Source organism: Chiloscyllium punctatum, chromosome 20, assembly GCF_047496795.1.
Source record: "Chiloscyllium punctatum isolate Juve2018m chromosome 20, sChiPun1.3, whole genome shotgun sequence".
Lineage (NCBI taxonomy): Eukaryota > Metazoa > Chordata > Chondrichthyes > Orectolobiformes > Hemiscylliidae > Chiloscyllium > Chiloscyllium punctatum.
Genome location: NC_092758.1, coordinates 92,026,632 through 92,097,126, shown reverse-complemented (window position 1 = coordinate 92,097,126; position 70,495 = coordinate 92,026,632). Strand labels below are relative to the sequence as shown.

Sequence of the window (70,495 nt, the reverse complement as noted above, 5' to 3'; positions counted from 1 at the left end):
GTGGTGGAGTGGAGAGAGGGGATTGTGGTGGAGAGAGGGGAATGTGGTGGAGATACGGGGAATGTGCTGGAGTGGCGAGAGGGGAATGTGGTGGAGAGAGGGGAATGTGGTGGAGTGGAGAGGGGGTATGTGGTGGAGAGAGGGGAATGTGGGGGAGTGGAGAGAGGGGAACGTGGTGTAGAGCGGGGAATGTGGTGGATTGGAGAGAGCGGAATGTGGTGGAATGAGGGGAATGTGGTGGAGAGACTGGAATGTGGTTGGGTGGAGAGAGGGGAATGTGGTGGACAGAGGGGAATGTGCTGGAGAGAGGGGAATGTGATGGAGATAGGGGAATGTGGTGGAGAGAGGGGAATGTGGTGGAGAGACGGGAATGTGGTGGAGTGAGGGGAATGTGGTGGAGAGAGGGGAATGTGGTGGGGTGGAGAGAGGGAGATGTGGTGGAGAGTGGGGAATGTGGTGGAGAGAAGGAAATGTGGTGGAGAGAGGGGAATGTGCTGGAGAGAGGGGAATTTGGTGGAGTGGAGAGAGGGGAATGTGATGGAGAGAGGGGAATTTGGTGGAGTGGAGAGAGGGGAATGTGATGGAGAGAGGAGAATGTGGTGGAGAGAGGAGAATATGGTGGAGAGAGGGGAATTTGGTGGAGTGGAGAGCGGGGAAGTGGTGGAGTGGAGAGAGGGGAATGTTGTGGAGAGAGGGGAATGTGGTGGAGTGGAGAGAGGGGAATGAGATGGAGAGAGGGGAATGTGATGGAGTGGAGAGAGGGGAATGTGGTGGAGTGGAGAGAGGGGAATGTGGTGAAGAGAGGGGAATGTGGTGGAGTGGAGAGAGGGGAATGTGTTGGAGAGAGGGGAATGTGGTGGAGTGGAGAGAGGGGAATGTGGTGGAGTGAAGAGAGGGGCATGTGGTGGAGAGATGGGAATATGTTGGTGTGGAGAGAATGGAATGTGATGGAGAGAGGGGAATGTGATGGAGTGAAGAGAGGGGAATGTGATGGAGAGAAGGGAATGTGATGGAGTGGAGAGAGGGGAATGTGGTGGAGGGAGCGGAATGTGGTGGAGAGAGGGGAATGTGGTGGAGTGGAGAGAGGGGAATGTGATGGAGCGGAGAAAGGGGAATGTGATGGAGAGATGGGAATGTGGTGGAGTGGAGAGAGGGGAATGTGGTGGAGAGTGGGGAATGTGGTGGAGAGAGGGGAATGTGGTGGAGTGAAGAGAGGGGAATGTGATGGAGAGGTGGGGATGTGGTGGAGAGAGGGGAATGTGATGAAGTGGAGAGTGGGGAATGTGGTGGAGAGAGGGGAATGAGGTGGAGAGAGGGGAATGTAATGGAGAGAGGGGAATTTGGTGGAGTGGAGAGAGGGGAATGTGGTGGAGAGAGGGGAATGTGGTGGAGTGGAGACGGGGAATGTGGTGGGGAGAGTGGAATGTGGTGGAGTGGAGAGAGGGGAATGTGGTGGAGAGAGAGGAATGTGGTGGAGAGAGGGGAATGTGGTGGATTGGAGAGAAGGGAATGTGGTGGAGAGAGGGGAATGTGGTGGAGTGGAGAGAGGGGAATGTGTTGGAGAGAGGGGAATGTAATGGAGAGAGGGGAATGTGATGGAGTGGAGAGAGGGGAATGTGGTGGAGAGAGGGGTATGTGGTGGAGAGAGGGGAATGTGGTGGAGATAGGGGAATGTGGTGGAGAGAGGGGAATGCGGTGGGGTGAAGGGAGGGGATTGTGGTGGAGAGAGGGGAATGTGGTGGGGTGAAGAGAGGGGAATGTGGTGGAGATAGGGGAATGTGGTGGAGAGAGGGGAATGTGGTGGAGTGGAGAGAGGGGAATGTGGTGGAGAGAGGGGAATGTGGTGGAGATACGGGGAATGTGCTGGAGTGGCGAGAGGGGAATGTGGTGGAGAGAGGGGAATGTGGTGGAATGGAGAGAGGGGAATGTGGTGGAGTGGAGAGAGAGGAATGTGATGGAGAGAGGAAAACGTCGTGGAGTGGAGAGACGGGAATGTGGACAGAGGGGAATGTGGTGGAGTGGAGAGGGGATTGTGTTGGAGTGGAGGGAGGGGAATGTGGTGGAGTGAAGAGAGGGGAATGTGGCGGAGAGAGGGGAATGTGCTGGAGTGGAGAGGGGATTGTGGTGGAGTGAGGGGAATGTGATGGAGATAGGGGAATGTGGTGGAGAGAGGGGATTGTGGTGGGGTGAGGGGAATGTGATGGAGATAGGGGAATGTGGTGGAGAGAGGGGAATGTGGTGGGGTGAAGAGAAGGGAATGTGGTGGAGAGAGGGGAATGTCATGGAGAGAGGGGAATGTGGTGGAGTAGAGAACGGGGAATGTGGTGGAATGGAGAGAAGGGAATGTGGTGGAGAGAGGGGAATGTGGTGGAGAGAGGTGAATGTAATGGAGAGAGGGGAATGTGGTGGAGTGAAAAGAGGGGAATGTGATGGAGAGAGGGGAATGTGGTGGAGAGAGGGGAATGTGGTGGAGTGGAGAGAGAGGAATGTGGAGGAGTGGAGAGGGGAAAGTGGTGGAGTGGAGAGAGGGGAATGTGGTGGAGAGAAGGGAATGTGGTGGAGAGAGGGGAATGTGGTGGAGAGAGGGGAATGTGGTGGAGAGAGGGGAATGTGGATACAGCGGAATGTGGTGGAGAGAGGGGAATGTGGTGGAGAGAGGGGAATGTGGAGAGAGCGGAATGTGGTGAAGAGTGGGGAATGTGGTCGAGAGAGGGGAATGTGGTGGAGTGGATAGAGGGGAATGTGGTGGAGAGAGGGGAATGTGGTGGACAGAAGGGAATTTGGTGGAGTGGAGAGAGGGGAATGTGGTGGAGAGAGGGGAATGTGGTGGAGTGGAGAGGGGGGAATGTGGTGGGGAGAGTGGAATGTGGTGGAGTGGAGAGAGGGGAATGTGGTGGAGAGAGAGGAATGTGGTGGAGAGAGGGGAATGTGGTGGATTGGAGAGAAGGGAATGTGGTGGAGAGAGGGGAATGTGGTGGAGTGGAGAGAGGGGAATGTGTTGGAGAGAGGGGAATGTAATGGAGAGAGGGGAATGTGATGGAGTGGAGAGAGGGGAATATGGTGGAGAGAGGGGTATGTGGTGGAGAGAGGGGAATGTGGTGGAGAGAGGGGAATGTGGTGGAGATAGGGGAATGTGGTGGAGAGAGGGGAATGCGGTGGGGTGAAGGGAGGGGATTGTGGTGGAGAGAGGGGAATGTGGAGGGGTGAAGAGAGGGGAATGTGGTGGAGATAGGGGAATGTGGTGGAGAGAGGGGAATGTGGTGGAGTGGAGAGAGGGGAATGTGGTGGAGTGAAAAGAGGGGAATGTGATGGAGAGAGGGGAATGTGGTGGAGAGAGGGGAATGTGGTGGAGTGGAGAGAGAGGAATGTGGAGGAGTGGAGAGGGGAAAGTGGTGGAGTGGAGAGAGGGGAATGTGGTGGAGAGAAGGGAATGTGGTGGAGAGAGGGGAATGTGGTGGAGAGAGGGGAATGTGGTGGAGAGAGGGGAATGTGGATACAGCGGAATGTGGTGGAGAGAGGGGAATGTGGTGGAGAGAGGGGAATGTGGTGGAGTGGAGAGGGGGGAATGTGGTGGAGAGAGAGGAATGTGGTGGAGAGAGGGGAATGTGGTGGATTGGAGAGAAGGGAATGTGGTGGAGAGAGGGGAATGTGGTGGAGTGGAGAGAAGGGAATGTGTTGGAGAGAGGGGAATGTAATGGAGAGAGGGGAATGTGGTGGAGTAGAGAACGGGGAATGTGGTGCATTGGAGAGAAGGGAACGTGGTGGAGAGAGGGGAATGTGGTGGGGTGAAGAGAGGAGAATGTGGTGGAGAGAGGTGAATGTAATGGAGAGAGGGGAATGTGGTGGAGTGAAAAGAGGGGAATGTGATGGAGAGAGGGGAATGTGGTGGAGAGAGGGGAATGTGGTGGAGTGGAGAGAGAGGAATGTGGAGGAGTGGAGAGGGGAAAGTGGTGGAGTGGAGAGAGGGGAATGTGGTGGAGAGAAGGGAATGTGGTGGAGAGAGGGGAATGTGGTGAAGTGGAGAGGGAGGAATGTGGTGGAGTGCGGGGAATGTGGTAGCGAGAGGGGAATGTAATGGAGATAGGGGAATGTGGTGGAGAGAGGGGAATGTGGTGGAGAGAGGGGAATGTGGTTGGGTGGAGAGAGGGGAATGTGGTGGAGTGCAGAGAGGGGAATGTGGTGGAGTGAGGGGAATGTGGTGGAGAGAGGGGAATGTGGTGGAGTGGAGAGAGGGGAATATGGTGGAGTGCAGAGAGGGGAATGTGGTGGAGAGTGGGGAATGTGGTGGAGAGAGGGGAATGTAATGGAGAAAGGGGAATGTGGTGGAGAGAGGGGAATGTGGTGGAGTGGAGAGAGGGGAATGTCGTGGAGAGAGGGGAATGTGGTGGATTGGAGAGAAGGGAATGTGGTGGAGAGAGGGGAATGTGGGGGAGTGAAGAGAGGAGAATGTGGTGGAGAGAGGGGAATGTGATGGAGAGAGGGGAATGTGGTGACGTGGAGAGAGAGGAATGTGGTGGAGAGAGGGGAATGTGATGCAGAGTGGGGAATGTGGTGGAGAGAGGGGAATGTGGTGGAGTGGAGAGAGGGGATTGTGGTGGAGAGGGGAATGTGATGGAGAGTGGGGAATGTGGTGGAGTGGAGAGAGGGGAATGTGCTGGAGTGGAGAGAGGGGAATGTGGTGGAGAGAGGGGAATGTGGTGGAGAGAGGGGAATGTGGTGGAGAGAGACGAATGAGGTGGAGAGGGGGGAATGTGGTGGAGTGGAGAGAGGGGAATGCGGCAGAGAGAGGGGAATGTGGTGGAATGGAGTGTGTGGAATGTGGTGGAGTGGAGAGAGGGGAATGTGGTGGAGTGAAGAGAGGCGAATGAGTTGGAGAGAGGGAAATGAAGTGGAGAGAGGGAAATGTGGTTGAGTGGAGAGAGGGGAATTTGATGGAGAGTGGGTAATGTGGTGGAGTGAAGAGAGGCGAATGTGGTGGAGTGGAGAGAGGGGAATTTGGTGGAGAGAGGGGAATGTGGTGGAGAGAGGGGAATGTGGTGGAGAGAGGGGAATGTGGTGGAGTGGAGAGAGGGGAATTTGATGGAGAGTGGGTAATGTGGTGGAGTGAAGAGAGGCGAATGTGGTGGAGTGGAGAGAGGGGAATTTGGTGGAGAGAGGGGAATGTGGTGGAGAGAAGGGAATGTGGTGGAGAGAGGGGAATGTGGTGGAGAGTGGGGAAAGTGGTGGAGAGAGGGGAATGTGGTGGAGAGAGGGGAATGTGATGAAGTGGAGAGTGGGGAATGTGGTGGAGAGAGGGGAATGAGGTGGAGAGAGGGGAATGTAATGGAGAGAGGGGAATTTGGTGGAGTGGAGAGAGGGGAATGTGGTGGAGTGGAGAGGGGGGAATGTGGTGGGGAGAGTGGAATGTGGTGGAGTGGAGAGAGGGGAATGTGGTGGAGAGAGAGGAATGTGGTGGAGAGACGGGAATGTGGTGGAGTGAGGGGAATGTGGTGGAGAGAGGGGAATGTGGTGGAGTGGAGAGAGGGGAATGTGGTGGAGAGAGGGGAATGTGGTGGAGTGGAGAGAGGGGAATGTGGTGGAGTGAAGAGAGGGGCATGTGGTGGAGAGAGGGGTATGTGGTGGAGAGAGGGGAATGTGGTGGAGATAGGGGAATGTGGTGGAGAGAGGGGAATGTGGTGGAGTGGAGAGGGGGTATGTGGTGGAGAGAGGGGAATGTGGGGGAGTGGAGAGAGGGGAACGTGGTGTAGAGCGGGGAATATGGTGGATTGGAGAGAGCGGAATGTGGTGGAATGAGGGGAATGTGGTGGAGAGACTGGAATGTGGTTGGGTGGAGAGAGGGGAAAAATGGTGGACAGAGGGGAATGTGCTGGAGAGAGGGGAATGTGATGGAGATAGGGGAATGTGGTGGAGAGAGGGGAATGTGGTGGAGAGACGGGAATGTGGTGGAGTGAGGGGAATGTGGTGGAGAGAGGGGAATGTGGTGGGGTGGAGAGAGGGAAATGTGGTGGAGAGAGGGGAATGTGGTGGAGAGAAGGAAATGTGGTGGAGAGAGGGGAATGTGCTGGAGAGAGGGGAATTTGGTGGAGTGGAGAGAGGGGAATGTGATGGAGAGAGGGGAATTTGGTGGAGTGGAGAGAGGGGAAAGTGGTGGAGAGAGGAGAATATGGTGGAGAGAGGGGAATTTGGTGGAGTGGAGAGTGGGGAAAGTGGTGGAGTGGAGAGAGGGGAATGTTGTGGAGAGAGGGGATTGTGGTGGAGTGGAGAGAGGGGAATGAGATGGAGAGAGGGGAATGTGATGGAGTGGAGAGAGGGGAATGTGGTGGAGTGGAGAGAGGGGAATGTGGTGAAGAGAGGGGAATGTGGTGGAGTGGAGAGAGGGGAATGTGGTGGAGAGAGGGGAATGTGGTGGAGTGGAGAGAGGGGAATGTGGTGGAGAGAGGGGAATGTGGTGGATTGGAGAGAAGGGAATGTGGTGAAGAGAGGGGAATGTGGTGGAGTGGAGAGAGGGGAATGTGGTGAAGAGAGGGGAATGTGGTGGAGTGGAGAGAGGGGAATGTGGTGGAGAGAGGGGAATGTGGTGGATTGGAGAGAAGGGAATGTGGTGAAGAGAGGGGAATGTGGTGGAGTGGAGAGAGGGGAATGTGGTGGAGTGGAGAGAGGGGAATGTGGTGGAGTGAAGAGAGGGGCATGTGGTGGAGAGATGGGAATATGTTGGTGTGGAGAGAATGGAATGTGATGGAGAGAGGGGAATGTGATGGAGTGAAGAGAGGGGAATGTGATGGAGAGAAGGGAATGTGATGGAGTGGAGAGAGGGGAATGTGGTGGAGGGAGCGGAATGTGGTGGAGAGAGGGGAATGTGGTGGAGTGGAGAGAGGGGAATGTGATGGAGCGGAGAAAGGGGAATGTGATGGAGAGATGGGAATGTGGTGGAGTGGAGAGAGGGGAATGTGGTGGAGAGAGCGGAATGTGGTGGAGAGAGGGGAATGTGGTGGAGTGAAGAGAGTTGAATGTGATGGAGAGGTGGGGATGTGGTGGAGAGAGGGGAATGTGATGAAGTGGAGAGTGAGGAATGTGGTGGAGAGAGGGGAATGAGGTGGAGAGAGGGGAATGTAATGGAGAGAGGGGAATTTGGTGGAGTGGAGAGAGGGGAATGTGGTGGAGAGAGGGGAATGTGGTGGAGTGGAGAGGGGGGAATGTGGTGGGGAGAGTGGAATGTGGTGGAGTGGAGAGAGGGGAATGTGGTGGATTGGAGAGAAGGGAATGTGGTGGAGAGAGGGGAATGTGGTGGAGTGGAGAGAGGGGAATGTGTTGGAGAGAGGGGAATGTAATGGAGAGAGGGGAATGTGATGGAGTGGAGAGAGGGGAATGTGGTGGAGAGAGGGGTATGTGGTGGAGAGAGGGGAATGTGGTGGAGATAGGGGAATGTGGTGGAGAGAGGGGAATGCGGTGGGGTGAAGGGAGGGGATTGTGGTGGAGAGAGGGGAATGTGGTGGGGTGAAGAGAGGGGAATGTGGTGGAGATAGGGGAATGTGGTGGAGAGAGGGGAATGTGGTGGAGTGGAGAGAGGGGATTGTGGTGGAGAGAGGGGAATGTGGTGGAGATACGGGGAATGTGCTGGAGTGGCGAGAGGGGAATGTGGTGGAGAGAGGGGAATGTGGTGGAATGGAGAGAGGGGAATGTGGTGGAGTGGAGAGAGAGGAATGTGATGGAGAGAGGAAAACGTCGTGGAGTGGAGAGACGGGAATGTGGACAGAGGGGAATGTGGTGGAGTGGAGAGGGGATTGTGTTGGAGTGGAGGGAGGGGAATGTGGTGGAGTGAAGAGAGGGGAATGTGGCGGAGAGAGGGGAATGTGCTGGAGTGGAGAGGGGATTGTGGTGGAGTGAGGGGAATGTGATGGAGATAGGGGAATGTGGTGGAGAGAGGGGAATGTGGTGGGGTGAGGGGAATGTGATGGAGATAGGGGAATGTGGTGGAGAGAGGGGAATGTGGTGGGGTGAAGAGAAGGGAATGTGGTGGAGAGAGGGGAATGTCATGGAGAGAGGGGAATGTGGTGGAGTAGAGAACGGGGAATGTGGTGGAATGGAGAGAAGGGAATGTGGTGGAGAGAGGGGAATGTGGTGGGGTGAAGAGAGGAGAATGTGGTGGAGAGAGGTGAATGTAATGGAGAGAAGGGAATGTGGTGGAGTGAAAAGAGGGGAATGTGATGGAGAGAGGGGAATGTGGTGGAGAGAGGGGAATGTGGTGGAGTGGAGAGAGAGGAATGTGGAGGAGTGGAGAGGGGAAAGTGGTGGAGTGGAGAGAGGGGAATGTGGTGGAGAGAAGGGAATGTGGTGGAGAGAGGGGAATGAGGGGGAGAGAGGGGAATGTGATGAAGTGAAGAGAGGGGAATTTGGTAGAGAGAGGGGAATGTGGTGGAATGGAGAGTGTGGAATGTGGTGGAGTGGAGAGAGGCGAATGAGTTGGAGAGAGGGAAATGAAGTGGAGAGAGGGAAATGTGGCTGAGTGGAGAGAGGGGAATTTGATGGAGAGTGGGTAATGTGGTGGAGTGAAGAGAGGCGAATGTGGTGGAGTGGAGAGAGGGGAATTTGGTGGAGAGAGGGGAATGTGGTGGAGAGAAGGGAATGTGGTGGAGAGAGGGGAATGTGGTGGAGAGTGGGGAAAGTGGTGGAGAGAGGGGAATGTTGGGGAGAGAGGGGAATGTGATGAAGTGGAGAGTGGGGAATGTGGTGGAGAGAGGGGAATGAGGTGGAGAGAGGGGAATGTAATGGAGAGAGGGGAATTTGGTGGAGTGGAGAGGGGGGAATGTGGTGGGGAGAGTGGAATGTGGTGGAGTGGAGAAAGGGGAATGTGGTGGAGAGAGAGGAATGTGGTGGAGAGAGTGGAATGTGGTGGATTGGAGAGAAGGGACTGTGGTGGAGAGAGGGGAATGTGGTGGAGTGGAGAGAGGGGAATGTGTTGGAGAGAGGGGAATATAATGGAGAGAGGGGAATGTGATGGAGTGGAGAGAGGGGAATGTGGTGGAGAGAGGGGTATGTGGTGGAGAGAGGGGAATGTGGTGGAGATCGGGGAATGTGGTGGAGAGAGGGGAATGCGGTGGGGTGAAGAGAGGGGAATGTGGTGGAGAGAGGGGAATGCGGTGGAGAGAGGGGAATGTGGTGGAGAGAGGGGAATGCGGTGGGGTGAAGAGAGGGGAATGTGGTGGAGAGAGGGGAATGTGGTGGAGAGAGGGGAATGTGGTGGAGTGGAGAGAGGGGAATGTGGTGGAGAGAGGGGAATGTGGTGGAGTGGAGAGAGGGGAATGTGGTGGAGAGAGGGGAATGCGGTGGGGTGAAGAGAGGGGAATGTGGTGGAGAGAGGGGAATGTGGTGGAGAGAGGGGAATGTGGTGGAGTGGAGAGAGGGGAATGTGGTGGAGTGGAGAGAGGGGAATGTGGTGGAGAGAGGGGAATGTGGTGGAGTGGAGAGAGGGGATTGTGGTGGAGAGAGGGGAATGTGGTGGAGAGACGGGGAATGTGCTGGAGTGGCGAGAGGGGAATGTGGTGGAGAGAGGGGAATGTGGTGGAGAGAGAGTATTGTGATGGAGAGAGGAAAACATCGTGGAGTGGAGAGACGGGAATGTAATGGAGATAGGGGAATGTGGTGGAGAGTGGGGAATGTGGTGGAGAGAGGGGAATGCGGTGGAGAGAGGGGAATGTGGTGGAGAGAGGGGAATGTGGTGGAGTGAAGAGAGGGGAATGTGGTGGAGAGAGGGGAATGTGCTGGAGTGGAGAGGGGATTGTGGTGGAGTGGAGAGAGGGGAATGTGGTGGAGTGAGGGGAATGTGATGGAGATAGGGGAATGTGGTGAAGAGATGGGAATGTGGTGGAGAGAGGGGAATGTGGTGGAGTGGAGAACGGGGAATGTGGTGGAGTGAGGGGAATGTGATGGAGATAGGGGAATGTGGTAGAGAGAGGGGAATGTGGTGGGGTGAAGAGAAGGGAATGTGGTGGAGAGAGGGGAATGTAATGGAGAGAGGGGAATGTGGTGGAGTGAAAATAGGAGAATGTGATGGAGAGAGGGGAATGTGGTGGAGTGGAGAGAGGGGAATGTGGTGGAGTGGAGAGAGGGGAATGTGCTGGAGTGGAGAGAGGGGAATGTGGTGGGGAGAGGGGAATGTGGTGGAGAGAGGGGAATGTGGTGCAGTGGAGAGAGGGGAATGTGGTGGATAGAGGGGAATGTGATGGAGAGAGGGGAATGTGGTGGAGTGGAGAGAGGGGAGCATGGTGGAGAGAGGGGTATGTGGTGGAGAGAGGGGAATGTGGTGGAGATAGGGGAATGTGGTGGAGAGAGGGGAATGCGGTGGGGTGAAGAGAGGGGAATGTGGTGGAGAGAGGGGAATGTGGTGGAGTGGAGAGAGGGGATTGTGGTGGAGAGAGGGGTATGTGGTGGATAGAGGGGTATGTGGTGGAGAGAGGGGAATGTGGTGGAGAGAGGGGAATGTGGTGGAGATAGGGGAATGTGGTGGAGAGAGGGGAATGTGGTGGAGTGGAGAGAGGGGATTGTGGTGGAGAGAGGGGAATGTGGTGGAGATACGGGGAATGTGCTGGAGTGGCGAGAGGGGAATGTGGTGGAGAGAGGGGAATGTGGTGGAATGGAGAGAGGGGAATGTGGTGGAGTGGAGAGAGAGGAATGTGATGGAGAGAGGAAAACGTCGTGGAGTGGAGAGACGGGAATGTGGACAGAGGGGAATGTGGTGGAGTGGAGAGGGGATTGTGTTGGAGTGGAGGGAGGGGAATGTGGTGGAGTGGAGAGGGGATTGTGGTGGAGTGAGGGGAATGTGATGGAGATAGGGGAATGTGGTGGAGAGAGGGGAATGTGGTGGGGTGAGGGGAATGTGATGGAGATAGGGGAATGTGGTGGAGAGAGGGGAATGTGGTGGGGTGAAGAGAAGGGAATGTGGTGGAGATAGGGGAATGTCATGGAGAGAGGGGAATGTGGTGGAGTAGAGAACGGGGAATGTGGTGGAATGGAGAGAAGGGAATGTGGTGGAGAGAGGGGAATGTGGTGGGGTGAAGAGAGGAGAATGTGGTGGAGAGAGGTGAATGTAATGGAGAGAGGGGAATGTGGTGGAGTGAAAAGAGGGGAATGTGATGGAGAGAGGGGAATGTGGTGGAGAGAGGGGAATGTGGTGGAGTGGAGAGAGAGGAATGTGGAGGAGTGGAGAGGGGAAAGTGGTGGAGTGGAGAGAGGGGAATGTGGTGGAGAGAAGGGAATGTGGTGGAGAGAGGGGAATGTGGTGGAGAGAGGGGAATGTGGTGGAGAGAGGGGAATGTGGATACAGCGGAATGTGGTGGAGAGAGGGGAATGTGGTGGAGAGAGGGGAATGTGGAGAGAGCGGAATGTGGTGAAGAGTGGGGAATGTGGTCGAGAGAGAGGAATGTGGTGGAGTGGATAGAGGGGAATGTGGTGGAGAGTGGGGAATGTGGTGGACAGAAGGGAATGTGGTGGAGTGGATAGAGTGGAATGTGGTGGAGAGAGGGGAATGTGGTGGAGAGAGGGGAATGTGGTGAAGTGGAGAGAGAGGAATGTGGTGGAGTGCGGGGAATGTGGAGGAGAGAGGGGAATGTGGTGGAGAGAGGGGAATGTGGTGGAGAGAGGGGAATGTGGTGGAGAGAGGGGAATGTGGTTGGGTGGAGAGAGGGGAATGTGGTGGAGTGCAGAGAGGGGAATGTGGTGGAGTGAGGGGAATGTGGTGGAGAGTGGGGAATGTGTTGGAGAGAGGGGAATGTAATGGAGAAAGGGGAATGTGGTGGAGAGAGGGGAATGTGGTGGAGTGGAGAGAGGGGAATGTCGTGGAGAGAGGGGAATGTGGTGGATTGGAGAGAAGGGAATGTGGTGGAGAGAGGGGAATGTGATGGAGAGAGGGGAATGTGCTGACGTGGAGAGAGAGGAATGTGCTGGAGAGAGGGGAATGTGATGCAGAGTGGGGAATGTGGTGGAGAGAGGGGAATGTGGTGGAGTGGAGAGAGGGGATTGTGGTGGAGAGGGGAATGTGATGGAGAGTGGGGAATGTGGTGGAGTGGAGAGAGGGGAATGTGCGGGAGTGGAGAGAGGGGAATGTGGTGGAGAGAGGGGAATGTGGTGGAGAGAGGGGAATCTGGAGTGGAGAGAGGGGAATGTGATGGAGAGAGACGAATGTGGTGGAGAGGGGGGAATGTGGTGGAGTGGAGAGAGGGGAATGCGGCGGAGAGAGGGGAATGAGGGGGAGAGAGGGGAATGTGATGAAGTGAAGAGAGGGGAATTTGGTAGAGAGAGGGGAATGTGGTGGAATGGAGAGTGTGGAATGTGGTGGAGTGGAGAGAGGCGAATGAGTTGGAGAGAGGGAAATGAAGTGGAGAGAGGGAAATGTGGTTGAGTGGAGAGAGGGGAATTTGATGGAGAGTGGGTAATGTGGTGGAGTGAAGAGAGGCGAATGTGGTAGAGTGGAGACAGGGGAATTTGGTGGAGAGAGGGGAATGTGGTGGAGAGAAGGGAATGTGGTGGAGAGAGGGGAATGTGGTGGAGAGTGGGGAAAGTGGTGGAGAGAGGGGAATGTTGGGGAGAGAGGGGAATGTGATGAAGTGGAGAGTGGGGAATGTGGTGGAGAGAGGGGAATGAGGTGGAGAGAGGGGAATGTAATGGAGAGAGGGGAATTTGGTGGAGTGGAGAGAGGGGAATGTGGTGGAGTGGAGAGGGGGGAATGTGGTGGGGAGAGTGGAATGTGGTGGAGTGGAGAGAGGGGAATGTGGTGGAGAGAGAGGAATGTGGTGGAGAGAGGGGAATGTGGTGGATTGGAAAGAAGGGAATGTGGTGGAGAGAGGGGAATGTGGTGGAGTGGAGAGAGGGGAATGTGTTGGAGAGAGGGGAATATAATGGAGAGAGGGGAATGTGATGGAGTGGAGAGAGGGGAATGTGGTGGAGAGAGGGGTATGTGGTGGAGAGAGGGGAATGTGGTGGAGATCGGGGAATGTGGTGGAGAGAGGGGAATGTGATGGAGTGGAGAGAGGGGATTGTGGTGGAGAGAGGGGAATGTGCTGGAGAGACGGGGAATGTGCTGGAGTGGCGAGAGGGGAATGTGGTGGAGAGAGGGGAATGTGGTGGAGTGGAGAGAGAGTATTGTGATGGAGAGAGGAAAACATCGTGGAGTGGAGAGACGGGAATGTGGACAGAGGGGAATGTGGTGGAGTGGAGAGAAGGGAATGTAGTGGAGTGGAGGGAGGGGAATGTGGTGGAGTGAAGAGAGGGGAATGTGGTGGAGAGAGTGGAATGTGCTGGAGTGGAGAGGGGATTGTGGTGGAGTGGAGGGAGGGGAATGTGGTGGAGTGAAGAGAGGGGAATGTGGTGGAGAGAGGGGAATGTGGTAGAGAGAGGGGAATGTGGTGGGGTGAAGAGAAGGGAATGTGGTGGAGAGAGGGGAATGTGCTGGAGTGGAGAGGGGATTGTGGTGGAGTGGAGGGAGGGGAATGTGGTGGAGTGAAGAGAGGGGAATGTGGTGGAGAGAGGGGAATGTGCTGGAGTGGAGAGGGGATTGTGGTGGAGTGGAGAGAGGGGAATGTGGTGGAGTGAGGGGAATGTGATGGAGATAGGGGAATGTGGTAGAGAGAGGGGAATGTGGTGGGGTGAAGAGAAGGGAATGTGGTGGAGAGAGGGGAATGTAATGGAGAGAGGGGAATGTGGTGGAGTGAAAAGAGGAGAATGTGATGGAGAGAGGGGAATGTGGTGGAGTGGAGAGAGGGGAATGTGGTGGAGTGGAGAGAGGGGAATGTGGTGGGGAGAGGGGAATGTGGTGGAGAGAGGGGAATGTGGTGGAGTGGAGAGAGGGGAATGTGGTGGATAGAGGGGAATGTGATGGAGAGAGGGGAATGTGGTGGAGTGGAGAGAGGGGAACATGGTGGAGAGAGAGGTATGTGGTGGAGAGAGGGGAATGTGGTGGAGATAGGGGAATGTGGTGGAGAGAGGGGAATGCGGTGGGGTGAAGAGAGGGGAATGTGGTGGAGAGAGGGGAATGTGGTGGAGTGGAGAGGGGGATTGTGGTGGGGAGAGGGGAATGTGGTGGAGTGGAGAGAGGGGAATGTGGTGGAGAGAGAGGAATGTGGTGGATTGGAGAGAAGGGAATGTGGTGGAGAGAGGGGAATGTGGTGTAGTGGAGAGAGGGGAATGTGTTGGAGAGAGGGGAATGTAATGGAGAGAGGGGAATGTGATGGAGTGGAGAGAGGGGAATGTGGTGGAGAGAGGGGTATGTGGTGGAGAGAGGGGAATGTGGTGGAGATAGGGGAATGTGGTGGAGAGAGGGGAATGCGGTGGGGTGAAGAGAGGGGAATGTGGTGGAGAGAGGGGAATGTGGTGGAGTGGAGAGAGGGGATTGTGGTGGAGAGAGGGGAATGTGGTGGAGAGACGGGGAATGTGCTGGAGTGGCGAGAGGGGAATGTGGTGGAGAGAGGGGAATGTGGTGGAATGGAGAGAGGGGAATGTGGTGGAGTGGAGAGAGAGGAATGTGATGGAGAGAGGAAAATGTTGTGGAGTGGAGAGACGGGAATGTGGACAGAGGGGAATGTGGTGGAGTGGAGAGGGGATTGTGTTGGAGTGGAGGGAGGGGAATGTGGTGGAGTGAAGAGAGGGGAATGTGGCGGAGAGAGGGGAATGTGCTGGAGTGGAGAGGGGATTGTGGTGGAGTGAGGGGAATGTGATGGAGATAGGGGAATGTGGTGGAGAGAGGGGATTGTGGTGGAGAGAGGGGAATGTGCTGGAGTGGAGAGGGGATTGTGGTGGAGTGGAGGGAGGGGAATGTGGTGGAGTGAAGAGAGGGGAATGTGGTTGGGAGAGGGGAATGTGCTGGAGTGGAGAGGGGATTGTGGTGGAGTGAGGGGAATGTGATGGAGATAGGGGAATGTGGTAGAGAGAGGGGAATGTGGTGGGGTGAGGGGAATGTGATGGAGATAGGGGAATGTGGTGGAGAGAGGGGAATGTGGTGGGGTGAAGAGAAGGGAATGTGGTGGAGAGAGGGGAATGTCATGGAGAGAGGGGAATGTGGTGGAGTAGAGAACGGGGAATGTGGTGGAATGGAGAGAAGGGAATGTGGTGGGGTGAAGAGAGGAGAATGTGGTGGAGAGAGGTGAATGTAATGGAGAGAGGGGAATGTGGTGGAGTGAAAAGAGGGGAATGTGATGGAGAGAGGGGAATGTGGTGGAGAGAGGGGAATGTGGTGGAGTGGAGAGAGAGGAATGTGGAGGAGTGGAGAGGGGGAAAGTGGTGGAGTGGAGAGAGGGGAATGTGGTGGAGAGAAGGGAATGTGGTGGAGAGAGGGGAATGTGGTGGAGAGAGGGGAATGTTAGAGTGGAGAGGGGGAATGTGGTGAAGTGGAGAGAGAGGAATGTGGTGGAGTGAGGGGAATGTGGTGAAGAGTGGGGAATGTGGTCGAGAGAGGGGAATGTGGTGGAGTGGATAGAGGGGAATGTGGTGGAGAGAGGGGAATGTGGTGGACAGAAGGGAATGTGGTGGAGTGGATAGAGAGGAATGTTGTGGAGTGCGGGGAATGTGGTGGAGAGAGGGGAATGTGGTGGAGTGGAGAGGGGGATTGTGGTGGGGAGAGGGGAATGTGGTGGGGAGAGTGGAATGTGGTGGAGTGGAGAGAGGGGAATGTGGTGGAGAGAGAGGAATGTGGTGGAGAGAGGGGAATGTGGTGGATTGGAGAGAAGGGAATGTGGTGGAGAGAGGGGAATGTGGTGTAGTGGAGAGAGGGGAATGTGTTGGAGAGAGGGGTATGTGGTGGAGAGAGGGGAATGTGGTGGAGAGAGGGGAATGCGGTGGGGTGAAGAGAGGGGAATGTGGTGGAGAGAGGGGAATGTGGTGGAGTGGAGAGAGGGGATTGTGGTGGAGAGAGGGGAATGTGGTGGAGAGACGGGGAATGTGCTGGCGTGGCGAGAGGGGAATGTGGTGGAGAGAGGGGAATGTGGTGGAATGGAGAGAGGGGAATGTGGTGGAGTGGAGAGAGAGGAATGTGATGGAGAGAGGAAAACGTCGTGGAGTGGAGAGACGGGAATGTGGACAGAGGGGAATGTGGTGGAGTGGAGAGGGGATTGTGGTGGAGTGGAGGGAGGGGAATGTGGTGGAGAGAGGGGAATGTCCTGGAGTGGAGAGGGGATTGTGGTGGAGTGGAGGGAGGGGAATGTGGTGGAGTGAAGAGAGGGGAATGTGGTGGAGAGAGGGGAATGTGCTGGAGTGGAGAGGGGATTGTGGTGGAGTGAGGGGAATGTGATGGAGATAGGGGAATGTGGTAGAGAGAGGGGAATGTGGTGGGGTGAGGGGAATGTGATGGAGATAGGGGAATGTGGTGGAGAGAGGGGAATGTGGTGGGGTGAAGAGAAGGGAATGTGGTGGAGAGAGGGGAATGTCATGGAGAGAGGGGAATGTGGTGGAGTAGAGAACGGGGAATGTGGTGGAATGGAGAGAAGGGAATGTGGTGGAGAGAGGGGAATGTGGTGGGGTGAAGAGAGGAGAATGTGGTGGAGAGAGGTGAATGTAATGGAGAGAGGGGAATGTGGTGGAGTGAAAAGAGGGGAATGTGATGGAGAGAGGGGAATGTGGTGGAGAGAGGGGAATGTGGTGGAGTGGAGAGAGAGGAATGTGGAGGAGTGGAGAGGGGGAAAGTGGTGGAGTGGAGAGAGGGGAATGTGGTGGAGAGAAGGGAATGTGGTGGAGAGAGGGGAATGTGGTGGAGAGAGGGGAATGTGGTGGAGAGAGGGGAATGTTATAGAGTGGAGAGGGGGAATGTGGTGAAGTGGAGAGAGAGGAATGTGGTGGAGTGAGGGGAATGTGGTGAAGAGTGGGGAATGTGGTCGAGAGAGGGGAATGTGGTGGAGTGGATAGAGGGGAATGTGGTGGAGAGAGGGGAATGTGGTGGACAGAAGGGAATGTGGTCGAGTGGATAGAGAGGAATGTTGTGGAGTGCAGGGAATGTGGTAGAGAGAGGGGAATGTAATGGAGATAGGGAAATGTGGTGGAGAGAGGGGAATGTGGTGGAGAGAGGGGAATGTTATAGAGTGGAGAGGGGGAATGTGGTGAAGTGGAGAGAGAGGAATGTGGTGGAGTGAGGGGAATGTGGTGAAGAGTGGGGAATGTGGTCGAGAGAGGGGAATGTGGTGGAGTGGATAGAGAGGAATGTGGTGGAGAGAGGGGAATGTGGTGGAGAGAGGGGAATGTGGTGAAGTGGAGAGAGAGGAATGTTGTGGAGTGCGGGGAATGTGGTAGAGAGAGGGGAATGTAATGGAGATAGGGGAATGTGGTGGAGAGAGGGGAATGTGGTGGAGAGAGGGGAATGTGGTTGGGTGGAGAGAGGGTTATGTGGTGGAGTGAGGGGAATGTGGTGGAGAGAGGGGAATGTGGGTGGGTGGGGAGAGGGGAATGTGGTGGAGTGCAGAGAGGGGATTGTGGTGGAGTGAGGGGAATGTGGTGGAGAGAGGGGAATGTAATGGAGATAGGGGAATGTGGTGGAGAGAGGGGAATGTGGTGGAGTGGAGAGAGGGGAATGTCGTAGAGAGAGGGGAATGTGGTGGATTGGAGAGAAGGGAATGTGGTGGAGAGAGGGTAATGTGGTGGAGTGAAGAGAGGAGAATGTGGTGGAGAGAGGGAAATGTGATGGAGAGAGGGGAATGTGGTGACGTGGAGAGAGAGGAATGTGGTGGAGAGAGGGGAATGTGATGCAGAGTGGGAAATGTGGTGGAGAGAGGGGAATGTGGTGGAGTGGAGAGAGGGGATTGTGGTGGAGAGGGGAATGTGATGGAGAGTGGGGAATGTGGTGGAGTGGAGAGAGGGGAATGTGCTGGAGTGGAGAGAGGGGAATGTGGTGGAGAGAGGGGAATGTGGCGGAGAGAGGGGAATGTGGAGTGGAGAGAGGGGAATGTGGTGGAGAGAGACGAATGTGGTGGAGGAGGGGAATGTGGTGGAGTGGAGAGAGGGAAATGCGGCGGAGAGAGGGGAATGAGGTGGAGAGAGGGGAATGTGGTGGAGTGAAGAGAGGGGAATTTGGTAGAGAGAGGGGAATGTGATGGAATGGAGAGTGTGGAATGTGGTGGAGTGAAGAGAGGCGAATGAGTTGGAGAGAGGGAAATGAAGTGGAGAGAGGGAAATGTGGTTGAGTGGAGAGAGGGGAATGTGGTGGACAGAAGGGAATGTGGTGGAGTGGAGAGTGGGGAATGTGGTGGAGTGGATAGAGGGGAATGTGGTGGAGAGAGGGGAATGTGGTGGAGTGGAGAGAGGGGAATGTGGTGAAGTGGAGAGAGAGGAACATGGTGGCGAGAGGGGTTTGTGGTGGAGAGAGGGGAATGCGGTGGGGTGAAGAGAGGGGAATGTGGTGGAGAGAGGAGAATGTGGTGGAGTGGAGAGGGAGATTGTGGTGGGGAGAGGGGAATGTGGTGGGGAGAGTGGAATGTGGTGGAGTGGAGAGAGGGGAATGTGGTGGAGAGAGAGGAATGTGGTGGAGAGAGGGGAATGTGGTGGATTGGAGAGAAGGGAATGTGGTGGAGAGAGGGGAATGTGGTGGAGTGGAGAGAGGGGAATGTGTTGGAGAGAGGGGAATGTAATGGAGAGAGGGGAATGTGATGGAGTGGAGAGAGGGGAATGTGGTGGAGAGAGGGGTATGTGGTTGAGAGAGAGGTGAATGTGGTGGAGATAGGGGAATGTGGTGGAGAGAGGGGAATGCGGTGGGGTGAAGAGAGGGGAATGTGGTAGAGAGAGGGGAATGTGGTGGAGTGGAGAGAGGGAATTGTGGTGGAGAGAGGGAATGTGGTGGAGAGACGGGGAATGTGCTGGAGTGGTGAGAGGGGAATGTGGTGGAGAGAGGGGAATGTGGTGGAATGGAGAGAGGGGAATGTGGTGGAGCGGAGAGAGAGGAATGTAATGGAGAGAGGAAAACGTCGTGGAGTGGAGAGACGGGAATGTGGACAGAGGGGAATGTGGTGGAGTGGAGAGAGGGGAATGTAGTGGAGTGGAGGGAGGGGAATGTGGTGGAGTGGAGAGAGGGGAATGTGGTGGAGAGAGAGGAATGTGCTGGAGTGGAGAGGGGATTGTGGTGGAGTGGAGGGAGGGGAATGTGGTGGAGTGAAGAGAGGGGAATGTGGTGGAGAGAGGGGAATTTGCTGGAGTGGAGAGGGGATTGTGGAGGAGTGGAGGGAGGGGACTGTGGTGGGGTGAAGAGAAGGGAATGTGGTGGAGAGAGGGGAATGTCATGGAGAGAGGGGAATGTGGTGGAGTGGAGAACGGGGAATGTGGTGGATTGGAGAGAAGGGAATGTGGTGGAGAGAGGTGAATGTAATGGAGAGAGGGGAATGTGGTGGAGTGGAGAGGGGGAAAGTGGTGGAGTGGAGAGAGGGGAATGTGGTGGAGTGGAGAGAGGGGAATGTGGTGGAGTGGAGAACGGGGAATGTGGTGGATTGGAGAGAAGGGAATGTGGTGGAGAGAGGTGAATGTGATGGAGAGAGCGGAATGTAGTGGAGAGAGGGGAATGTGGAGAGAGCGGAATGTGGTGGAGAGAAGGGAATGTGGTGGAGAGAGGGGAATGTGGAGAGAGGGGAACGTGGTGGAGTGAGGGGAATGTGCTGAAGAGTGGGGAATGTGGTCGAGAGAGGGGAATGTGGTGGAGAGAGGGGAATGTGGTGGAGTGGATAGAGGGGAATGTGGTGGAGAGAGGGGAATGTGGTGGACAGAAGGGAATGTGGTGGAGTGGATAGAGGGGAATGTGGTGGAGAGAGGGGAATGTGGTGGAGAGAGGGGAATGTGGTGAAGTGGAGAGAGAGGAATGTGGTGGAGTGCAGAGAGGGGAATGTGGTGGAGTGAGGGGAATGTGGTGGAGAGAGGGGAATGTAATGGAGATAGGGGAATGTGGTGGAGAGAGGGGAATGTGGTGGAGTGGAGAGAGAGGAATGTGGTGGAGTGAGGGGAATGTGCTGAAGAGTGGGGAATGTGGTCGAGAGAGGGGAATGTGGTGGAGTGGATAGAGGGGAATGTGGTGGAGAGAGGGGAATGTGGTGGACAGAAGGGAATGTGGTGGAGTGGATAAAGGGGAATGTGGTGGAGAGAGGGGAATGTGGTGGAGAGAGGGGAATGTGGTGAAGAGTGGGGAATGTGGTGGAGAGAGGGGAATGTGGTGGAGTGGATAGAGGGGAATGTGGTGGAGAGAGGGGAATGTGGTGGACAGAAGGGAATGTGGTGGAGTGGATAGAGGGGAATGTGGTGGAGAGAGGGGAATGTGGTGGAGAGAGGGGAATGTGGTGAAGTGGAGAGAGAGGAATGTGGTGGAGTGAGGGGAATGTGCTGAAGAGTGGGGAATGTGGTCGAGAGAGGGGAATGTGTTGGAGTGGATAGAGGGGAATGTGGTGGAGAGAGGGGAATGTGGTGGACAGAAGGGAATGTGGTGGAGTGGATAGAGGGGAATGTGGTGGAGAGAGGGGAATGTGGTGGAGAGAGGGGAATGTGGTGAAGTGGAGAGAGAGGAATGTGGTGGAGTGCAGAGAGGGGAATGTGGTGGAGTGAGGGGAATGTGGTGGAGAGTGGGGAATGTGGTGGAGAGAGGGGAATGTAATGGAGATAGGGGAATGTGGTGGAGAGAGGGGAATGTGGTGGAGTGGAGAGAGGGGAATGTCGTGGAGAGATGGGAATGTGGTGGATTGGAGAGAAGGGAATGTGGTGGAGAGAGGAATGTGGTGGGGTGAAGAGAGGAGAATGTGGTGGAGAGAGGGGAATGTTGTGGAGAGAGGGGAATGTGGTGGAGTGGAGAGAGGGGAATGTGGTGGAGTGAAGAGAGGGGATGTGGTGGAGAGAGGTGAATGTGGTGGAGAGAGGGGAATGTGATGCAGAGTGGGGAATGTGGTGGAGAGAGGGGTATGTGGTGGAGTGGAGAGAGGGGAATGTGGTGGAGAGGGGAATGTGATGGAGAGTGGGGAGTGTGGTCGAGTGGAGAGAGGGGAATGTGGTGGAGTGGAGAGAGGGGAATGTGCTGGAGCGGAGAGAGGGGAATGTGGTGGAGAGAGGGGAATGTGGTGGAGTGGAGAGAGGGGAATGTGGTGGAGAGAGGGGAATGTGGTGGAGAGAGGGGAATGTGGAGTGGAGAAAGGGGAATGTGGTGGAGAGAGACGAATGTGGCGGAGAGAGAGGAATGTGGTGGACTGGAGAGAGGGGAATGCGGCGGAGAGAGGGGAATGAGGTGTAGAGAGGGGAATGTGGTGGAGTGAAGAGAGGGGAATTTGGTAGAGAGAGGGGAATGTGGTGGTATGGAGAGTGTGGAATGTGGTGGAGTGGAGAGAGGGGAATGTGGTGGAGTGGAGAGAGGGGAATGTGGTGGAGTGAAGAGAGGCGAATGAGTTGGAGAGAGGGAAATGAAGTGGAGAGAGGGAAATGTGGTTGAGCGGAGAGAGGGGAATTTGGTGGAGTGAAGAGAGGGGAATTTGGTGGAGAGAGGGGTATGTGGTGGAGTGAAGAGAGGCGAATGAGTTGGAGAGAGGGAAATGTGGTGTTGAGAGGGGAATGTCGTGGAGTGGAGAGTGGGGAATGTGATGGAGTGGAGAGAGGGGAATGTGGTGGAGTGAGGGGAATGTGGTGGAGAGAGGGGAATGTGGTTGGGTGGAGAGAGGGGAATGTGGTTGGGTGGAGAGAGGGGAATGTGGTGGACAGAGGGGAATGTGGTGGAGAGAGGGGAATGTGATGGAGATAGGCGAATGTGGTGGAGAGAGGGGAATGTGGTGGAGTGGAGAGAGGGGAATGTGGTGGAGTAGAGAGAGGGGAATGTGGTGGAGAGAGGGGAATTTGCTGGAGTGGAGAGGGGATTGTGGTGGAGTGGAGGGAGGGTAATGTGGTGGGGTGAAGAGAAGGGAATGTGGTGGAGAGAGGGGAATGTCATGGAGAGAGGGGAATGTGGTGGAGTGGAGAACGGGGAATGTGGTGGATTGGAGAGAAGGGAATGTGGTGGAGAGAGGTGAATGTAATGGAGAGAGGGGAATGTGGTGGAGAGAGGGGAATGTGGTGGAGTGAAAAGAGGGGAATGTGATGGAGAGAGGGGAATGTGGTGGAGAGAGTGGAATGTGGTGGAGTGGAGAGAGAGGAAAGTGGTGGAGTGGAGAGGGGGAAAGTGGTGGAGTGGAGAGAGGGGAATGTGGTGGAGTGGAGAGAGGGGAATGTGGTGGAGTGGAGAACGGGGAATGTGGTGGATTGGAGAGAAGGGAATGTGGTGGAGAGAGGTGAATGTGATGGAGAGAGCGGAATGTAGTGGAGAGAGGGGAATGTGGAGAGAGCGGAATGTGGTGGAGAGAAGGGAATGTGGTGGAGAGAGGGGAATGTGGAGAGAGGGGAACGTGGTGGAGTGAGGGGAATGTGCTGAAGAGTGGGGAATGTGGTCGAGAGAGGGGAATGTGGTGGAGTGGATAGAGGGGAATGTGGTGGAGAGAGGGGAATGTGGTGGAGAGAGGGGAATGTGGTGAAGTGGAGAGAGAAGAATGTGGTGGAGTGCAGAGAGGGGAATGTGGTGGAGTGAGGGGAATGTGGTGGAGAGTGGGGAATGTGGTGGAGAGAGGGGAATGTAATGGAGATAGGGGAATGTGGTGGAGAGAGGGGAATGTGGTGGAGTGGAGAGAGAGGAATGTGGTGGAGTGAGGGGAATGTGCTGAAGAGTGGGGAATGTGGTCGAGAGAGGGGAATGTGGTGGAGTGGATAGAGGGGAATGTGGTGGAGAGAGGGGAATGTGGTGGACAGAAGGGAATGTGGTGGAGTGGATAGAGGGGAATGTGGTGGAGAGAGGGGAATGTGGTGGTGAGAGGGGAATGTGGTGAAGAGTGGGGAATGTGGTCGAGAGAGGGGAATGTGGTGGAGTGGATAGAGGGGAATGTGGTGGAGAGAGGGGAATGTGGTGGACAGAAGGGAATGTGGTGGAGTGGATAGAGGGGAATGTGGTGGAGAGAGGGGAATGTGGTGGAGAGAGGGGAATGTGGTGAAGTGGAGAGAGAGGAATGTGGTGGAGTGAGGGGAATGTGCTGAAGAGTGGTGAATGTGGTCGAGAGAGGGGAATGTGTTGGAGTGGATAGAGGGGAATGTGGTGGAGAGAGGGGAATGTGGTGGACAGAAGGGAATGTGGTGGAGTGGATAGAGGGGAATGTGGTGGAGAGAGGGGAATGTGGTGGAGAGAGGGGAATGTGGTGAAGTGGAGAGAGAGGAATGTGGTGGAGTGCAGAGAGGGGAATGTGGTGGAGTGAGGGGAATGTGGTGGAGAGTGGGGAATGTGGTGGAGAGAGGGGAATGTAATGGAGATAGGGGAATGTGGTGGAGAGAGGGGAATGTGGTGGATTGGAGAGAGGGGAATGTGGTGGAGAGAGGGGAATGTGGTGGGGTGAAGAGAGGAGAATGTGGTGGAGAGAGGGGAATGTTGTGGAGAGAGGGGAATGTGGTGGAGTGGAGAGAGGGGAATGTGGTGGAGTGGAGAGAGGGGAATGTGGTGGAGAGAGGGGAATGTGGTGGAGAGAGGGGAATGTGATGCAGAGTGGGGAATGTGGTGGAGAGAGGGGAATGTGGTGGAGTGGAGAGAGGGGAATGTGGTGGAGAGGGGAATGTGATGGAGAGTGGGGAGTGTGGTGGAGTGGAGAGAGGGGAATGTGGTGGAGTGGAGAGAGGGGAATGTCCTGGAGTGGAGAGAGGGGAATGTGGTGGAGTGAGGGGAATGTGGTGGAGTGGAGAGAGGGGAATGTGGTGGAGAGAGGGGAATGTGGTTGGGTGGAGAGAGGGGAATGTGGTGGACAGAGGGGAATGTGGTGGAGAGAGGGAAATGTGATGGAGATAGGCGAATGTGGTGGAGAGAGGGGAATGTGGTGGAGTGAAGAGAGGGGATGTGGTGGAGAGAGGTGAATGTGGTGGAGAGAGGGGAATGTGATGCAGAGTGGGGAATGTGGTGGAGAGAGGGGTATGTGGTGGAGTGGAGAGAGGGGAATGTGGTGGAGAGGGGAATGTGATGGAGAGTGGGGAGTGTGGTCGAGTGGAGAGAGGGGAATGTGGTGGAGTGGAGAGAGGGGAATGTGCTGGAGCGGAGAGAGGGGAATGTGGTGGAGAGAGGGGAATGTGGTGGAGTGGAGAGAGGGGAATGTGGTGGAGAGAGGGGAATGTGGTGGAGAGAGGGGAATGTGGAGTGGAGAAAGGGGAATGTGGTGGAGAGAGACGAATGTGGCGGAGAGAGAGGAATGTGGTGGACTGGAGAGAGGGGAATGCGGCGGAGAGAGGGGAATGAGGTGTAGAGAGGGGAATGTGGTGGAGTGAAGAGAGGGGAATTTGGTAGAGAGAGGGGAATGTGGTGGTATGGAGAGTGTGGAATGTGGTGGAGTGGAGAGAGGGGAATGTGGTGGAGTGGAGAGAGGGGAATGTGGTGGAGTGAAGAGAGGCGAATGAGTTGGAGAGAGGGAAATGAAGTGGAGAGAGGGAAATGTGGTTGAGCGGAGAGAGGGGAATTTGGTGGAGTGAAGAGAGGGGAATTTGGTGGAGAGAGGGGTATGTGGTGGAGTGAAGAGAGGCGAATGAGTTGGAGAGAGGGAAATGTGGTGTTGAGAGGGGAATGTCGTGGAGTGGAGAGTGGGGAATGTGATGGAGTGGAGAGAGGGGAATGTGGTGGAGTGAGGGGAATGTGGTGGAGAGAGGGGAATGTGGTTGGGTGGAGAGAGGGGAATGTGGTTGGGTGGAGAGAGGGGAATGTGGTGGACAGAGGGGAATGTGGTGGAGAGAGGGGAATGTGATGGAGATAGGCGAATGTGGTGGAGAGAGGGGAATGTGGTGGAGTGGAGAGAGGGGAATGTGGTGGAGTAGAGAGAGGGGAATGTGGTGGAGAGAGGGGAATTTGCTGGAGTGGAGAGGGGATTGTGGTGGAGTGGAGGGAGGGTAATGTGGTGGGGTGAAGAGAAGGGAATGTGGTGGAGAGAGGGGAATGTCATGGAGAGAGGGGAATGTGGTGGAGTGGAGAACGGGGAATGTGGTGGATTGGAGAGAAGGGAATGTGGTGGAGAGAGGTGAATGTAATGGAGAGAGGGGAATGTGGTGGAGAGAGGGGAATGTGGTGGAGTGAAAAGAGGGGAATGTGATGGAGAGAGGGGAATGTGGTGGAGAGAGTGGAATGTGGTGGAGTGGAGAGAGAGGAAAGTGGTGGAGTGGAGAGGGGGAAAGTGGTGGAGTGGAGAGAGGGGAATGTGGTGGAGTGGAGAGAGGGGAATGTGGTGGAGTGGAGAACGGGGAATGTGGTGGATTGGAGAGAAGGGAATGTGGTGGAGAGAGGTGAATGTGATGGAGAGAGCGGAATGTAGTGGAGAGAGGGGAATGTGGAGAGAGCGGAATGTGGTGGAGAGAAGGGAATGTGGTGGAGAGAGGGGAATGTGGAGAGAGGGGAACGTGGTGGAGTGAGGGGAATGTGCTGAAGAGTGGGGAATGTGGTCGAGAGAGGGGAATGTGGTGGAGTGGATAGAGGGGAATGTGGTGGAGAGAGGGGAATGTGGTGGAGAGAGGGGAATGTGGTGAAGTGGAGAGAGAAGAATGTGGTGGAGTGCAGAGAGGGGAATGTGGTGGAGTGAGGGGAATGTGGTGGAGAGTGGGGAATGTGGTGGAGAGAGGGGAATGTAATGGAGATAGGGGAATGTGGTGGAGAGAGGGGAATGTGGTGGAGTGGAGAGAGAGGAATGTGGTGGAGTGAGGGGAATGTGCTGAAGAGTGGGGAATGTGGTCGAGAGAGGGGAATGTGGTGGAGTGGATAGAGGGGAATGTGGTGGAGAGAGGGGAATGTGGTGGACAGAAGGGAATGTGGTGGAGTGGATAGAGGGGAATGTGGTGGAGAGAGGGGAATGTGGTGGTGAGAGGGGAATGTGGTGAAGAGTGGGGAATGTGGTCGAGAGAGGGGAATGTGGTGGAGTGGATAGAGGGGAATGTGGTGGAGAGAGGGGAATGTGGTGGACAGAAGGGAATGTGGTGGAGTGGATAGAGGGGAATGTGGTGGAGAGAGGGGAATGTGGTGGAGAGAGGGGAATGTGGTGAAGTGGAGAGAGAGGAATGTGGTGGAGTGAGGGGAATGTGCTGAAGAGTGGTGAATGTGGTCGAGAGAGGGGAATGTGTTGGAGTGGATAGAGGGGAATGTGGTGGAGAGAGGGGAATGTGGTGGACAGAAGGGAATGTGGTGGAGAGAGGGGAATGTGGTGGAGAGAGGGGAATGTGGTGAAGTGGAGAGAGAGGAATGTGGTGGAGTGCAGAGAGGGGAATGTGGTGGAGTGAGGGGAATGTGGTGGAGAGTGGGGAATGTGGTGGAGAGAGGGGAATGTAATGGAGATAGGGGAATGTGGTGGAGAGAGGGGAATGTGGTGGATTGGAGAGAGGGGAATGTGGTGGAGAGAGGGGAATGTGGTGGGGTGAAGAGAGGAGAATGTGGTGGAGAGAGGGGAATGTTGTGGAGAGAGGGGAATGTGGTGGAGTGGAGAGAGGGGAATGTGGTGGAGTGGAGAGAGGGGAATGTGGTGGAGAGAGGGGAATGTGGTGGAGAGAGGGGAATGTGATGCAGAGTGGGGAATGTGGTGGAGAGAGGGGAATGTGGTGGAGTGGAGAGAGGGGAATGTGGTGGAGAGGGGAATGTGATGGAGAGTGGGGAGTGTGGTGGAGTGGAGAGAGGGGAATGTGGTGGAGTGGAGAGAGGGGAATGTCCTGGAGTGGAGAGAGGGGAATGTGGTGGAGTGAGGGGAATGTGGTGGAGTGGAGAGAGGGGAATGTGGTGGAGAGAGGGGAATGTGGTTGGGTGGAGAGAGGGGAATGTGGTGGACAGAGGGGAATGTGGTGGAGAGAGGGAAATGTGATGGAGATAGGCGAATGTGGTGGAGAGAGGGGAATGTGGTGGAGTGGAGAGAGGGGAATGTGGTGGAGTAGAGAGAGGGGTATGCGATGGAGAGAGGGGAATGTGATGGAGCAAAGAGAGGGGAATGTGATAGAGTGGAAAGAGGGGAATGTGATGGAGAGATGGGAATGTGGTGGAGTGAAGAGAGGGGAATGTGGTGGAGTGGAGAGGGGAATGTGGTGGAGAGATGGGAATGTGGTGGAGTGGAGAGAGGGGAATGTGGTGGAGTGGAGAGGGGAATGTGGTGGAGTGAAGAGAGGGGAATGTGGTGGAGAGAGGGGAATGTGGTGGAGTGGACAGAGGGGAATGTGGTGGAGTGGACAGAGCGGAATGTGGTGGGGAGAGTGGAATGAGGTGGATAGAGGGGAATGTGGTGGAGTGGAGAGAGGGGAATGTGGTGGAGAGAGGGGAATGTGGTGGAGTGGAGAGAGGGGAATGTGGTGGAGTGGAGAGAGGGGAATGTGGTGGAGTGAAGAGAGGGGCATGTGGTGGAGAGAGGGGAATGTGATGTAGTGGAGAGAGGGGAATGTGGTGGAGAGAGGGGAATGTGGTTGGGTGGAGAGAGGGGAATGTGGTGGAGTGAGGGGAATGTGGTGGAGAGAGGGGAATGTGGTTGGGTGGAGAGAGGGGAATGTGTTTGGGTGGAGAGAGGGGAATGTGGTGGACAGAGGGAAATGTGGTGGAGAGAGGGGAATGTGATGGAGATAGGCGAATGTGGTGGAGAGAGGGGAATGTGGTGGAGTGGAGAGTGGGGAATGTGGTGGAGAGAGGGGAATGTGGTGGAGTAGAGAGAGGAGAATGCGATGGAGTAAAGAGAGGGGAATGTGGTGGAGAGAGGGGAATGTGATGTAGTGGAGAGAGGGGAATGTGGTGGAGAGAGAGGAATGTGGTGGAGAGTCAGGAATGTGATGGAGAGAGGGGAATGTGGTGGAGAGAGAGGAATGTGGTGGAGAGTCAGGAATGTGATGGAGTGGAGAGAGGGGAATGTGATGGCGTGAAGTGAGGGGAATGTGGTGGGGAGAGGGGAATGTGATGGAGTGAAGCTGCTGTTGTAACTCAGGGATTCGCCAGCTTAGAGAATGTATACCATGATCTTATTGAAGGGATGGTCCTCCCAGCTCCTGGACAAGTCAGATCCCAAGGGAAAACCTAGCTGGAATTGGAGCAAGTCACTCAAACACGTGCACACGTGGCGAAAGATTTTTATTTCAACAAAAGATCAAGCTTGTTGCACAAAAAAACAATCTATCCATTTGGAAGTGATTTAAATGACACAGCATTTCAAACTTTACGAGATACTCAAATTTTACACCAACCCAATACTATCCATTACAGAGGCTCAACTTCAGAGGTACTACCTGCCTGTATCAACTCCTTAAGCTTTTGCAGTATCTTTTCCCGAAACTTGATGAATCCTTTCTAAGTCTGTCAATATGGGCTTTTCACATATCTGAGAACCTAAATTTTCTCAGTTCCAGCTGCAAATTTTTTACCAAACTGTTATGGTTTGTTGGATTCACAAATCTACCTCATCTGCTGAGCTGACGTGCATTACGAATTGTTCTCGGAAATAAACTAAATTTGCTTCTGAACAGAGCCTTGATGTTTCTGAGCTGAATTTATTTCTTTAAAAACCTGCTCGACCTTAAATTGGAGACACTGAAAGTGATTATCCAACATTTCCTATTAGAAGAGAAACCTGAAATTGAGATGTCAAAGCTAGAATTGGTGAAGATATAGGTAGAAATGGAAAAAAAAAGCTTTAAAAGAGAAAGAGAATTGAAACAAAAAACTTGATTTAGAAGAAGAAGAGATTTTATCTTGGCTAGTCCTAAGTATTGGCCTTACCTCCCTACATGTCATTACGGAAATTACTTATCTGTTGTATCCTAAGATGCTATTTTCTGAAAGCAATCTATTTCGTCTACATTTAATTAGCAACTTAATTTAATTATCTGCTGTACATTTAATTAGCTGCTGTGGGCAACTTGTCAGTGAGTTAGATTACTGGATGCTGCAGGAGGAACATCCTGGATTACCTGTATTGCATTTGTGATGTGAGCAGATTGCAGGCCCATAAAGTTAGGCCAGAAGATGAGGATTTTAATAAAAAGTGAGTGAGCTGTAAATTTAATAATTACATGCAATTTTAAAAAAATACATAAGCATAAAGTTAAGGAGAATGAAGCTAGCTTGTTAGCTTAACAGAAATGCAACAAATGGATTCTGAATGAGAGTTATCCTCAGAAATTGTATCAGAACCAATACACAAGTGTTATTAATAACATATAATATTATTAGATAAAAAAAAACATAATGAGAATAGACGTACTGAAGGGACAGACTTCCTTGAAGAGGGATAAATCACCAGGCAGGATGAATTATATGAAGGCAGTTCATGGAAGCCAGGGATGAAATTTAAAGTGTTTTGAGGATAACTTTCCAATCTTATTAATTACAGGCAAGGTACCAGACAATCGGATGTCTGCAAATGTGAGTCATTATTGACAATCACTCACTTAGTGAAGTCACTGGCATTCCTTTCTCTGACTCCTTTTCCTTCTTTCCTCTCATTGACAGGAGTTCTCAAATTGTGTCCCTTCATGCAGGAGCTTCCTCCAACTCGGTTCCTTCTGAGCGAGGGTCGCTTAAGTGTTGACATCTATTTTACATTTCTTGAGAGAAGTCTTTAAAACACTTCCTTTGTCCTCCTCTCTTTTGAGTACTTTCCTTGAGCTGGGTGAAAATGATTTTCTTCAGCAGTTGGAACTCAGGCATCCTGGCCGCATTAGCGGAGTTGGTTTCAGATAATCATTGCTTCAATGCTAATACAGTTGGGAGCCCCACCAACACCAGTGTTATCCACTTGTTCTCCCAGGTGATAGATTTTTCAAGAACCTTGAGACAGTGTCAACATGTAGTCCAAGTTTCACGAGTCATATGGAAGATTTGGAAGGATGACTGCCTTTTACACAAAGATCTTGGTATCAGCACAGAGGTCACAGTCATCAAGAATACTGATCCTGAGGTGTCTGAAAGCAGTGCTCACAAGTTGGTACTATGTTGATTCTCTTATCAATGTCAGCATTATATGAAAGGTAGCTTCCCAGATTAGGGAAATGGTCTAAGTTTGGGAGGATTTCTCCATTGGTCTTAATGGAGTGAGGAACTTGACCTGCGAGGGGTTGATAAGGAGACCAGTTGCCATTTTAGGCATATCCCTTCATCAGGACTCCTTTTGACCCGATAAAGGGTTGTGCCTGAAACGTCAACTCTCTTGCACCTCAGATGCTGCCTGAATTGCTGTGTTTCTTTCAACTGCCACACTTTATCGATTTTGGTTGGAAGTCACACTGGCTTTCAGGAAGGATTTCCTCAGAGGCTGGAAGAAGGCGTCTATCAAGGATTCAGGTGATTATTTTCTCAGCGAGGGAGAATAGGAGATTCCTGGGTAGTTCCCACAGTCCACTTTGTATCCTTTCTTGAAGATGATGGCAATGGCAGCATTCCTGAGATCAGCATGGATTTCACAGATTTTCAGGAACAGTTGATGGAGATGATGGAAGAGCGCTGCTCCACCAAGTTTAAAATCTCCGCTGGATCTGTCTATTTCTGCAGCATTTCCATTCTTCCAGATTGGAGATTTGTAAACATAAAATCATCATTTTAAAAAAGGTATGAACGATAGGCCAAACAATTATCGGCTGGTCAGTCTGAGGACTGTGGTGGGCAAATGACTGGAAACAATATTGAGAAAGAGGGTGAAGTGTGACCTAGCGACACAGATTAATCAGAGCTAGACAATATGGTATTGTTAAAGGTATGTCAAGTCTTAATAACAACTGATTTTTTTTGAGGATGTAACAAGCAGGGTTGAGGATTGTTGATCAGCAGATATCATTTACATGGATTTTGGTAAAGAATTTGATAAGAGCCCACATGCTAGACTGTAAGAAAATCTAAAATCCATGTGCTACAGGGGAAAGTGGAGAGCTGGATCCAAATTGGCTCAGTGACTGGAAACACAAAGTGATGGTCAGCAATGTTTTTGAAAATGGAAAACAGTTTGTATTTGTGTGCCATCATTTAATTTTGGGTTCATTGCTGTTTGTGTTACATGTCAATTATTACACTTAAAGATACGAGGAATTAGGAAATCTGCAAATGAGACAAAAATTGACCATATAGTTGATAGTGAGGAGCATGTTTGTTGATTGCAGGAAGATATCTATGGTTTGATTGACTGGATAGTACAAGTGGCAAGTGGAGATCAAGCTGGAGAAATGTCAGATTTTGCATTGGCAGGCCAAACAAAGCAAGCCAATACACAATAAATGGAGGGTATTGACAGAGGCAGAGGAAGTGAGAGAATTTGGAGTGCTTGTCCACATATCCCCTAAAGATACCAGGTCAAGTAGACAAGGTATAAAGAAGGTACAAAAACAGACATTGCTTGAGAAACTCAGCATCTGTGGGAAGAAAGCAGAGTTGATGTCTTGAGTCTGGTGACTCTTCATCAGAATAATCGTGTGTTCAAGATGTGTTCCGAGGGAGAGTCACCGGACCCAAAATATTGAGACAACTTTCTTCATACAGATGCTGCCAGACCTGAGTTTCTCAAACCATTTCTGTTTTTGTTTCAGAGCTCCAGGATCTCCAATTTTTTTTAATTATGTTAAAGAGGGAATGTGAGATACTTGCTTTCATTGGATGAGGTATTGAACAGAAGAGTGGGGATGTAATGCTGGTACGATATAAATAGACACTGGTTGGGCCATTACAGGAGATTTGTGTATATGGTAATTTTAGTCAAATATTACAGGAAGGATGAAATTGCTTTACAGTACGGAGGAGACTCAAGAATATTGTGAGTATTTCCATTGTAAATGATCAGATTTCTAAATACTTGGAAGTGTATGGTAAAATAGGGCAAAGTCAGCATGGTTTCATCAAGGGGAGGTCATGCCTGATAAATCTGTTAGAATTCTTTGAGGAAGTAATGAGCACTTTAGACCAAGGAGAGCCAATGAATGTTATTGACCTGAAGGAGGCCTTGGACAAGGTGCCACACTGGAGGCTAATGCTTAAGATAAGGGCCATGGTGTCAGAGGCAAAGTGCTAGCATGGCTGGAAGCTTGGCTGTCTGGCAGAAAGCAGAGAGTGGGGATGAAAGGGTTCTCCTCTGGATGGCAGCTGGTGACAAGTGGTGTTCCACAAGGCTCAGTGTGGGGACCACAACTTTTCACTTTATACATAACAATCTAAATGAGGGAACTGAAGGCATTCTGTCCAAGTTTGTAAACAACTCAAAGATAGGTAGAGGGACAGGTAGCATTGAGGAGGCGGGCAGCTTAAATGTGAATCTTAGTTCAGATTTACCAATCTTAAATTCTGCACATTAATAGAGCTGTGATCGTCCCTGTCACCAGGCCTGACCACGCCCCTACCCACCGCCCCGCCCCCTTACCGGCCCCGCCCCCAAAGGCTCCAGTCCCTCTTGAGCCCGCCCCTCCGGTTCCTGACGGGAATCCAGGGGCCGGGCTATTATGTAATTTCCGTTTTTGGCCCCGCCTGGTTTGCGGAGCCGCGGTTTCGGTTGTGTTTGTGAGTAACTGGCGGTCGCGGTCGCGGCCCCCCCCCGGTCCCCGGTCCTCTCTGTGCTGCTGGTAAGGTCAGTGTTTTAGCAGGTGCTTTACTGGAAAGGAGGCCTCCACCTGGTCGAGTACGGCCCGGGCCCTGGGGGGGGGGGGTTAATGCTCACAGCCCCTGAGGGAGGGGGGGGCACAGTAACCGGCCTGGGGGGGGGGAGAGTTTACCCTGGAAACAGGCCTGGGGGGGGGGGGGGGGAGAGTTTACCCTGGAAACAGGCCTGGGGGGGGGGGGGGGGGGGAGAGAGTTTACCCTGGAAACAGGCCTGGGGGGGGGGGGGGAGGAGGGCACAGTAACCGGCCTGGGGGGGGGGGGGGGGTTAATGCTCACAGCCCCTGAGGGAGGGGGGAGGGCACAGTAACCGGCCTGGGGGGGGGGGGGGGGGTTAATGCTCACAGCCCCTGAGGGAGGGCACAGTAACCGGCCTGGGGGGGGGGGGGGGGTTAATGCTCACAGCCCCTGAGGGAGGGGGGAGGGCACAGTAACCGGCCTGGGGTGGGTGGGGTAGAGAGGATCCCCCTCGAAAGTCTCTCACGAGATTATTAATGTTCCTGCCCTGTCCCTGTCCCTGTCCCTGTCCCTGTCCCTAAGTCAGCCCTGGGAAAGACGTAGACATACTTTCCTAACCAACCCGGGTGAGTGTATAAAGGCGCCCTCAACCTCCAATCCATAACCAGCATCCAACTGTTCAGGACTGATGTGAAACTGACTGACTGTGGGAAACCACATCAATTTAAGAGAAGAAGAGACTGAGCAGTTTTCACTGGGAACAAAGTTGTCTGCCTGTGTTGAAGGGTTGAGGGCCCGCATGTTGGGTGTTTATCTGGCCCCAGAGTGTCATTCCATAAATTAAATGAATGGGCAGAAGAGTAGCCCGGTATTTTCAATTCAGGCTTGTGGGGTTTCATCTACTTTGAACCTAATAAGGATAAAGCATTATCTACTACATGGTGAAAGACTTGAAGCAGCAGAAATCAAAAACAGAATTTGTAAGCATGAAAAATGTTGTAAGTACTTAAAGTAATTAAAAAGATGAATGGAATGCTGGCATTTCTATTTAGATGTCCAGAACAAGTGGAGGCAGAAGTTATGGTTCAGCTGTGCTAAAGCCTAGTTTTACTATGCCTTGAGTACTGAGAGCATTTGTGGACTCTCCTTTGGGAAGAATGTTTGGTTTGTAAGGATTAGATTGCAGTGAGGGGTCAAACAAACTTGAACTTGCCTTGAATTTACGAGGAGGAAGTGAGGACTGCAGGTGCTGGAGATCAGTTGAAAAGTGTGGTGCTGAAAAAAACCCCACCAGGTCTGGCAGCCTGAAATGTCTATTCTCCTACTCCTTAGATGCTGCCTGACTTGCTGTGCTTTTCCTGCACCATGTTTTTTGACTTGAATATACAAGGTTAAGAGATGAGCTGATTGAAATTTCAGGTTATTATGGGGAACAGGTTGGGAAAGAGAGACTATTTTTGCTGTTGCAGGAGTCTAGGAATAGGGGACATAATCCAGGAATTAGAGGTACACATTTTAGGAGTGAAATGAGGAAACCATTCTACATGATAGAAGTTTAGACTTCTCTTCTGTAAACTGCAATTGAAGTTAGATTATTTTTAAAACTGAGATTGATAATTTTGTCAACCAAAGGTCTTTAGTGGTATTAATTAGCAATTAATAATTGAATTTGAGTAGAATTGGGTCTGGATCAATTGGGTTTGAGGGGCTAAATGATGTACTTCTGTTCTCCAATAATATTGGTTTTGTGGTTTGTATTCTGTGGTGGGCACATCATGGAAGTGAAAGGGAAACCTATCTATAATTTTGTTCCATACTCCACAGCAGTGTCTATGATTAGTTTTAATATTTTTGCCTGTATTAATGGTGCATATGCAATGAAAACTTATTCTTTTTGGAAGTGTTTTTTCTTTGTGAATAAGAACTGAACTGTTGAGAGATTTGGAGTGCAGTATAGAATGAAAATATTGTGGTTCAGAGTTAATGACCATCATATTAATATCTCCTGCCCTGAGCGACAGGATGTATAAATGATAGAAAGTGTCAATTACTGTTGACAGAGTTGTTACTTGACTCATTTTGCATCACAACAACAAACTTGGCAAATATAAGCAGACCTTGGCCAATTCTGGAACTACATATCAGTTCATCACATGAATGGCAATGGTTCAAGGAAGCATTTCATCACCAACACTACCTTCAAGGACAGGTAGGGATCAGCATTGAATGCTGCTGTTGCCAATAATGTCCACACCCTGTGATTAAATCAAAGTTAGGAACCACATTCACCTGCTGGAAGTGAGGTTTAGAAAGTGCAAAGGGAAGGAAGAGGGGTTAAGGAGCCTCATTAGTTATGAGGGAAACAAAGGGACTAGATTTCAAAGGAAAGTTATTTAATTTAAATGTATAATAGTATAACCAACATTTGCTTTTAATTTCTGATTTTGAAGACCAGCAAAACTTTGTCATTGTATTACATTTCTTATATTGGTTTCAAGGAATCAACTGCTGATCCTTGGATAAATCAGTAAAAGTTATAAACTCAGGACAGTTTTGACACTTGCAGGTATTTAATTCAAGTGCATTTCCATCTTTACTTCTATCTGCATAGATTTCACATTTTATATTTTATTTCAGGCTTAACATGTAAGAAATGGCTGGTCTCACTTAGCAAATCCATTGCTTACTATGGGAGATGGAAAATTCCTTAAGTAGAAGGATTCTTCAACATGAGTAAAATAGCAGCCAAATGATGAAATGATGCTGCTGTTTTACAAAGTCAAATGTTTAGCTTGAACTTTGAATTAAACTCAATTAAGTAATTTCAGAAAGCGCAGAAACATTTGTGTACTTGTCAATAACTTATCACTGCATTAATGTTGAAGTAACGTGATGATTCATATCCAAGACAGTCTTACATTCCAAATGGGTTCTTCCCCTTGTTAGAACCAGTACCCATAACCATCCTTTTGTTACTGCTATGCTATATAGCGTAATGTTTGTTGCTAAAACAAAAAATGCAGTATTCTTTCTCTCTCAATCAGATGTCATTGTTTATGACTTTGGGATAGAAATATGTAAGCGCTGAACTGAGTAACTGTTGTACAATATGGCACTGGGGAGAAGGATGCAAATAATACTACAGCTATGCTCAAAAATAGCTGATTATTCAGTATCTAGTTTTTCATGGGATGGGCACCCCTGGCTAGCCTTATATTTATTGTCTATTGCTAATCACCCATGAGAAGGTTATGAGCTGCCTTGAGCTTCTCGAATCTCTTTGCACGGTAGAGTGAAGGGAGGAATTACAGATATAAACCCACAATGCTCTTAGAAAGGGGATATGAGAACTTTGACCCAGCATTATGGTCTTGCCCCTTTGTACAGGTCGTCTTTGTCTTTGGTGTTCAGGTATTCCAGTGGCCTGGCATGACTGTCTTTATTGGTTGATACTTCCAAGCTAGTATCTAATGTTCCGATCTTCCTAAGTCAGCTCTCCCTGAGCCCTGGAGCCATTAACCAAACTGGGATGAACTTGGTCCTAATTTTACTTTTACTTTATGTATGACTTCTATCATTGGGGTGACTTTTAAAACTTTTCACTGTATTTTTGATGTAAAAGTACACGTGACATTAAATTTATTACCTATTCCATGTTCATTGATTTGAAACTGCTGTATTCTGTCCCAAGTGGAAGGGCCTGTTATTTAGGGCATGGGATATTAATAGGAATTACTGCTAAGTTAGTATGAAGGGCTATGTATGACATTGTGCAATCCAAGTGAGACACCGGATCCTTCTACAAGTTGGGGCTGATAATCAGTTTCAAAATCACTCCATTCTACGATATGAAATCTTGTAATTGTCCATTTTCTGCCTACCTCACACTGGGTACTGTGTTGTGCAAAGGCTGTAATTATAGCAGGTATGCATGGTTATAGATAAAGCTCATTAAAGGTGACACAGATTATAAAATCAGATCAATTGGATCTTAACTTTTTTCAGAACAATTGCTGTGAATAGAAATTTGTTTAGCATGTTAAACCTTTTGTCAGTTTATTTACACTGAGATCAGAAAGGTTAACACTTAAAATCAGGTTCTTTATCATGTCAGAATGGTTTTGAAGTTATCTTGTGTAGAAATGTCCAATGTTTGTATTAAAGTTGGGTTTTAGGCTCTCTAGCTATGTTTTCAGCTGTAGTCAGATTTCAGTGTAGGTGCTGGTTTGTCATTACTGGTTTCTATAGCTATGACTTTTCCATGTCCAGAGGTGCTTTCATGCACAACCAGGACAGTTTTTTTTCCCACCATCAAATCACCTTTTGGTTCCAATTAATAACCAACTTGCATGCAGTTCTGTAGCAATGACTTTTATTTATTTTCTAATCAACCTGTTCAGAAATGTTATTACTTCTAGAGTGCGTAGAACTTGAGCCCAGGCCTCCTACCTGAGATAGGGGTGCTATCACTGTGCCACAAAACTTTGTTCTCTAGCTACGACTGGATTTGGATTCTAATCTCAGTTGAACGCTGCAATTGATTGTGATGTGTATTAAGTCTTAGTCATGGCCTTCAGCTGTGACTGTTAGATGGAATCACAGGCTCATATGGACAGAACAATTGGAGTCTTGGTTCTGTAATTGTGAATGTGCATGGTGGAATTCTGTCCTTGTCTTGTAACTGCACCTTCATGTACAAGGAACTTGAGTCAGATTGTATGTTCTTAAGACACACCTGGACTTGGGGTATTTTTGGATGTATTCTTTCTCACGTTTTTGAATATACAGAACACTTGAGAGTGCTTAGACTGTTGTGGAGGTGGTGATAAAACTGAAGGCAAATTAGGCAAGAACATAGCACTCTTCTCATCCCACCCCGGCTATCAATCCTTACGCTGTATTTCACTCCTCCCCCCACCCTATTTGTATTATCAGCATTCAATAAAATGCAACTTATTTGCAGAATGCAGAACTGGTTTTGGAGGAATGCAGGTACTATTGTGATTTATTTTGAGGAAGTGAACTACTGTTTCCTGTGTGTTTCATTATTTCCCATCTTTTAAAATTGGTTTCATTATCCTGCATTGGAGCTGCAGAGTAACTGAGGGAATCCAGGAGTAGATACTTGTAAAGGAAAAGCTGCAGCACCATTTTATAAGTGTGTTGAAGAATTTGATCGTCTTTTGAGAATTAACTGAAAGGTCATTCCACGGTGAACTAAACCATCCCCTTTCTTATTTCCAGGTGAAGCCATTTGAATTGACGACCACATTGCTATTATTTGGTTGAAACTATATCTCCTATACCTAAACTTGAATTGTGACAGCAGAGGTCACAGAATGAGTGGACAGCGCGTTGATGTGAAGGTGGTAATGCTGGGGAAAGAGTTTGTGGGAAAGACTAGCCTGGTGGAGAGATATGTGCATAATCGATTCCTCAATGGCCCATATCAGAATGTGAGTATGAATGAGTGGTACTCCAGGTAATGTTTATACCAGGATGCCTTTACCTCTGAATGACAGTTTATCTGGATAAATGTGCTATTGGAAATGTTGATAATGCAAAGCTAGTGCCCAGTCCATGGCTAATGATAGGAGTAGGGAAGTTAACTAAGCTGAGGACTGGCTGGTGAAGGTATAAAGTCAGTCACTAGTTATGTGAAATATGTAAAGCGTTGTATTGCAAGTGGAATTTTTCAAGTCTCACCCTGTAGATGCATTAACTGTCATTGATGCACACTTAGTGAATTTGTACTCCATTTCTGTCTTTGCTATGTTAGTTGAGGAGGCATTAATCCATTAAAATATCAAGTTGGTGCTCCTGTTAAGATAAAGCAGATGGAGAAATTTGGTCGTAGTAATTGTATGCCACAAATTAGTATCATCCACTACAGAATCTGTCTGTTTACATTAAAGAAGACATGTATCAATCTTTCAGGGAGAGTTTGACTAATCTGAACTGATTTTCCAAACCAAGATGAGAATGTAATATGTTGTACATCTCTGACTCTGGCTGGTCACATTGTTAGAAACATCTTGAAAGTACTAGATCTCAAGTTAAGTTTACTTCCTCAGTCAGCAGCTTCCACGTAATGTAGGGGTGCAGCCCTTCCTGATGAAGGGCTTTTGCCCGAAACAACGATTCTCCTGCTCCTTAGATGCTGCCTGACCTGTGCTTTTCCAGCACCACACTCTCGACTGTTTAATTGAAGTCTGGATTACAGTTAGAGTTTTGGCTCATTCAGCAGAATCAGTTTTTAAAAATGTGAAAAATCTTGGAGAGCTTTAGTGTAACTGAGTTAAGAATTGCATTGAAAACAGTTCATAGAAGTTACTTTCCCAGGGCCATGCCCTGTTCAATCAATCAATCTGTTTAGTTCAGAATTTAAACAAAGTTTGGCTGTTAACTGTCAATAAGCATTAATGGGTGCATTCTCTGTGGCAACTTCTTTAACAATTGTCCACTTAGCAACCAATTAGTATTCTCCTTGCATGCATAAATGCCAGTTTTCCCTTTTGAATTGGTATTGTTGTGAAACATGGTGATGAATGCAAGATGAAAATTTTTAACAAAATGCCATTTCTTCCAGCAGTATTTTGGGTTTAGAAAGATCTTATTGATATAGCTGCTTATTGATCCAGATGCACCCCTTTCTGTGGTGCTCAGTTTCAAAACAGGGAGCCTTCAATTTATTTCAGATGAGGTTCGTTATGGATTTGTTTTCCTTATGAATAGTGGAGGCTGCTCAGTGAACTTATTCAAGCTGAAGTTAACAGATTTTAGATCCTAAACAATAGGGTGAGCAATCAAGGAAGTAGAGGTAAGGCTGCAATCAGATTTGCTGTGAACCTATTGGGTGGCAAGTTCAAGGGGCAAATGGCCTACTTTTATTTCATTTGTTCTTATGCCCCAAAAAAATGACACAGGTTAATGTTTTGTTCAATTTTCAGCTCTGGTTTAAAATTCATTTGGCCAGAACGAGGCTTTGCTCCCAAATTAGCCATGTCCACAGACCAAGATAGTGGTTATGCTCATTTGTTTTTGTAAGTATAAACTCAAGGAAGGCATGTTAAAATATTTTCAGATATACAGCTGTCAATTTCATTAAGAAATCTCATTAGCCTATTGGACACTTTTTTGTAGTCATTTTCAGTGTTTAAAATTGGTGCTGACTGAAAAATGCTTTTGCTGAGCAGCTCACTTTTAGTGTATTAAACTGGCACAATTTCATTATCACTCTATTAAACTCCACCATGGGGCTTGGGTTTCATTGGCAAAGCCTGCATTAATTGCCCAATTATATTTGTCCTGAGGGCCATTAAGAGTGAGCCACGTTGCTGTGGGTTTTGGTCTCGTGCACCTGACCAGGTAAGGATGCCAAATGTCTTTCCCTGAAGGAATTAACCAGGTGGGTTTTTTTAACAACAATCAACATTGGTTACATGGTCATGGTAAGTGTATCCATGATAATAAAGAAATGTTGACATTGCTCCAATGCACCCCAATTAAATGGCACTGGGAAGCTAAATGTTTTGGCACCTTAATTATTAAGGAAGTCATTTGTATAAGGAACTAATTGTATGCAATTCATTAATGTTTCCATATGCTTTAGTGAATTAATGTTTAGGTCAATTTTGTTCTCACTGCAGTAGTATAGAATTGTTGAATCTCAGAATTTTACAGTCCAGGCGGAAGCTAGTCGATCCATCGTGTCTGAAAGAGCTTCCCAGCAAGTCACATTCTTCAGCCCAATTTACATAGCCCTCTAACTTAATCCCTTTCAAATATATATCTGCTCTCTTTTGAAACTTCTTACAAAATCCATTTCTATGTTCCCAGGCAGTGCATTCTAAATTTGAAGTTTCTCCTCAGCTCTCACTGAATGTTGAAATTATGACCACCTAGTTGTTAACATACGAGCTATAGGTCATTCTGCTATAATGTGACAAGTTGTTCCTCTGCAACCGTGTGCCATGGAAAGTCGTGCTGTAGAAGATCGCTAATTGAAAATCACTAAACCTGTTCAGTAGGAAGTGTGTTATCCAAACAGGGTCCACAACTTGTCAGTCATGTTAGTCAATTTGTGCTGACGAAACGCACATTATAACAGAATGACTTGTAGTGGAAACAAAATATCCTCCTTTACCCGTCAAAATTGTTCATAATTTTAAACACCTCAACAAAGTCACCTCTTAATCTTCTCTGCTCCCAGGCAAATAAGCTCAATTTCTCTAATCTTTTCTTGTATCTAAGTCCCTAATTCCTGGAATTTTAGTAAATTGCCTTTGCACTCTACAGGGACAGCATGGTGGCACAGTCGTTAGCACTGCTGCCTCAGTGCCAGAGACCTGGGTTCAACTCCTGCCTTGGGCAACTCTGTGTGGAGCTTGCACATTCTCCCTGTGTCTGCGTCGGTTTCCTCCCACAGTCCAAAGATGTGCAGGTTAGGTGAATTGGCCGTAGTGTTAGGTGAAGGGGTAAATGTAGGGGAATGGGTCTGGGTGGGTCGCTCTTCGAAGGGTCATTGTGGACTTGTTAGGCCGAAGGGCCTGTTTCCACAATGTAAGTAATCTAATTTAATCAAACATCATTAAGGTGTCCTGAAATATGTACATTGCTCAATGTGATCTGACCAACAATTTGTAGATGTGTAGCATCACTTCCTCGCTTTTATACTTTACACCTCCATTTATAAACCCAAAGATCCCATAAGCCTTTGTAGCTGTTAAAACCAGCTTGGCCACCTTCAGAGAATTATGTACTTGAGCTGCAAGGTCCTTCTGCTGCTCTACTCCCCTCAAAGTTGTACTACAGAGGTGATATTGTCTGTCCGTATTTCTTCTACAAAAATGCGTTCCTTCGCATTTCTCTGCAATGAACGTGATCTGCCAGGTGTCTACCCATTCGGCCTATTTGTCAATGTCTCTCTGTTGCTCAGTGTCATCTTCGTAATTCTTTTCTAACTTTGGCAAAATCTTTAAATTTGCAGAGTTACTTTCACACCCATCTCCAAATTGTTCTTATAAATCAGAAAAAGCAAGGGTCCCAGTACTGCTGCTTGGAATACCACTGAGAAATGCCCATCTATACCCACCTCCGTTTCCTATCTTTTAGTCAATTTCTAAATTGACCCATCAATCTAAAACATTTCTAATTTGCTAACCAATCTGCTGTGTGGCACTGCATCAAATACTTTCTGAAAATCCAATTTCCAACATCCAGAGTTCTACCCTTGTACAATGTCTGTCACCTCGTCAAAGAATTCAATTGAATTTGTCAAACATGACCTTGAAAAAACTGTCTTAATATTAAACTTATTTTTCTGTGTAAATTTATCTCCGCCCTTATGGCCTCCATCCGTTTTCTCACTAGCTGAAAGGTCTTATCTCCTGTTATCCTTTGCCCCTTAAGCAACAACATAGCATTTGGAGTCATAGAACTTAGAACATAGAACATTACAGTGCAGTACAAGCCCTTCAGCCTTCTGTTGCGCTGACCTGTGGAACCCATCTAACCTATAATATTCCATCCTTGTCTGTATGCCTATCCAATGATTATTTAAATGCCTTTAAGTTGGTGAGTCTACTACTGTTGCGGGCAGTGTGATCTGTGCCCCTACCCCTTTGAGTAAAGAAACTATTTCTGACATCTGTCGTATATCTATCACCCCTCAATTTAAAGCTATGTCCCCTCGTACCAGCTATCACCAGAGGAAAACAGCCTCAAATCCCTCGGCCTTTCCTCAAAGACCTTCCCTCCATACCAGGCAATATCCTCGTAAATCTCCTCTGAACCCTTTCCACAGCTTCCATATTCTTCCTATAATATGGTGATCAGAACTGTATGCAAGACTTCAAGTGCGGCTGCACCAGCGTTTTGTGCAACTGCAGCATGATCTCATGGCTCCAAAACTCAATCCCTCTACCAATGAAAGCTGACACACTGTGACTTAACAACCCTAACAACCTGGGTGGCATCTATGTACCTGGACACCGACATCTCTCTGCTCATCTACACTACCAAGAATCTTACCATTAGCCCAGTACTCTGTATTTCTGTTAGTCCTTCCAAAGCGAATCACCTTGCACTTTCCCACATTAAACTCCATTTGCCACCCCTCAGCCCAACTCTACAGCTTATCTATGTAAGCTCCAATCCCCCAAGATGATACTGTTCTGAGGGCCCTGGAAAACTTGTTTGGCTCCAGGATTTGCTCCCTTGGCCCTCTGCAATCAAGGATGCGTCCTGTCTGGGCCTGGCAACCTCTACCCAGAGTGCTGCCAGTCTTTTAATTTTTTTAAAAATCCATCACTATACAGATCGTTATGCTGAAACACATTTTGACAGTGTGAATTGGCTGTAACTTGATTGACAAATTGTGGATGATGTTTGGATAATGCAAACTTTATACTAAATGGGTAAAGTGATTTTTCTATTATTGATCTTCTACAGTGCGATTTTTTTTCTGTTGTGGTTTTCCATAGAACAATTTCTATAATATGAGGTTGCAGAAGAATGCAACTGTTGCTTTTTTGCAGACCAACCTGTATTGTTCAGCTCTGTTAATTAGCTTGTGGGGTGTGGGTGTGTCCAGCACTTATTGCCCCTGTCCTAATTGCCTGTAGGAGAGTGAAGAGTCCACCACATTGTTGTGGGTCTGGAGTCACACAAAGGCCAGACCAGGTAAGGATGACCAATTTCATTCCCATAAGGACTAGTGAACCAAATGGGCTTTTTCTAAAATTGGCAATGGTTTCATGGTGGTCATTAGACCCTTAATTCCAGATTCTTTATTGAATTCAAATTCTACTATCTGCCATGGTGGGATTTGAACCCAGGTCCCCAGGACACTAGCTGAATTTCTGGATTAATAGTCTAGCAATTATACTAAGCCATTGCAGTTACTCAATACCCATTTTTTTTCAACTGGGCTTTTGTCACCATTTTCCAGTTTGGTAAAGACAGCAGCAAAGTACTCATTTAGTACCTTTGCCATACACTCTTTCATTGAGCAGCTTACCCTGCTTGATCGTTATGGGTCTCACTATCTTTCACTGGTCTCTTATTATGTTTGAAAAACATTTCGCTATTGTTTTAGTGCAGTTTGCTATCTTTTCCTCATGTTGCTTCCTAGCCTTAGCTTTTGAGGTACTCTTCCCGATTTCTATTGCAGGTATTACTACAGGAGGTATCATATGGTTCCTTTCTCTTCCTTAATTTTTTCAAATATCCTTAGTCGTGCAGAGTACTCTAGCTTTGGATATCCTGAATGTATTCCTTATGGCTGTATTCCTAGCTTTTGCACCCTATCCATATCTCTTGTAAGTCTCCCATTTGTCATCTACTGTTTTATCTATCGAAACATGTTTCCACTCAAGCTGTGCCAGTTTAACGTTTACACCCCTAAAATCTGCCCTTTTCTAGTCTGGCATCTTAATCCCTCTTTTTAATTTTTGTTCTTTTTCAACTTAATATTGAATCTTCTATCATGATTGCTATTTTCCAAATGCTCCCCCACTCTGATGTTCTGCACTTGACTTACCTTATGTCCGAGGACCATTCCAGTATTCCAGTTCCTGCTAGACCTCGAAAGTACTCCTGTAAAACATTGCAGGAAAATCTTCCCTTCTGGACCCCGTACTTTACGTTTTGGCCCAGTCTACCCTAGAATAATTGAAATCACCAATTATCACAACTCTACTTGCCCTGCAGATTTCCATAATCTGCTTACAAATGCTTTCTTCTACTTCCTCCCCACTATTTGTCAGTCTATAATAAATACCCAACAAGGTGACCACTCCTTTTAATCATATAAATTCGCTGCATCTCATTCAAGGGCAATAAACCATCTTTGACCAAGACTGCTGCACCCCCACCCGTTTCTACATCTTAACCTAGGATGTTAATTAAGCAGTCCTGATTTGGGTTGAGCCACGTTTGTCAGTGCCACTATCCTATTCCCCTCGAGTAATTTTTGCTTTCAGTTCCCCAGTTTTGTTCACTACATACATGCAATTTAACCCTGCTGTTATTTCTCTCACCCATGGGGAAGGAAACCATTTCCTTGTTCACTGCAACAATTCAAGCCTTCCCTCCTTTCCTTTTCCCAATTACCATCTCTTTTTGCCCTCACTGGTAGTTCCAAAACCAGGCCCATTAGTCAACCCTGCCCCCTGTGCCTTATCAGTTTAAATCCATCCTCCCTACACTATTTAGTGTCTCAGGAGATTGGTTCCACTTTTTTGCTCGAGTGCAAATAATCTGTCCTGAACTGAAGTGATCCTAATGTCTCAAAAACCTACACCCCTCCCATGTCGTCCCTCAAGCCCACATTCCGCCCTGATCTGCCTTTGCCTAAGTGGTGAAGTTTGTGGCACAGGTATTTCGGAGATTACTACTGTGGAGCTTTTCCATTTCAACCTACTCCCTAGCTCCAGAAATTAATCCTGCAAGATTCTGAACTGGCCCTCACTATGTTGTTGGCTCCCATCAGAGCCACAGCCACTGGTTCTTCAATCTATCTTTCCAGAAATTTACCCAGCCTTATGTTCCAGATCCTTACACCTAGGAGGCAACAGATCATAAGGGCACTCAATCTTGCCTGTGAACTAGACTGTCTATTCCTCAAACTATTGAGTCACCCACTACTACCTTTCTAACGTGCCTGCCAGTCTCCCATTTCCCAGTATAGCCTCTGACACAATAGTGCTTCGGTTTTTCCTCTAGTCATCCACCTGACTGTTTGATTGCTCAGTAAATAGGCATCTGAAATCTTATACTTGTTTGGTAGCTGCAAGGAGTCTCTGGTTTCCTGGATCTGTCTTTTCTTTCGTTTGGTGTATTGCCACCCATTCGCTTAGCATCTCCTACACTCCTCCTTGCCTGCCTATCACGATGTGTAGTGACCATTCTCTGGTATAACTGTTCCAGAAACCCCTCTTTGTATGGTGTGTAGTGAAGAAAGTTGATGCTCCAAATCAGCCACATGTTGTTCAAAGACGTTATCCACTGGCACCTCATGTAGGTGTGACACATCTGGATGTCTTGTGCATCCAAGGCATCCCGTATTTTATGTGCAACACATGACAGGCTTTCCCAACACCTCTGCCATGTTTACTACAGATGGTGCACACTGCTGAGGCTCTGCTGTTTCTAAGCCATAAGCTTTCAACAGGCCATCTCTTTTGTTTGAGGATGAAGGAAGGAAACACTAACGTACATTTAGGGTCTCTGGGGAAAAATGCAGGTGAAACTGAAGTATTCACTACACACTTTGAACAAATAGCTCATGTTTCTCAGGGAACAGATCTAGATTAAATCCACTGGTTTCTATTTCAGACGATTGGAGCTGCCTTTGTAGCCAAGCTCATCCATGTTGGTGAAAAGGCCATCACACTTGGAATTTGGGTAAGCTGATGTCTGCAGATCTGGCATGATTAGCAAATCAAGGAGATTGTTTGGAGAGAGATCTAATGCGCTTTGATTGTATACAGTTGTTATGTTAGTGTTTAGTTGTGTAGTTGTATTTGGTGTTGACACTGGTTGGGCAATCCTACAAGTTTGAAATATGCAGAAGGTAGTTTTTGGCCATCTCATCAGTAAAGGTAAATATTATGGAATTCCCTGAAGTTTTATTTTTGGTGAGCCTGTATGAGTATCAAGTTATTCTACATAACATCCTATAGCAGTAGAGTGTTCTGATAAATTTCTATACAGAAATAGTGTGAAATAAGACACATTGCAAAAGCTATCCGGCAATTATTATTGACTACTTTCTTAATCCTCTCCCACTGCTTCTGTTTGCGTGTACATTTTGTTTTGTCAGTGGGGTGGTGGCATTGCTAAGGCTGCCCTGGAGTAGGTGGTGATGAGCTGCCTCCTTGAGCCATAGGGCCATCCAATGTTTTTGAAATATTACCACCTCTTACCCCTCTTATTAAACACTGTCGGTATAACTTACTGTTCCATGCTCACCTTGTGCATGGCTGAGGTCAGGAGCATGTCAGCTCTTGATTAGCAGTGATAAGGTAGGGAGGGTATTGGAAAGTACCCAAATAATTGTTTTGTATACGTTTTTAGTAAGCAGTGATGTATTTTGTTCCCTGTCAGGACACTGCAGGGTCTGAACGGTATGAATCCATGAGTAGGATCTACTATCGTGGAGCCCGAGCGGCTGTTGTTTGCTTTGGTAAGAAATTTGCAACAGCTTCTGCTTGTCTTATGCTGTGTGAGTGCAGAGTGTCATACTTGGTAGAGGACAATGAGGAACTAGTCACCAGAAGAAAAGTGAGTCTGGTGGCTTTGCTGTTGTTCACCATTATAACCACCATCATTTTAAATTGCACACAATCAAACCATGCACTGTTTTTAGGAATTTTTTTTTACATTTCCTAAATTCTAAGTTTCTGTAGCATGCTAATTAGTGAGCTTCATAGTTGGTTTCAGAACTGTATTTTTAACTTGAACAGTTCTATTTTGTCAAGTTATCCAAAAAGGAATGTAAAGAAAGATGTGACTAAAACTACCCCACGATGAATGGCTTCGACAGTTCCTGCATGAGTATGACTTAAATTGAAGAGTAACATGGGAAGGTGGAGTTGACGTCAACGATCAAACATGTCATGCCATTTAATGTGATAAGGGTCAACTGATCTACTCCAGCTGATATTAAGAATCATGTTAAATTAAGTATCTGTTATTTATGAGGAGGAAGCAGAGATGCTTCAAGGGGATTTAGAGGTTGAGTCTTAAAAAAAAAAACTGGTATATGAACACACAATGCAGTGAAATGTGACATTATTTACTTGGGTAGGAAAACACAAAGTATGGTGAATGGTGAGAGGCATTAAAAGTTTTCAACTGCCAAGAGTTCTCAAGTCACTGGAAGTTAGCATGCAGGTACAGTTAAGGCAAATTGTGTATACTGACCTTGTATTGCAAGAAGATTTGAGCATCAAAGTAAAGAAATCTTGGCAATCATATGAAGACTTGGTGAAATCACGTGTGCAATTTTGGTCTCCTTATTTACAGGAAGGTATATTTCCCATGGCAATCCCTGGGCTGTAGAGATCATTCTCTGAAGAAAGATTAAATAGAAACATAAGATAGGAAGATATATGAGCTGGAGGTGGTCATTCAGCCCTTTGAACCTGCTCCACAATTCATCATGATGATGGCTGATCATCCAACTCAATAGCATAATCCGGCTTTCCCCCCCATTACCTTTGATTATATTTGTCTCAAATGTTATATCTAACTGCCTCTGGAATATATTCAAGTGTTTTGGCATCAACTACTTCCTGTGGTAATGAATTCCACAGGTGTACCACTGGGTGATGAAATGTCTCCTCGTCTCCATCTTAAATGGTTTACCCCAAATCCTCAGGCTGTGGCCCCTGATCTGGACACACCCATCATCAGGAATGTCCTTCCTGCATCCATTCTGACTAGTCCTATTAGAATTGTATAAGTCTCTATGCTTTCCCCCCTCATTTGTCTGAACTCCAGCGAAAACAATCTTGACCTAGTCAATCTTGTCATATGGTCAGACCCCCCATCCCTGGAATCAGCCTGGTAAACGTTTGCTATACTCCCTGGCGAGAACTGGGTCTTTATTGTTAGGGAGGTGATTAGATTTAAATATCCAAAATTCTTAAAGCAGACCAGGGTAGATGCAGGCAGGATGTTCCTGGTTTGTGAGCTAGAGGTTGAAACATCATAATAAAGCACAGGCTATTCAAGCCTGAAATGAGGAATTCCTTCACTCAAAGTAGACAGTCTTTGAAATTTATTGTCCATGAGAATTCAGTGCTGAACTATCATCTTGAACAGTGGCAGTCTTTGGTGTTGCTACACCCAATGCTACCTGGAAGGACATTTCAGGATTTTGATTCTTCCACAATAAAGGAACAGCACTACATTTCCAAGTCTGGATGGTATGTGACTTTGAGGTGAATTTACAGGTGATCTTCTCAGATCTGCTGCCCTCATCCTTTGATAAGCAAAGGATGAGCGATTTGGAAGATGCTGTTGAATAATCTTGTGTGCAGTGTATTTTGTAGATGGGTCTGTATTGATTGCAAAGTCTCCACTTGAGCCATATTGTTACCAGTGTTCTTGCAAACTGCATAATTAGAGAGGATTTTAAAGTGATCGCATTTGGGAAGGTGTGGTAAATCAGAGTGGAACCAATTGCAGGCAGACAAGTGTTTAGACTGGAAATGTCAATCAACAATTTATTCAATACCACTCTACTGATTCTAATTTTTGAGTTCCTCCCTGACCTTTGTTTCCAGATTGTAAACTGTTTGTGTTTCTTGTATGAATCAAAGAGGAAACTTCTAGAAGACTAGAAGCTACAAACAGTAAAAGATAAAATTGGAGATTCTGTAGATGAATGTACAAAACATTCAAAGAGCAGTTGAACAGAGTGCAATTCAAAATTAGTGCAAAGGATCTGGTAGCCATTACAGAGATGTAATTGCAGGATGATATGGATTGGCACTTGAATCATGAAGGGTACTGGAGATGGAAGGACAAAATGTAGGAAAAGGTGCAGGAGAGATGGCTGTGTCAGTTAAGTGATATCACCATGATAGGAATGATCTTCAGTTCAGAAGATTTAAGATGAAAAATAAATACAGGGTGGCTAACAGCGTTATTGATTGTGGTCTGCTAGATAGAGGGGCACGGATAGAGTGGATTGGAAGCCATTGATGAAGGTTCAGTCGTGAAGTGGCATAATATAAACAAGGATGGGAGGTTTAGAGGGGATTTGGGGGGGAAAACTTTACCCAAAGGGTGGTGGGAATGTACTAGCAAGGGGGTAGTAGAAGTGGAAAATCTCTCAACCTTTTAAAGAGCATGTGGGCAGCTCAGTGGTTAGCACTGTTACCTGACCATCAGGGACCTGGATTCAGTTCCACCCTTGGGTGATTGTGTGGAGCTTGCACGTTCTCCCTGTGTCTGTGTGGGCTTCCTCCAGGTCTGCAGGTTTTATTCCACAATCCAAAGATGTGTGCATTAGGTGGATTGATTGTGCTAAATTGACCATAGTGTCCAGGGATATGCAGGTAAGATCGATTTCCTCACGGCTAATGCAAGGATATCGGGACAGGGTCGGGTGGTGGGTCTGGGTGAATGCTGTTTGGAGGGTCAGTGTGGATGCCTGTGAGAAACAGAACTCTTTCTCAAATCAATCAGCCTGAGACAAAGCCTTAGAAACAACAATTTATTACAGTCTTGCAAGAACTGGACGCTTCTGTAATCCAGCAGAAATGTGCGCAAAAACAATACATTAAAGCATTCTTATTCAGTTTACAAGTTGCAGAATCAAGCCTCCCTTTTCCCATCCTATCATAAGCCAATTTACCTCACTTGTTGGTTATTTTCTTGTCTGCATTCTTTGTTCCTTGTTTGTTACAGCTCGTTCTTTTATCCAGTTTCTCTTATCATACTATAAGCTTTATTGTGAAATGTTCCTGCTGCTGCTGCTTTTGTGGTCAGCTACAACCCTTCATAGTTATTTCCTAACTTAAAACTATTTTCTTTAAAAGACCCTGTATATTCATTAAAGTTTTAGCCTTAAGTATGCTACAAGAATTAACACCCCCCCCCCCCCCCCCCCCCCCCCAACCAACCTGCAAAAACTAACATTTCTAATCTCCCACATACCATGGGCTGAATGACCTGTTTCAGCGCTGTAGGGAGACTAAGGCACTTGAAATGGGTCTAGCATGGGATTAGTGTAGATAGGTCTGCCATCTCTCAGATAAGCTGCAGTGCTGGGCTAAGAGGTGATAAATGGAGTTTAATATGGAAAAGTGAGGTGGTTCAGGACGTTCTACAAATCTTTTCAAAACTCGGTGAGGTGGTTCACTTTGGAATGAGTAACAAATGCAGCGCATCGGGCTAATGGTAAGATTCTTCTTAGTGGAGATAAGCAGAGATCTTGGGGTCCAGTACATAAATCCTTGAAAGTTGCAACCTAGGATGGTAGGGTTGTTAAGAAGGCAAAACACATTTTATAAACATACTTTGCTTTAACTGGGCATCAGCTATTACACTAGGATCTGATGTGCAGAAATGTTTCCGAGCCTGATCCTCAATCTAAAGCATTTAGGAATATCGTGAATTGTCCCTTAAAGTTATATCCATTTCTATAAAACACCCTGAAGTAACTGTTTACTGAGTATATTTAAAGATGCTGTCTGTCATGATCAAAAAAACTTGTGTGGCCTTGAACAAGAATATATTATTCTAAATAATAAATGGAAACACTTGTAAAGTGTTTTTTTGAAATGGCTGCTCTGACCTTGGGTATTAAGCGTGATTATTAACTGGCATTTCTGTCTTCCAGATCTGACTGACAGTAGCAGCTATGCAAGGGCTAGATTCTGGGTGAATGAAGTCCGCAACTGTGAAGAGGTGAATTTTGATATAAACCTTGTTCTGCTGAATAGTCAGTGCTCTGTCTGGCTGCGGTTGGTTTCGAGTAGTGGGTTAGTGTTTTGGTGAAACTAATTTGTTAAATGTACTATGACCTCCTTTTTATTCTGGTTCTTTAGATTCAAAAATTGAAGCCATTGCAATATGTATCACAACTTATTTGAAGTATGGCTCTAGTACAGTTGGTTCTGCTATAACGTGCACTACTTCAGCGCGAATTGGCTATAATGCGATTGAAAACTTTAGGCTGTTATTTGTAGAACGCAAGCCTTCCCTACCTGCATTGGCTGTGACAAGATTCCTGTTCCATTGAGTTAAATGGTACTGCTATTACTTGATTTTCTTATAATGCAGGATCACAAGGGAACTTAACTAATCTGTTTTTCAGAATAGACTGTACAGTAATCCCATTCAGAGGGGATTACTGACTCTGCTGTACTTTGGGTTTTGTGTAGTGGAGATAGTGGGCTGTGGGTTCTGTATTCAGTATTAATGAGATGTTTGCAGTATAGGTAATGGGACCAGCCGATTTGGTTATTGGATTTGCATAATGGGTTTTATTGACTTGAGGATTTGTTGAATGTGTTTACAGTACAGGTTGTGCATGGTTGATATGTTTTGAGGTTTGGTAGTGGTTTTTCAGCATGGTTCCATGTTCTCATGTGATTTTGAAGTTTATTGCCTAATGCTTGAGTCAGTGTTTCTTCTCTTGCAGCACTGTAAAATTTATTTGTGTGGAACCAAAAGTGATCTTGTCCAGAATGACCGCAGCGCACGGGGAGTTGATTACCATGATGTTCAAGATTACACAGACGGTATATTAACAGAACTTTTACCATGAGAAGTTAATGTTGTTTTGGTTAAATTAGCAAGGAAGGAGTTAACAAAATTGATCTAGTCAGGCTTGAATGATTAGGGTTTAAATTTCCTATTAGTGAGATGTGATTTTATGCAAGTGTTATTCTAAAAACTCTTGATGTTTCATTATATTAGGAACAATAATTTTTTTTGCTGAACCAGGGTTATAGGGGCATATATTAGGCAGTGAGAAATTTTTAATCCTGGTCCAATCGAAATTAAGGCTGAAAATATGTTGCTGGAAAAGCGCAGCAGGTCAGGCAGCATCCAAGGAGCAGGAGAATCGACGTTTCAGGCATGAGGCCTTCTTCAGGAATCTGATTTCCAGCATCTGCAGTCCTCACTTTCTCCAATCGAAATTAAAGCAACCTTGTGAACAGTAAGCATGATGTGGAGGTCACGACTTTGGACCGGGGTGGTCAAAGTTTAAAAAATCGCTTAGGCCAACAGGTTTATTTGGGAGTACAAAGGATAATGAAGACTTAATGCAGTCATAAATATTCATTTTACTATCTCCTTGGAAAGATCATACAAATTGAAGCAAATAACTCCTGAAACAATTGTGAATCCATTTACTACTTGTAATTACAATTGTCTCCCCTACTGAGTTTTTGAAATTATAATTTGAAAGGTTCTAAGAAATTGATATTCAACACAATTGAGTAATTTGTCTGAGGGCTAACACTTTCTGCACTAGCCATGTATTGAAAGTGAATGTTCTGTAGATCTACTTTTGTTTTCCATCTCAAATAACTAATCATTTGGGTAGAATGCATTCTTTTCAGTGTTTTGAAATCTGCAAACTATTTGCTACAAACCTCTGATCCTCTATAGGTAAAGTAATGCACCACAAAACCAAAATGTTTTGTTCATAGTCATAAAGCATGGAAACAGACCCTTGTTCAACTAGTCCACATCGACCAAATTTCCCAAACTAAACCAGTCCCTCTTTCCTGCGTTTGGCCCATGTCCCTCTAAACCTTCTTAATCATGTACCTGTCCAAATGTTTCTCAAATGTTGTAACTGTAGCTGCATCTACAACTTCCCTGGCATTTTAAGCCACATTTGTGCACCCTGTGGAAAAGGTTGCCCCTCATGTCCTGTTTTAAAATCTTTTCCCTCATGTAAAAAATATGCCCCCTGGTTTTGAACACCCCCATCATAGGGAAAAGACTTTAGCTATTCACATTATCTGTCACTTATGATTTTATAAAATCTCTTTAAGGTCATTCTTCAACCTCCTAAGCTCCAGTGGTAAAAACCCCAGGCTAGCCAGCCTCTCCTTGTAACTCAGACCTTTAGTCCCAGCAACATTCTAACTCTCCAGAGTCACCTGGACTCAATGTTAGCTTGCCTTCCATGGATGCTGCCTGACTTGCTGTGATTTCCAGCATTTTTTGTTTTCAGTACAGATTTCACCATCCTTGTAAATCTTTTCTGAACCCACTCCAAGTTAATAATATCCTTCCTATAATAGGGTGATCAGAATTGTGCACAGTACTCCAAACGTGACCCCAATGTCCAATATAACCACAACATGACGTTTTAACTCCTGTACTCAATGGTCTCCACAATGAAGGCAAAATTGCTAAATGCTGCCTTCACCACCCTGTTGACTTGATGCAACTTTCAAAGAGTTATGTACCTGAACCTTTTGGGTGTCTCTGTTTGATAACACTATCCAGGGCCCAACCATTAACTGTACAAATCCTGCCCTTGTTGGCTTTACTAACATTCAATACCTTGTGTTTATCCAAACTGAAATCCATTTGCTTCTCGTTGGCTCAATTGATCAAGATCCCTTTCTATTCTTAGATAATCTTTACTGTCGGCTATACCACCAATTTTGGTATAATCCACAAACTTACTAACCAATCCTCCTAAAGGTTTATCCCAATTATTTAAATAAATGACACCGCTGGTCACAAGTTTCCATTCTGAAAAATAACTGTTTACCACTCGCTTATACTGATTGCCAAGCTCTCTGAATCCAACATGATCTAACTTTATTAATTAGTCTATCATGTAGAACCTTGTCAAAGGCTTCTCTAAAGTCCATGTAGGCAATGTCTCCTGCTCTGCATTCACTAATCATTTTTGTTATATCTTCAACAAAACTCAAACTGTTTGAGAGAGATGATTTCTCCTAGACACAGCCATGCTGATGATCCCTAATCACACCTTGCCTCTTGAAATGCTTGCAAATCCCATCTCTGAATTCCTTCTAACAGCTTATCCACCGTTAATAAGACTCACCAGTTAATAGTTCCCAGGGTTATCTTTACAGCTTTGCCGAAATAAAAGCATGACATTAAACCCCCTCCAATCCCCTGGCACCTCATCCTGCTAAGTGTCCCACGAATTTGACCTAATATTTGCTGCAGGAAAAGTTAGTTAAGTTTGTGTATTTTTATTTGACTCTATAGGTACGGTATATTCAAAAATAAAACTTGTGATAATATAGCAGCTTTCACATCATCTGAATATGGTGCAGTCAATGAATTATAAAAAAAATACAATTTTGCTGTGCAACAAATGCAAGCTTGCATATCAAGCCAAAAGCTGTATCTGTAGTCCCGAACTCCCCCATTATAGCCTATTATATGCTGAGTGCAAAACTGTTAGCATTTTTGAGCTGAAGTGTCCTTGATAGATTTTTTTGGATTGTTTTGCCTAGTTTCACAGAAATTGAATGTACATGTATTTGACTATTAAGAGGTCTGGCAGTATCCCTAGCTTTGAGATGGAGGCCACAGGTGTGTCATACCATCTTTTGAACAAGTTGATTTTAAAGTAATTAAATAACAGCTTGACTATAAAATATCTAAAATGTAAGTGTTTTGAAGTGGTGGAATTCAGTGTCTTTCGTTATTGCATTGGAATCAAAAAGGACTTGGAACATATCTCACCAGTCCTTCTGAAATAAATACAGCTTTGCTGTGTTTTCTTTCAGCACAGATAAACTAATTTGTAAAAGTTCCCTCCAAGAAAAGGAAATGTCCTCTTCATAAGAGTAGTGTTAGTCTTTTCTTCATTGCCTATATATTATTTTTTTAAGCCTAAGCCACAGTTGGACAGTGTTTAACTTGCCATTTTTAAAGTCGCAAGATCAATTTAGGGCCTGACAAATCCAGCAGGCAAAATATAACTATTTCTCAACATTCAGGGTCACTGCTTTTGCACAGATACTGGATGTTTAAAAGCATGTTCTAGTTTGTTTGGATTGAGAAATAATTAGTGGCTTTTGAAAGGCCACTAAGTATCCTAAGTTTGTCTAAAGTGTGGCACTTTGTTGTTGTCAGTCTGTTAGATAAGATTTATCTGACTGGTGATTTAAAATATTTGGTGAAATTAGCACAAAGTCTGTTGTTACCGTGCAATTTGAGGAAAGTAAGTATTGCTTTGTTTTGAGATCTTCATCACCTGAGTCATGTGTAATGTTTATTTTTAAGAGATCAAAGCCAAGCTGTTTGAAACCTCCAGTAAAACTGGCCAGAATGTTGGTAAGTTTCTATTTTCTAAATCTCTATCATATCACACTTCTGAGAAACATTGGAATAAAGCTAGAGTATTGGAGGTATATTGGAATCTTAAAACAGTGTGGAAAAACTTGTCGTGAAGTCTTGGATAAAGATTGGAGGACTTTGTAATCAGATTACAATGAAGAGTTGAGATGGAAAGAAAGCTGCAGAAGCATGAATATAATGAACCAAAATCCTTTTGTTCTCTTGTTTCAGATGAACTGTTTCAAATAGTAGCAGAAGATTATGTGAATGTAACAGCCTTCCAAGTGATGACAGGTAAATAAAATGGGAATTGAGGCTTTATCAGAACCAACACACAGTCTAAACGTTGACTATTTAGAAGGATCTGGGCATTCTGTTTTAGAAAATAGTCTGGTGTGCCTGCCATTTATATTTAATACCTTGTGGGCTGTCATATACTGTATATGTTTTGGTGTTTGGTGGTCTAAGTATTAATTTATGACCGCACCTGAGGACTGGCTATCTCAGTGTTTGCATATGTTGGTGTCTGAGGGATTGATTATGAACATTGATACATGATGGACTATGATATTTTACAAATAATCGTATGATTCAGTCCAGAGTACGAGTATTAGTATGTAGCAGGGTATTGGCATTTAAGTGTGTGTTAGTAAATGACAGGGTCTGAGTATTCTCTATCATGACTCTTATGTACTACTTTCTGTTCTACTTTGTTTTTAGAAGATGAAGCAGCTGTGAACCTGGCTGAGAAGAAGAAATCCACCTACTTATTTAGTTGTTGTCACCAATAGCATCTGATTTGCAACAACCCATTTGCCAATGTTTTGAGGGGGAATTCTACATGGATTCACTGGACTGAGACTCCTTATTTATAAAACTATTCCAATATCATGGTCTGAGATTTGAGGCTGGATCCATTGTAATGTGACTAGTGGAAATTGCGGTGTCCAATTAATAGTCTGACTCTTAACTGAAGTGACCTTTCTTGGAGTACCATGATCAGCACATCTCTGACTTGGTGCGGAGGTTGTCTCTGGGCAGTCCTCTTTGCACAGCTAAAAGTGTTTGGCTTTTTATATTTTCGAACTTTGCCAAGATTTTGTGCACAATCAACCATTTTTGCCTCTTCTGGTTGTGATTTAATGGTTCATGCTGCCTATTGAAAGAGGTGGCAGATCTCAGGAGTGTTCACTGCACCAAGCAAAGTGACTTACATCTTTTCTGCTACATCCACGGCACCCAGGATTCTGCTTTCCACATGTTGACTGTAGCTTTGTGCAGAATTTTTAATGTGTGCATTACATTTGGAAATTTCTTTTAGCACTGCAGCTCAGCTGTTTCACATTGAACACTACTGTTCCAGAATAACCCAATTAGTATGGGAATTTGACTGCTCTGTTAACAGTCTTGGAAGGACGGTCTCCAAGCAGTTGCTTTCTGTTTTTATTCATGTTTTCTTCTAGTGCACAACGTTTCCAAAAATTCTCGAATAGAATTGTATTTCAGATTGGACTGCACTGCCTGGATTCCAATCTTGCTAGAAATGATTATACACTTGCTGTTTCAGTGGGGTATAGTGCTGATCAAACTCGCCAGACACCGTAGATGGTCAATGCTGCCTGTTTCATAATGAGGGAAGGCGAAGTTACAAACTCTAGAGAAATATGGCAGACAGGAAATAAGGTATATTTGACATGGAGTGTGCTGATTGCAGTACAGTTTTTATGCCAGACACACAAGGCTTTGTATACTATGGATGGTCTTTATATCTCATCCCAGTACCATTGGCCATGCAAGTACTGGCAGTAAGTTGTAAAACTTTTTTGGTTGGTTAACATTAATGACTTCCAATTGTGATTGCTAGTGCAGGATGCATTACTGTAGACACAGATTGCACCATTAGCTTCATCTGAGATTTAACATGAGAAATTAACCCAAGAAAGCTTATGGCTTTGTTACTGTAATCCTTTCAGCACCAAGAATTGTCATTTACATTTCTATATTTTTATTTTCTCCTTTCTCTTTTTTTAATGTTTCACTCATTCTTCAGTGACAAGGGAAAAACATGCTGTGTTCTGTCTGGTGGAAGGTGCATGATCTCATGTCCAGACATTTCCCAGCCCCCTCTGTTTTAAACATATCTGCTTTAACAACTAGCTATCTGAAATGTGACACAACTACAGACCTTAATCTGAAAGTTTTTTGTTAGTAACAAGTTGTAATGTGAGTTTGGCTCAGTGTGGTGTACAGTTTCATGTTGCAGAATGGAATATTTTTTTAAAATCATGTCCAAATTTGCATTAATTTGAGTCGGGACTTTTTAAATTTGGACTCGAGCAATGTGTGAAAATATTTGCAGGTTTATTTGAAAACAGATGGTACATCACTGTAAATTTAGCCTGTTGGTATTTATGTAACTGAGGTGAGATTCAGATTCTGTGACTAAACCTCCCATTAGAATGGTTTGTGACTTTAAATAGGAGTCTCCACTTTGTTCTTTTAAATAACCTTAAGTTCCTCAAATTATTGTATTTAAAGATATACATTCAGAGCACTTCAGTTCTTGTAATGTGTGGAAATGTCAAAGATGCAAAACATGCATTCACAGAGAGCAGGAATGTTGGTGTGCTGGTGGGATTTGCTGAATTAATTCACAGGGCAGAACACCGTGTCAGTGGCATTTATTTTATCCATACTTAAGTTCTAATGCACTGTATTGGAAATACTTTCAGGTTTTTCAAAAAAAAAACTTGCAGTGAAGGAATATTTCCTGAATTGTCACAATGCGTGCTGTATTTGCTAGATTGGCAGATGGCGATACTTGCAAGACAGTAAAATGTTGCTTCACTTTGGGTACATTTGATGAAAAGGAAAGCTTCTATGATTGAGTTGCTTTAGAATATAAGGCAGCAGCTTGAGGTAATTCAGGAGATCATTCCTATACTTTATTTTGGTGATTTATGGCCTATACTTTGACTCCACCCCCCCCCCCCCACCCCCCAGCAAGCAATTGACAGCTACTATCCCAGCACAGGTGGTATGACGCACTGTTTTTCTGATCAAAGACTTATTTATTTTGCGTGTACAGATGATTTTATTACATGCTGGAAATCCAACACTTGGTGCTGTGGAGTTGGTGTATCTTGTAAGGCACTGGTCCTCTGTAAATATAGCTGGTTAACTATTATATCAGTTGTAGACACTAGCATCTCTATTCGTTATTTGGATCTTGTGTTGAAACTTTTGTTATAAAGTCAATCTTTTAAATGTAAAAAGATTAAATGCACAAAGCTTTAACATCACTGCTTGATTGAGAATTGCTTTATTTGTAACAGTTTACTGTATTTGAGAATTGGCATTTTAGTTTTGTACTTGCAGATAAACTCTTCTGCATAGCCCTAGTCCTGTTGCTATTCTAAACATTTGTTTTGTTATGTTAATAAGTATTTGCAAGTGATGCGAGTATTGGTTTGCCTTGTATATGACCTCTGGCAGGGAGTGTGTGCATAATTTGCCTTACTATGTGTTCCTGAGACACCCCATCTAGTTATCTAGCTCATTAATGGTCATGACAGGTTGCGGTTGATGCTATCTGTCCAACTCAACGTGGAACGATTACTTACATGACATATCAAAGGGCTGAGGGTCCAGAACCTTTTTTTTGATCTTTTTGTTGATGCCATTGAGAGTATTACTTTTGAGCTTTCTGATTCTGCTGATCCTTTAGCCCCAGGAATGTCTTGTGTACTCCCTTTCTCTCGCACTTTTCAAGTGCTTTTTTTGCCAGTTCACAAGCTTTGATTTGATCTCTCACTGAAAATGTTGGAAGTAGCCTCTGAGCTTTGGTTTATAAATTTCACAATGAATCGAAGGTGTTCTCCATGGAATCCTATGGAGACTATGGTGTATCTGTAATGGCAAATAGTAAAACATAACTCCTTTATTCCGATTAGTAAGGCATTCTTGATAAGCTCTAATCATAGTCTTTAAAGCTGCTTTGAAAGTATGGATGATGAGCTGAATAAAAGTATTAAGATGTTGCTAAATATTTGGAAGTTAATATTGGAATTTAAGATGTTAGTTTAATTCATGATCAGGATTTACCCTCTGCCTGATATGTCAGACACCATATCTCTAGTGCTGGCCAATAAAAATGTTTTAATACTTTATCCTGCATTTTTCAAATACCATTGTAACCTGCCATCAGAATTTTGTGGTGATACATGAAACAACCACCTGATGGGTTACTACCTAACCTTGTTGGCTGATATTTGAGGTAGTCTGTGTCTTCATTCATACTTTGTCCTTAAAATAATAGTATGCAGGTATCCGCTCTGGGTACATTTCTCAGACTGTTAGATATAACTGTCTCGTTTCTATTAAAGAAGGCACATTATCAGCCCCATTCCCTTTCCCATTTTATTTAACTTTTTGAAAATTGGCAGAAGCCTGAATTTCCAAGTCTTCATCCTTTTCCATAAATGACTTGCTTCAAAAATCTATCTACCTTCTCTTTAAATTCTTTTGTGATCCAGCCTATACAACTCTCTGGGGTACTGAATTCAGAAATTCACAGCCCTGTGGGGGAAGAAGTCCCATCACATTGCTTTTTTAAATATGTCTCTTATTCTGTAACTATGGCTCCAATTGAGATTTCTGTAGTAGTGGCAACATTTTCTCAACGTTGACTCTGTTAAGCGCCCTCAGAATCTTGTACATTTCATTTAGGCCTAATTGGTTTAGCCATTCATCATCGCAACCCTTAGGAATCAGCCTAGTGAATTTCTCATGAATTCTCTCCAATGCCAGTACAAGCATCCTTAAACCGAGAAACCAAAACTGCACTCAGTACTCCAATGTTCTGTACAGTTGTAACAAGACTTGTTTATATTTGGTTAAAAATCACAACACCAGGTTATAGTCCAACAGGTTTAGTTGGAAGCACTAGCTTTCGGAGTGCCGCTCCATGTGGTTGTGATGAAGGAGCGGCGCTTTGAAAGCTAGTACTTCCAACTAAACCTGGTGTTGTGATTTTTAACTTTGTACACCCAAGTCCAACACTGGCATCTCCAAATCATGCTTATATTTGAACTCCAACTCCCTAGCAATGAAGGTCAAAACTCCAATTTCTCATTTTAATTACTTGTTGCACCTACATGCTAACGTTTTGTATTTCATGTATAAGATACCCCATCCCTCAGCATTGAGCTTTCTTCTATTTTTATTTAATGGTCTGCCTTTTCATTCTCAAGTGCAAAACCTTTTTTTTTCAATGTAAAACTGTCCATGAAATCTCAGGAATGTGCCAGAACTGCTGCTGCTCAATCTTCCCTTAAGGTTCATCTAAATAAATCCTGAGGTTTACTGGAATTCTATTTCAGAAATCTGTGCCTTCCTTTGCCTTTTCAATTTTTATCCGACTCCAGTGATCAAAACCACTGTTCCTATAATATTTCCTTAGTCATGCAAATTCTAGATAGCAAGTTACATTTCATGGAATTCTAAATTTTAATTGATTAATTTCAAAGACCAGCTCATAACCATTATTTATTACTCCTAACTTTAATATTCTGTAGATTGTTTTTATGATAAACTGGTAAGCCCATTAGTGGTTATACCTGTGAAAATGCGCTAGTATTAAGACAACAGCTTTTGGCCACTTCACCTTCCCTTTACAAATGAGTTAATACATCTTTGAACTCAATCCTCTGAAGTTTCTAATTAAAAGCATATCCCTCCTTGAAATCAAAAGTCATTCTGTTAGGTATTATTTTCTTCCTTCGTTTCAAGCTTCTGTCTGGCCAAGTCGTGTTCTGATTTGTCTGTCTTTTTATTGTTCAAAATTTTAAAATTGTTTCTCTTTCCATTTCTCTCCTCTTTACAAATGAAATTTTCTTATTCTAGGGCTCGATCCAAACATAGAACAGTACAGCACAGTACAGGCCATTCAGCCCTCTGTGTTGTACCAACCTTTTAACCTACTCTAAGCTCAAACTAATGTACATACCCTTCATTTTACTATCTTCTGTGAACCTATCCAAGAGTCACTTAAATATCCCTGCTGTATCTGACTCTACTCCCACAGCTGGCAGTCCATTCTAAGCACCCACTATTTTGTAAAGAACTGACCTCTGACATATCCTTCTCATTTTCTATTGCTCTTTTCATTCCTACCCTTTACATCTTGCTTTCTTCGTTATCCTTACTTTTTCCCCACTTGAAGCAAGGAACTTAAATCTTAGCTAAATCTAGTGGTGACACTCAATTTTAGGTCTCTTTTGATTCTAGAAGTTGAGTCATCACTTTAAGCATTTCATCCCTAAAAATACCTACTTTAATTTCCACCTTCAGTTTATCTGTTAAATTGGTATAGCCTTTTCCAAAAATAATCAATGGTTATATTTTCTAATCCAAGAAAAATCTTAGTAACAGTCAAAATCACTTCAAAATTCTAATCCATGTAATGCACTTTACACCAACTGTCTTGTTTTATGCTTCATACCCCTTCATTTGTTTCTTAATTCTCAAATCTTGTTTAAATTCAATACATTCCTATCCCATCAAAAACCCCAATTGATAACAATACTGGACATGTCTGATCCCAGAATAGAACCTCACCCAATAGATAAGTTTTATTTTGCAGTTGGTTACTGTGGTGCTTAGTCATTGGCAGACTCATGCATTTATGTTCGATGCTTTTTCTGAATCAGAACAAATTTATCACAAAAACAAGCTCTATAAATGGTCTAAGGAGGTGCAGTTGAAGTGGGTTGGCCATGGTAAAATATGGGGTTACAAGTCTGCGTGGGATGCTCTTTGGAGGGTCAGTGATGGACTTGATGGGCCAAATGGTCCTTTCTGCACTGTAGGGATTCTGATTTAACAAACTGTCAACCTACAGATTCAACAAACCTAAAAAGTGCCCTGCAGCTGGGTTGAAAAGTTGTATTCTTCTGCTGGGATTAACCTGAAACCTGATTCTTCTGAACTAAACTACTTGTGACTTCTCATTTGTTTTTCTGTTTTATAATAAACTCAGCAATGTAAACACTTCATTCGCTCCATAGGTTTGTCATCAGCAATTGCTCAATTATAGTTGGATTGTCCACCTAGGAAATTCTGTGCCATGGATCTTTGTGTGACTGAGCCTGATCCTAGTGCTGCATCTCCAACCACTCATTTGGCAGGCATTTCCAGGAGGTAGTGGTCCTTGGCCTTTAGATTGATGGCATTCCCTTCTACTACTTGCTAGTAGTGTTCTTGAATTGTCCCATCATACAGGAGTTTTCTCCAAATCTGTTCCTTCTGATAGAAGGTGACCCACACATTACTTCCCTCAAGAAATGTAACATAAATGTTAGTCTTTGAAATGCTTCCTTTGTCATCCTCTTGTTCGAGATCTTCATTGAGCTGGGTGAAGATGAATGACTTTGGCAGTCAGAGTTCTGGCATCCTCAGCATGTGGCCAGGCCAGTGAAGTTGTTTTGGTATGATCATGGCCTCTGCTGGTGCAATTGACACTGCTGTTAGTATGCCTGTTCTCCCAACTGATGCAGAGGATCCATCTCAAGCAGTGCTGATGGCACTTCTCAGGATCTTCAAATTGAGCCATGTAGAAAAGTCTGAAGGATGACTGGCTTATATGTGAGGATCTTGGTATTATCACAGATGTCATGGTTGTTGAAGATTCTCATCCTTAGATGTTCATTCTTCAAGGGTCTCATGGTGGCTTCAACTTCTACATTAGATAAGAGTCCAAGGTCATCTTTGGGAAATTGGAGGATTTTCTTAAATATGCCCTTGTCAATAATTGTATTATGGTTTCTGTTCTTAGTGACCTCTCCATCAGAGGCTAATGTTTTGAGTTTCTCAAAGGGTTTCATCCTCTTTCTCTGCACTGGTTTAAGGTTAAGGGGATTGGTCCTTGGTGCTTCTCAACAAGGAGTTACAGTTTAGTTTTCACAGTACTCATTGGTTCTTGATTTCTTTAGTTCTTCTTTACAACTGCACCTTTTACTTTTTGAGTTCTCCTCTTTGCCTTGCTGAGATTTGTTTTCAGGTATGGAGAGCTTTCCTTTTTCTAGTTGGAGGTCTTGGATGATAGTTATTCTCATGGAACCAGTCTTGGTGTTTCCTGGTCTTGCAGCTGATAATGTCTTCACTGCACAAGATGATGGCTGTCCTCTATTTTTTCCAACTCTTCTTCACTCCATTATAATGAATTCTTTGGAGATTTTGGGGAAGACAATGCCAGGTGTGTTATAATGCTTGGGCTTGAAACTGCTCAACATTGAGCTTTTTTTTCTGAAACTTTCTAGTGGCATTTGATGGACATTGAGTGGATGGAGCCGATGGTCTGATCTGCATTGGTCATCACTTTGAGGGTTAAATTCTTTTGGTTTTGGGATTAAGTGATACCTCCAAGAAATATTGGAGTTGTCTTTTTGGTGAAAGTGTTAATGGACCAGCTGGTGAGCAGGCAATCCGCTGCAGTTGCAATTCCCAATTCCTTTCCAGGGTTGGGTGTCATTTCCGATCTCCTTTGGACTCCTCAATGGCTAAGGTTAGAGCTAGTTAAGTTGTAGATGGAGAGTATTGAGGCAATTATTGCCAACAGGGAGCTCCGAGTTGGTTGACAAGTCTGTTCTTGACAAATCAGATTGTCCTGGGCTGATCCTTGGGTTTTCCTCTCCAGAAGATGTAATAACTATGACAGTCAGCTGATCTTTGATAGTGCTAACCTGCAAGAGATTGTCATGAAGTTCCTGAATTCACAGGAACAGGGCAGTTCTTTGTTTTGTTATCCATGAAGAATTGCACATTCCAGGTTCCAACAGCAAATTTGATTTAGGTTTTCAGGTAGATGAGTCTGCTGGATGTGATTTTTCCAGCCAGGCTGGTCATGGAACAGACTATTTTGTATGACACCTTTCCCAATTGCTTCCCCATGCAGGATGAGCAGCATGGAGTCTGAAGTGGGCTGCTCTTTCATGAAGAAAGCTACCAAAAAAAATTTCCTGTTCCTATTCTAAGAGTGAAATGACTGAGTCAAACTCAGCTACCTATTGGTCAGTGTGTAGGTAGACTCTCTTCTCTTTCCTCCACCTCCACCCCCCCCCCCCCACAATGTTTTAATGTGGTTTTTACTGTGGAACATCAGTGACTGGGTCCTTCACAGAAAGTGGATCCAGTTCCAGTTGTATGGAAACATCAACGATTGGTGATTTCCTCGTCTTGCTGCAGACCTCATCTGCCATCACAACCATTGATATCACACCAATATCTTCTGTCTGGGTCACTGAGACTTGTTTAAGATTGTAACCCTTCTAATTTAAACCAGCCACACACGCATTCACCTTTTGCCGTAATCTGGTAAAATTCAAGAGAAAGAAGTCACTATTTAAAGTTAAAAATTAAGTCCAACAGAATATCCAAACCAACCACTATTTACAACTCCTTTCCCATAAACCTATCTTTTACCTCCCTCTCTACACTTAGGATTTTTGAAATAAAAAAATTGGACTGATTTAAAATATTTACAAAAAAAAATCTGTCAAATCATCTTTGTTTCTTCCTCTACAGATTTTCCCCTTTTTTCAATGGCCTGCTGCACAAACCTGAGACAGCACTTTTCAGAGAGCTGTTCTGGCAGTCCTTATTTGTTGGTGGCTTGGCAGTTCTTGCCCCAACTGTTCAAAATGTCTGGTTTTATGCCCCAAAATATCAAATTGTTTCACTGAATTTAGTATTTCAGTAATATTCAAACTAAACTTGATTGGATTTTGGGACATAATTTAAACTGGCCAAACTTGCATTTGTTTTTGTCATGGCAACTCAGCTGCACTTTGTTTTGACCAAGCGTTACAATCTAGAACAAGGTAACAATGTATGCTTTGTCCTTACTAGCTTTTCAACTCTTACAAGTATTGTACCTCTACAACTTCAGAACAGCTTTGTCTGGTTCCTCTCCTCCAACCTTCCCACCCTGGGTGACGCTGCCAGGAATTGAGAACTCCTGCGTTGCTCTCGCGGCTTAACCAAACTCTCCATGGTAGTGAAGTGGTAATCCACGGAAGGACAGCTGTTTGACGAATGCTGATTCAGCTGCATTTTCTTGGAAATTATGTATTTAGGTTACTTTTTTGCAAATGACTTTGACCTCAGAAATTTGGCTTCAGTTCTTTGAAGGTAAAACCCAAGCACCTCTATAAAAATTGCCAAATGCTCATATATGTTTTCATTATAACAGCTAAGCACTTGCAGGAACTTAAATGAGTTAAATTGAGAGGTCTGAGGGGAAACATTTGAGTGGCACAACAGCCACCCATTGAGTCGATATTGACTGAAAGGACAATGACAGCAGATTCATGTATTGCATTCAAACACCTTGCTGTGTAAGTTCCTTTCCTTGTATAACCTTTGTTTCTTTCATCCTTATGTCTGAGTCCTCTGGTTACCAACTATTCTGATACTAGAAATCATTGCTTCATACTTGATAAGAGTTATGATTTTAAGCTCCTGTATGAAATGTTTCCTCGAAGGAGAATAGAGTCATAGATTCATACAGAATAGAAAAGGCCCTTCAGCCCAGCAAATCTGAACTGACATAATTACCACAAAGTGCAGTAATGCCAATTTCCTGCACTTGCTCCATATCCTTGAATGTTATATTTGAAGTGTCTTCTAAATGTTTTTTTTAAAAAGGTTATAAGGTTTCCAACCTCCACTAGCTTTCTAAGCAGTGCCTTCCAGATTCCTACCACCCAAATCCCCTCAATCTCCTGCCCTTCATGATTAACCCTGCAACCAATAGACAATCGGTACAGGAGTAGGCCATTCTGCCCTTCGAGCCTGCACCACCATTCAATACGATCAGGGCTGATCATCCTCAATCAGTATCCTGTTCCTGCCTTATCTCCATAACCCTTGATTCCACTATCCTTGAGAGCTCTACCCAACTCTTTCTTAAACGAATCCAGAGACTAGGCCTCCACTGCCTTCTGGGGCAGAGCATTCTACACACCCACCACTCTTTGGGTGAAGAAGTTTCTCCTCATCTCTGTCCTAAATGGCCTACCCCTTATTTTTAAGCTGTGTCCTCTGGTTTGGGACTCACCCATCAGCGGAAACATGTTTCCTGCCTCCAGTGTGTCCAATCCTTTAATAATCTTATACGTCTCAATCAGATCCCCCCTCAGTCTTCTAAACTCAAGGGTATACAAGCCCAGTCGCTCCAATCTTTCAACATAAGATAGTCCTGCCATTCCAGGAATTGACCCTGTGAACCTACGCTGCACTCCCTCAATAGCCAGAATGTCTTTCCTCAAATTTGGAGACCAGAACTGCACACAATAACCATATGTTTATCCACATTAAACTGCATCTGTCCACTCACCAAACCTGTCCAGGTCACTCTGTAACCTCCTAACATCCTCCTCACATTGACCCTACCACCCAGCTTTGTATCATCAGCAAATTTGCTAATGTGACTATTAATACCATCTTCTATAACATTTAATATATTGTAAAAAGCTGCGGTCCCAGCACTGATCCATGTGGTACCCCACTAGTCACCGCCTGCCATTCCGAAAGGGAGCCGTTTATCACTAGTCTTTGTTTCCTGTCAGCCAATCAATTTTCAATCCAAGTTGGTACTTTGCCCCAATACCATGCGCCCTAATTTCACTCACTAACCTTCTGTGTGGGACTTTATCAAAGGCTTTCTGAAAGTCCAGGTACACTACATCTACTGGATCTCCCTTGTCCATCTTCAGAGTTATATCCTCAAAATTCCAGAAGATTAGTCAAGCATGATTTCCCCTTCATAAATCCATGCTGACTCTGACCTATCCTGTTACTGCTATCCAGATGTGTCATAATTTCATCCTTTATAATTGACTCCAGCATCTTCCCCACCACTGAGGTCAAACTAACTGGTCTATAATTCCCTGCTTTCTAAGTTTGAGAAGATTTGTAGCTCGGGTGCTCGTTGTTGTGGTTCTGTTCACCGAGCTGGGAATTTGTATAGTGTCTGGATCCACTGATCAGGTGTTTCAGTTTCTGCTGTAGGTCTTTAGCCAGTTTGTGTGATGGTGTCCCTGGTCGTGATACTATGGGTCTGAGTGGGATGTCTGGTTTGTGCACTTTAGGTAGCCCATAGAATCTGGGGTGTTGTTGCTTTCAGGTTTCATTCTTTGTAGGTCAAACCTGGTTATCTGTCTTTTTTTTTTGTCGGTTCCTCAGTGTGTTGTTTATCCTATTGGTGAGCTGTGGGGTGGGGTCAAACTCCCTCTTTTGGTAGATGTTGGTATCTGCAAGTAGTTGTGCTTTTTGGATGTACTCTGCTCTGTCTAGGATGACCGTCATTCTACCTTTGTCTGCTGGTAATATGATTGTTCTTATCGTTTCTTCGTGATTTTAGTGCTTCCCTCTCCTTGCTGTTGAGGTTGTTAGTCTTTTCCTTGTTATCAGAGGTATAATACTTTATCTCACTGTTTGTTGTGTCTCTTCTGTCAAACTTTGGGTCAGATACGTGGATTACACCTTTGTAATCATTAAAAACACAGAAATAGAGAACACACACCGGATCATCAACACCACACTCACAGGAATCCGATTCACTAGAGAGGAAGAAAAGGACAACCAACTCCCATTCCTAGACGTGATGGTACAGAGAACACCGAACGGAGAATTCACCACGAATGTTTACAGGAAAGCCACACACACAGACCAAGTCCTAAACTACAAAAGCAATCAACCCAACACACACAAAAAAAGTTGCATCAAGACACTGTTCAAAAGGGCCACAACACTGCAGCACACCAGAACTGCAAAAAGAGGAAGAACACCTAAACAACGTATTCGCCAAAAACTGATATTCCATTGTCTTTCCCTTCGGCATCTATTGATGAAATTGCGGGGGTGAGGGTATGCCACAACCCAAAGGACTAGCCACACTACCATACATCAAAAACATTTCTGAACTGATGGCCAGACTACTGTGACCACTAGGACTCATAACAGCACACAAACCAACAGCCACGCTCAGACAACAACTCACCAGAACGAAGGACCCGATACCCAGCATGAGCAAAACCAATGTAGTGTACAAAATCCCATGCAAGGACTGCACAAAACACTACATAGGACAAACCGAAAGACTGCTAATGATCTGCATCCATGAACACCAACTAGCCACAAAACGACACAACCAGCTATCCTTAGTAGCCACACACGCAGATGACAAGCAACATGAATTTGACTGGGACAACACTACTATTATCGGACAAGCCAAACAGAACAGCCAGGGAATTCCTAGAGGCATGGCACTCATCCACAGATTCAATCAATAAACACATCGACCTGGACTCAATATACCGGCCACTGCAGTGGACAGCTGGAACTGACAACCAGAAGCGGCAGAGACAAATCACTATAAATGCTGGAGGAAACATCACAGAAGCGCTTCACAGGAGGCTCCCAACCACTGAGGATGTCACAGAGACAGGGGATGAAACGTCTGCAACACACATTCCTGCTTTCTCTCTCGCTCCTTTCTTAAAAAGTGGTACAACATTAGCCACCCTCCAATTCACAGGAACTGATCCTGAATCTATCAAACTCTGGAAAATAATCACCAACGCATCCATGATTTCTAGAGCCTCCTCCTTCCACACCCTGGGGTGTAGACCAAGGGGAATAGCCGCTCTCTATTCACCCTGTCCATACTCATTATTTTATACACCTCAATCATAGCCCCCCTCAATCTTCTGCTCTAAAGTAGTCTCTCCTTTTATAGCTCAATCTCTGCATCCTAGGCAAACTCCTGGTGAAATGTCTCTGTACTCCCTTCAGTCTCATCCATCCTGTAGTGCAGTAATCTGCACTTCACTTCAACTACCCAAAGGTCCCTCTACCTCTAAGCTACCCAGTGTCATGTAATTTATTAAATACAGAGGAACCTCTATCATTCAGCATTCCAATTAACTGAACTTCAGATCATCCAAACAAGATTGCTTGGCTGACTGTTTTCCAGCATCAATTATGTGGCATTCGATTAACCAAATGAAATACTCCCTGATAGAGTCCTTCAGATCATTGTGGTTCTTCTGTGCTCCCTCCCTCATCTTGTTTCTTCCAAAGTGCATCACCTCACACTTAATCAGGGTTCTCACTGCTCTGCCCATCTGACTAACCCATCTATATCTTCTGTAACCTCCAACCATTATTAACCACCCTACCAATCTTGGTATTGTCTGCAAACTTGCAGTCCTTTTTCCTGAATTCCATCCCTACTTTCTCCTTTTCCAGAGTGAAGACTGAAGAGAAGTAATCATTTAGTACCCAACCAATATCCTTTGGTATCTCTCACAGGTGCCCTTTTGGTTCCTAATGGGCACTACCCCTTCCCTGATTAACCTCTTCCCTTCAATGTATTTACAAAATACCTTGGGATTCTCCCCAGTTCCTAATCCCCCTTTTGCTCTTCTAATTTATTTCTAAAGTTCCCTCTTGCACTTCCTGTATTTCTCTCTGGGCACAGCTGGATTGCTCCCTTTGCACTTGCTAAAAGCCTTTCCTTCTTGCTCATCCAGTCCCAAATTGTTCTAGACATCCAGGATTTTCTAAACATTTTCCTGCTATATTTCTCCCTAAGTGTTCCCAAGTTATTTGGTGTTCTTATATAGCCATTCTAGTAAGTTTTTTTTTCTACCTTTAACATCTATCTTAAAATGTGGTGCTCACAATTGCACACCAAATTTACCAGTTTATGTGAAGATCTCTTTAAGGTTCCTGAAGCTAAGAGGACAAGAAAATTATTCAATAAGATGGTAATCATGGGTAATAATTTACTTACCATTAGGATCTCCAAGACTGAAGCATGAGAGTATTCCAGAAGAACATAATATCACCTGGAGCTAGAACAGCCAACCTAGTAAAAGGATGAAATTCCATGGTTTATATTCATTTCATAGAAAGATGTCCAATATTAGAATTTTATTAAAGTTCTGTTGGATTCAAACTCTGAAACTTTTATTTCCTAAGCTGTATTTTGATCTTTAACAAAAAAAAACACTTTTGTGCTACTAAGCAAAACCCTGTAAAGGCCAAGATGTCAAACTGCAT

The 70,495-nt window shown here is 46.3% G+C and overlaps 1 protein-coding gene and 1 long non-coding RNA gene across 6 annotated transcripts; one reads left to right on the top strand and one right to left on the bottom strand.

The window, feature by feature from the left end:
• Positions 1-32,424: 32,424 nt before the first annotated feature.
• Positions 32,425-58,671, top strand: rab24 (RAB24, member RAS oncogene family). 5 transcript variants are annotated; one of them, XM_072591233.1, is made up of 9 exons: positions 32,425-32,503; positions 37,802-38,013; positions 45,896-45,964; positions 46,667-46,745; positions 50,916-50,983; positions 51,720-51,819; positions 55,316-55,366; positions 55,601-55,663; positions 56,090-58,671. In XM_072591233.1, the coding sequence occupies exons 2-9, from the start codon at positions 37,897-37,899 to the stop codon at positions 56,158-56,160; spliced, it is 618 nt and encodes a 205-aa protein (XP_072447334.1). In that variant the 5' UTR covers positions 32,425-32,503; positions 37,802-37,896; the 3' UTR covers positions 56,161-58,671. The 5 variants fall into 5 exon arrangements, with proteins under 5 accessions (XP_072447334.1, XP_072447332.1, XP_072447330.1 ...); XM_072591231.1 differs by having other exon boundaries at positions 32,463-32,565; XM_072591229.1 differs by lacking the exon at positions 32,425-32,503 and adding an exon at positions 32,523-32,570.
• LOC140492278 (uncharacterized) lies at positions 47,256-70,287 on the bottom strand. The gene is made up of 3 exons (XR_011963529.1): positions 70,227-70,287; positions 58,993-59,278; positions 47,256-47,633 (listed from the first exon to the last, which is right to left on the bottom strand). It is a non-coding gene; the product is annotated as an uncharacterized lncRNA (long non-coding RNA).
• Between the last annotated feature and the right edge of the window lie 208 nt (positions 70,288-70,495).

Bases quoted from the DNA above. Each gene is read 5' to 3' on its own strand.
- rab24 (XM_072591233.1), top strand. From the start codon at position 37,897: ATGAGTGGACAGCGCGTTGATGTGAAGGTGGTAATGCTGGGGAAAGAG. The intron at 38,014-45,895 runs GTGAGTATGAAT...TTTCTATTTCAG, and splicing joins TCAATGGCCCATATCAGAAT to ACGATTGGAGCTGCCTTTGT. The intron at 55,664-56,089 runs GTAAATAAAATG...CTTTGTTTTTAG, and splicing joins AGCCTTCCAAGTGATGACAG to AAGATGAAGCAGCTGTGAAC.